This window comes from Urocampus carinirostris, chromosome 8 (assembly GCF_059441175.1).
Source record: "Urocampus carinirostris isolate Australia breed hairy pipefish chromosome 8, RoL_Ucar_1.0, whole genome shotgun sequence".
NCBI classification, from domain to species: Eukaryota; Metazoa; Chordata; class Actinopteri; order Syngnathiformes; family Syngnathidae; genus Urocampus; species Urocampus carinirostris.
Window position 1 is genome coordinate 43,921,173 of NC_142356.1, and position 68,816 is coordinate 43,989,988.

General features: G+C 40.9%; 2 protein-coding genes and 1 long non-coding RNA gene across 5 annotated transcripts; 2 read left to right on the plus strand and 1 right to left on the minus strand.

The window, feature by feature from the left end:
• Positions 1-14,641: 14,641 nt before the first annotated feature.
• On the plus strand, positions 14,642-16,612 carry LOC148361966 (uncharacterized). The gene is made up of 2 exons (XR_015851177.1): positions 14,642-14,843; positions 16,301-16,612. It is a non-coding gene; the product is annotated as an uncharacterized LOC148361966 (long non-coding RNA).
• A 7,534-nt stretch (positions 16,613-24,146) lies between these two features.
• LOC148361967 (uncharacterized) lies at positions 24,147-27,844 on the minus strand. Its single transcript, XM_088342829.1, has 2 exons — positions 27,584-27,844; positions 24,147-26,277 (listed from the first exon to the last, which is right to left on the minus strand). Exons 1-2 carry the CDS (start codon positions 27,664-27,666, stop codon positions 25,635-25,637), a joined length of 726 nt encoding a protein of 241 aa, XP_088198955.1. The 5' UTR covers positions 27,667-27,844; the 3' UTR covers positions 24,147-25,634.
• Positions 27,845-31,599: 3,755 nt separating this feature from the next.
• cntf (ciliary neurotrophic factor) lies at positions 31,600-49,147 on the plus strand. 3 transcript variants are annotated; one of them, XM_088342831.1, is made up of 5 exons: positions 31,600-31,867; positions 31,949-32,158; positions 39,820-40,119; positions 42,545-42,720; positions 48,396-49,147. In XM_088342831.1, the coding sequence occupies exons 2-4, from the start codon at positions 32,039-32,041 to the stop codon at positions 42,698-42,700; spliced, it is 576 nt and encodes a 191-aa protein (XP_088198957.1). In that variant the 5' UTR covers positions 31,600-31,867; positions 31,949-32,038; the 3' UTR covers positions 42,701-42,720; positions 48,396-49,147. The 3 variants fall into 3 exon arrangements, with proteins under 3 accessions (XP_088198957.1, XP_088198956.1, XP_088198958.1); XM_088342830.1 differs by having other exon boundaries at positions 31,601-31,867; positions 48,391-49,147; XM_088342832.1 differs by lacking the exon at positions 31,600-31,867 and having other exon boundaries at positions 31,878-32,158; positions 48,391-49,147.
• The last annotated feature ends 19,669 nt before the right edge of the window (positions 49,148-68,816 follow it).

Genomic DNA, 68,816 nt, shown 5'->3' on the forward strand with positions numbered 1-68,816 from the left:
ACAATTAGTCTCTAAGGGCTTCACAAGTTATTACATATAAGAAGTTTAGGTTATTCGTATGCTGTAGAGTAGAAGTGAGTTTTAAGCTTAGATTTAAACATTTCCACTGAGGTTGCAGATCGGATCTCAGGGGTAAGAGCATTCCACAACACCGGTGCCCGGATAGAGAAGGCTCTCGAACCAGCGGAACACTTCTTGGCTCTTGGGATCACCAGGAGACCGGCGCTCTCCGAACGAAGGCTTCGGGCCGGGACATAGGGGGAGATCAGATCTGAAAGATATGAGGGGGAAAGTCCATGTATGATTTTGTATAGTAGTAGGAGAACCCTAAAATCACATCTTAGGCTAACAGGGAGCCAATGCAGGTAAGCCAAAATTGGGGTGATGTGATCGTACTTTTTTTGTCCTTCTTAAAAGCCTCGCTGCAGCATTTTGTACCAGCTGAAGACTCTTGAGTCTGGTCATCGGAAGACCGGAAAGTAGTGCATTACAGTAGTCGAGACGGGAGGTAACAAATGCGTGAATTATGATTTCCGCATCCGACTGAGAAAGTATAGGACAAATTTTAGCAATGTTACGGAGATGGAAGAAAGCGGTTCTAGTAATTTTCTTCACATGTGTTTGAAAGGACAGATCGGGGTCGAAAATGACACCTAAATTTTTAAGAAAGTCTCTCTGTGTGAAGTGGCAATTGTCCATGTTCACAGCGGTTTTAAAGAATAAGTCACGGGACTTAGATGGACCAATAACTAACATTTCAGTCTTTTCTGAGTTAAGACGCAGGAAATTGAGAAGGGGGCCAAGCACTGAACCCTGCGGAACGTCACAAGTAACACTAAATGGCTCAGATGTCAATTCGCCATATTTAACGCAGTGTGTCTTATCTGAGAGGTAGGATCTGAACCATAATAGGACGTTTCCTGAGAGACCAATCCATTTTTCCAACCGTTCTAACAAGACATTATGGTCCACTGTGTCAAATGCAGCCCTAAGGTCCAGCAGCAGCAAAAGTGATGATGCGCCCGAGTCCATTGCCCGTAGGAGATCATTGCTTACCCTAATCAGAGCTGTCTCAGTAGAGTGGTTAGCCCTGAATCCTGATTGCATTGATTCAAAGAGATTGTTCTCGGTCATGAAATCATTCAGCTGCTGTGCCACTACTTTTTCAAGTATTTTAGAAAGAAACGGTAGGTTTGACACAGGTCTATAATTACATAAGTTTTCTGGATCAAGGTTGGGTCGTTTCAGTGTAGTTTAATGACGGCGGAATTAAAAGCAGCTGGAACTACACCTGAGGAGAGTGATATGTTTAAAATATTTAGAACTGAAGGTGCAAGAACGCCAAAGAGACCTTTAATAAGTGAACCTGGAAGCGGGTCGAACTGGCAAGTCGTCGGTTTGGCCGTATTTACCATCTGTTTAAGATTATCGAGTGACAGTTCACTAAAACGGGACAAAATCCCTGGACAGCCACCATGTTGTGCATCTATAGATTTGAGTGCTTTAGTATGTGTTGAATTAATACTGTCTTTAGCAATTTCTTCCTGTATGCTTTGGATCTTCTTAGTAAAGAAGACCATTATGTCGTGGGCAGAATGAGTGGAGCTATCTGGGATAGTCTGTTTCCTTGTGAGCGATGCTACAGTGTCGAAAAGGACCTTGGGATTGTTCTTTTGTGACGCAATCACCTTCGAAAGGTAGGCTGATTTTGCAGAGGCCAGGGTCGCTTTATACTTCAACAAACTATCACACCAGATTTGATGGAAAACTTCAAGCTTGGTAGCGCGCTATTTTCTTTCAGATTTCCTGCATTCTCGTTTAAGAGATCTAGTTTCATCATTAAACCAAGTGAAAGAGAAAGTGTTAGAAAAAAAGATGGTGTGGGAACAAAAAAAGGGAGCAAAAAAAGATCAAAAGATAGAATCACACCTCCAATCGCTTTGCAAGTGGCGCTTTGATTTAGTGACATGTGTCTCTAGTGCTTTTTTTTTTTTGGGCAATGTCTCGCAGGCCGGATTAAAAGCGTTGGCTGGCTTGATCCTACACGTTTGTCACCTGTGGTGTAGAACAATATGTTTTTCAACCCCTCTTCATGATATATTCCACACCACACCACATCAACAACAAAGCATTTTGTGTGCCCGAAAACCTAGAAAATTAAATCATTGCCGTATTAATGTGCCTGTGCAGGTTATGTATATAAGATGCCTGTCTGTAATTGGTTGACAACATGCTGGGCTGCTAATGGTTGCATCATGAAAATGCTAATATGCTATTGGCTGAATTACCTCCCACAATACCCATCTCTATTGAGTTAGGAATCTAGTGCTTCTTAGAAGTTTATAGAGTTGGTGATACAATACTAAATTATTTGCACCGTAATTATTAGCTATGGGTCCCACAGCTTGCAGTAATGCTAAAGGGAGAAGCAAAGCCTGATAACCATGGAAACTAATCTTGCCATTTTTAAGAAATACAAAGAAAAAAAATCACTATCCTCTGTCAGTTGCATGTTTGCGATCGGGACTATTATTTTACAAAAAGGAAGTTTTCTAAAACTTGTGTAAGTTTTAAAATATTTTTTTTCCTCCTCTGCATCCACTTACTTTTCCATTTGACCAGCTTCATTCATGTCACACCAAAGGTAAATAAAATTTCATTTTTTTGTCTGTACATTTATTTATAAGGTCAATCATATATACCTGTACGTATGCTACACATAAGTCGTCACTCTGTAATATTTTATTATTTTATTAAAGCAACAATGTCTTCTAAGGGCATGACAATTCTTGTAAGTATTAAAATCTGTTTAATTTTTTTCCCCTTCATCCACCCGCTACTGCACTCGACCAGCTCAAATCCCGTCAAGTGTCAAACAGCGGTAAATCAAATTTATTTGTTTCCTTACATGTATATTTAGAATGTTATCCAATTATATACACTTGTATTACACATAAGTAGTACTTACTATGTACTAGTTAATTATTTGATTAAAGCAAAAAAAGTTTTCTAATGGCATGACAATTCTCGTAAGTTTAATTCTTTAACTTTAATCTGCTACATATCTCATCTCATTAGCTGCACCGCCTATCCTCAGTAGGGTCGCGGGGGTGCTGGAGCCCATCCCAGCAATCATCGGGCAGTAGGCAGGGGACACCCTGAACTGGTTGCCAGCCAATCGCAGGGCACACAGGGACAGACAACTCGCTCGCTCATTCACACCTAATGACAATTTGGACCGGCCAATCCACCTGAAATGCATGTCTTTGGAATGTGGGAGGAAACCCACGCAAGCACGGGAAGAACATACAAACTCCGCACAGGAAGTCCGGTAGCTGGATTTGAACCCACACAGGAGGTTCCCAAGACCTTAGAACTGTGCCGCACACGCGCTAACAACTGCACCGCCGTGCTGCCCTCTGTTACATATAATAGAAAATGAATGTGTTTACATGTCAAGTCATGTTTATTTGTATAGCCCTTAATCACAAAGAGTCTCATAGGGCTGCACAGAGCACAGATTATTGCAAACCACAGACTATTATTACACCATCCCCTTATCTAAAACCTACATGAGGGCAAGGTAAAACTCAAAAACCTCAACATGAGGAAAATAAAGAAACCTTGAGAAGCGACCGCAATCCCCCTTCCAGGATGACCAGGCTGCAATGGATGTTGCAATAACAATTAATACACAGATATTGTCAACATAAAATATAGGTTATTCATATGATATATAATATAAGTGTGTTTTAAGCCTAGATTTAAACAGTTCCACTGAGGTTGCAGATCGAATTTCAGGGGGAAGAGCATTCCACAGCACTGGGGCCCGAATGGAGAACGCTCTTGAACCTGCGGATCTCTTCTTGGCTCTTGGGATCACTAGTAGACCAGCATTTTTAGAGCAAAGGCTTCAGACCGGAACATAGGGCAAAATTAAATCTGAAAGATATAAGGGAGCAAGTCCATGCATGATTTTGTATACTACCAACAGAACTTTAAAATCACATCTTAAGCTAACAGGGGGCCAATGCAGGTTAGCTAAAATCGGAGGTAATGTGATCAAACTTTCTTGTCTTAGTTAAAAGCCTCGCTGCAGCATTTTGTACCAGCTGAAGGCTCTTGATTTTGGACTTCGGGAGACTGGAGAGTAGTGCATTACAGTAATCGAGACGGGGGGTAACAGATTCAGATTCAGATTCAGATCTACTTTATTGTCATTCTAGTACACGTGTATACAGAACGAAATGTCGATGCATCTGACCCCCACAGTTTCCTTGAATGTACAGATATAAATAAAGTTGTATTGTAATTGGCTACGTATAGTATTTTACCATAGTGCCGATAGTGCAAGAAGAGTAGCTAACCAGATGTGCAAAATGGGCAGTCAGGTTAACAAGTCAGGTACACAGTAACATTAACACTGTAACAATAACGCTGTAATTACCATAGTGCAGAGAGCAATGTGCAATGAGTGGCAAACACACACACACACACAAACAAACACATGATTTACAATCCCCGCATCCAAATGAGACTGCTTAGGGTGAATTTTAGCAATGTTGTGAAGACGGAAAAAAGCTGTTCTAGTAATTTTCTTAACTTGTGTTTGAAAGGACAGATTGGGGTCAAATATGACACCTACATTTTTGACTGAGTCACTCTGGGTGATATTACATTTGTCAATGTTCAGAACAGTTTTTGAGAACAAGTCACGGCAATAAGATGGACCAATAACTAACATTTCAGTCTTTTCAGAGTTAAGGCGCAAGAAGTTGAGTGACATACATTATTTTATCTCAGTGAGGCAGGCCTCCAAATTTCCACAGTTTAGTGTGGCAGATTACTCCATCGGAAGATATAGTTGAGTGTCATCTGCGTAGCAATGGAAACTGATATTACACTTGCAAATAATATCACCTAATGGAAGCATGTAAATGCTGAAAAGAAGGGGGGCAAATACTGAACCCCGCGGAAACCCACAGATAACACAAAAGGGCTCGGATGTCATTTCACCATATTTACAGTCACACAGTGCGTCCTATCTGAGAGGTATGATCTGAAATATAAGAGGACGGTTCCTGAGAGACCAATCCACTTTTCTAACCGTTCTAGTAAGATAAGACACCTTTGTTTTCATTCTACATAGTTAGTCTTGGTGGTGTGATTGTAAAGTTTAATATTACTTAATAAGGGGAAATACAATCATTAACAAGAGGATTATTTGGCTGAGGCGGAAAAGTACAGTTTGTGTACTTTTGCATTACAAGCAAAATAACCCAGCGCTTCAGGACTTGGCTTTGCCAAGCATTCTCCTTGGGCGAGGTTGTTTGGGCCGTGGTTTGTTGAAAAGCGCCCGTGAGCCACTAGGGCAGAGGTGGTCAAACTCATTTTAATAGGAGATCATAAGCTTGAAAAAAAAATCTTCTGGGGGCCAGACTAGTAGTATTAAAAGAAAGACCGGGAGAAAAAGAGAGAGAAAAGGGGGAAAATAAAATAAGGATGGAAAAAGAGAACAAGGGAGACAGCGTAAGAGAGAGGAAAAGAGTAGGAAAGCGATAGAAAAAGGAAGAAAGAGAGTGAGAATTTTAGATAGCACAATAGAGAGAAAGGGAGAGAAAAAGAGAGAGGAAAAAGGAATGGAATCAAAGACATGGAAAAAAGAGAAAGAAATAAAGAGAAAAAATGAGAGCGAGAGAAGGACAGAGAGATAAATAGAAAACGCGAGAGAACAACAGAGAAAGAGAGATAAAAGGGGAGAAAGAGAGACAAATTGAGGGATCACAATAGAGAAAAAGGTGAGAGGAAGAAAGAGAAAAGAGAGAAAAAAAGAGGGAAAGGAGGTGAGAAAGAGAGAGATCAAGAATGAAAGAGAAGGCGAAAAGTGAAATGAGAGAAAGTCAAATAGAGAGTAAAAAAGTGATTGTGAAAAAGACAGAGAGCATGAGGAAGCGAGAGAATGTGACAAAAAAGAGAGAAACACGAAAAGAGCGAAAAAGAAACTAAAAAAGAAAGGGAAAAGAGAGGTGAGAAAGAAAGAGAAAAGGAGCGAAAAAGGTTATAGAAAGTGAGTGAATAGGAAAAAGAGAGAGAGAAAAATAAATAGATAAATAAAAAGAGAGAAAGAAATACAGCTCCAGCTTTATCCTAACACAGAAATCCAATCTATTGGATCCTCGTGTAACGACCCTCAATCATGCGCGACACAAGGGTTCACAGTCACTCGGTTTATTGCCTGCATTCAGTAAACAAAAACAGACAAAAGTCAGGGCATCTGTGCACGACTGCAATCATCTTCAGCACAAGGTAATTAAACTGAAGGTGCGGAAAGCGCAAAAGCCCATTAAGTGCCAAACGAAAAAGACACACACATACGCCCATGGCTTAAGAAATTAATGCGGTACCAGAATTTTAACAGTAATGCAACAAAAACACTGATTTTGTGAGAATTAAAAAATCTAAAAACAATCAAATTTCAACTCTGTTACACCCACCCCCACTGAATTCTGGACAAAATCTCACACTTGGTTACAAAAACAAAATCACTACATAACAGTTTTCATTGAGTTACACATATTAGGACCAACCTGAGAAGTATCCCTTAAGGATGCAGTGGACAGAGAATAATATTAAAAATTCTCTGAACCAGCCACCGGCCATAGAATGCCTTACACCATGGGTCGGCAACCTATGACACGGGTTAACCAGTAATAATGAATTTTTTTTAATGCGCATTTTTACCTGAAATTTAGACATTTTCATTGCGCGCTGTCTTTTTTAGTGGCTTCACGGTGAGCGTGTGTCTGCGCAGTGCCTCGCAGAGGAGGAGAGATCCGTGTTTTAACCCACCCACAGAAACACCAGCGCGTGATAAACGAGCGAATCATGATGGCTCCTTGAGTGAAAAAACCAAGCCACCATTTTAATAACGCGTTTATTAAAACAATAAAGCGCGATCGTATTCTACGAAATGTGTTTGTTAACGCGGGAGTAAAAGTCACCAACACCGGAGACGAATCAATGTACGCTATGATATCCACAATCACAACTAATTGTACACAAATATCCTTTATTTGATGTACTATAATAGCCATATGTAATGTATTTTATTGTGAATGAAACTCTGGTGGCATTGGATCCCGTGGTGTAAACAAATCGTTTTTTTTGTTTTGTTTTTTTCATTTAAAATCGGACTTCCCTGCCTATACTGTTTGCAAAGTAAGACACACTTTAAACCTATTATGTTATTTTGGCTTTGGGATCCAACTACAGAGGAATACCTCCACTTTGTGATGTGTTATTGAATAGGTGTTCGACAAATCTATATTGTTTTTATTATTACCATTATTATTATTAATAATAGTACCGGTAATATTATTACTTTTTTGATTGTAGTTCATTGTTGATGAAGAATGGTTGAAGTCATGGATGTCTACAGGCCTTTCCACATGTTGCTCACATTCATTTTTTAGCTTGTTGATGAACAAGAATAGTGAAAGATAAAATTGGTCAGTTATACAATTTCAATGTATATCCATGTTGTATATTTGGACTGGTGTAAAATCACAGCTCTGTTGGATATAAAAAAATAATTGTGCGAGTCATTAATCTTGGTGTGGCACACTGATTTACAAGGAAATTTGAAAGTGGCACTCCACATGAAAAGGTTGCTGACCCCTGCCTTACACATTCCACATTTACCCAAGACATATATAAGACATAAGAGAGCACAAAACACTCTCTCCAAAACCAAATTATTTCAGAAGAATCGTAAAGAGAAAAAAAATCATGCCTCAAGAGCTCGAACTACCGTGTTATGCATGTCCAAACACTGTAGGTGTCTGGTAACATCTTGTCCAGCCATAGTGTGAAGAAGCTTGTTGACTGGTCGTATAAAACGACCCAGCCATGTAGTGTAGAGGTAAGATCGGGCCAAAAAAAAGCACCCGAGCCCGACGCAGGCCCGAGGGGTATTAAACCCGACCCGGACCGAGCCCGACTAATTAACTGGATTTGCTGGCCCGGCCCGAGGGGGCCCGAAATTACATATTTTATTTATAAGGAGGGGTGATTTATGATAACAAATTAAACTCTGCCTTTTGTTACAACATCTAGGCCTAAGTTAAATAAAACTGTATAAACATTTACATCTTTTATATTTCTGTGTCTGCACTGCAGATGTTACATTAAGCGACAATCTGTCATTGACGTTTTTTTTTTTTTGAGGTAGCGAAAACATTTAAGGGCGTCCGTCATTTTGACGACTTGATCATTGGGCCATAATCCACAGCAGCAGTAGTAGTACGTCCTTAAGATTTTAGCGCAGCACTTTCATTAAGCGGGTTTTGACGTGTTGTGCCCTTTTCCGACTCCTATGCAAATCCCCCCCCCCCCCCCCCCTGATCGTATTCTATATAAAACGCTTATTAAAACAATAAAGCGAGCTAATTATAATAATTGGGAGATCCTAGTCTATATAACGCGTTTATTTAAACAATAAAGCGTGATTTTATTCTGCAAATTGCGTTTTTTAACGCGGATGAAAATGTCACCAACGTCAATGTACGCTTCCGACAAAAGCAATCGTATTCTATATAAAACGCTTATTAAAACAATAAAGCGAGCTAATTATAACAATTGGGAGATCCTAGTCTATATAACGCGTTTATTTAAACAATAAAGCGCGATCGTATTCTACAAATTGCGTTTTTTAACGCGGATGAAAATGTCACCAACGTCAATGTACGCTTCCGACAAAAGCGATCGTATTCTATATAATACGCTTTAAAACAAAATAAAGCGAGCTAATTATAATAATTGGGAGATTCTAGTCTATATAACGCGTTTATTTAAACAATAAAGCGCGATCGTATTTTACAAAATGCGTTTGTTAATGCGGATGGAAAAGTCACCAACGTCACTGTACGCTATGATTTCCGCAATCACAACTAATTGTACACAAATAATATTTATTTGATTTACTATCTTCCTTGGTCTAGTATCCATACATAGTTTAAGTATATATTTTTAATGAACATATATTTATAATTAATTAATTTAAAAAAAAAAAAAAAAAAAAAAAAAAAAAGCAGGACCGAACCCGACCCGACCCGACCGTATGACTGACATTTCAGGCCCGACCCGGCCCGAAATTGCCTCGGGTTCGGGTTCGGGTTCGGGCTCGGGCCATAAATCTTAGGTCTAATGTAGTGCGGTGTGGTGCAGACTAACGTCACCTACAGAGACAGCTGTCACTAAAGATTGAACAGTGTAATGCTCAATAATAGTCGAAACGTCATCCCTAACAGCAGTGTCGTGTCTGTGACTGGTTAAAGATTGACCAGAGTGATCAGAATTTTCAGAGTTCAGGGCATGCGCCCATTCTGGTTCTCGCCCCAGACTCAGGTGGAAGATCTGTGTAGTTGTCAGGGCCTGAGATGCTTACAAGACTCTGCGCATCATCTGCCGCACATCCAGACTGATTTAGCTGAGCAGGCACTCGAACATGAGATTCTTCGGAGACAGTGGGACTGGTCATTGAAGAACAAACAGAGGCAGATGATTGTGCAGAGGACAAAGACAAATCAGACTGGAGAGAGGGCTGGTCTTGAACTGGGAGAAAGTTAACCAACATCAGCAGGTTACGGTGAACAACTTTCTCATTACCTGTGATGGTGTCTTGAATTTTGAATGTGTGTGTTTGAGGGTTCATCTCAATAACAGTGTATATGGTAGACTCCTACCTATCAGGCAATTTTCGCTTGCCTCTCTCATTTTTGTTTGCCACAAGGACTCTGTCTCCAACTCCAATTGACGGCCCTCTTGCTGCCCTGTTATAGAGTCGAGTCTGTCTGCCCTGTTCCTTTTTTGCATGTTCCTGAGCAATTGACATGGCCTCCCTCAGGTCTTCAGACAGTTTTATGACATATCTGCCGTACCTGGTAATGTCAGGGTCAGAAAAAATGTTCCCGAACAGAGTGTCTACTGGGAGGTGGGGAACTCTCCCAAACATCAACAGTTTCATGGGCAGTGCAATTGTAGATGAACGTGAGTGTTTCTAAACATCTTGGCCAGTCCTGCTTTAATTCAGGGGGCAGAGCTATGATCATAATGCCCAAAGTACGATTAAAACACTCAACATTTCCCATCGGATGGTATTGGGGTAGTATGTGATTTACGCACCCCAGATAATTGTAGAAGTTCTGCGACCAATTTGCTCTCAAAGCTTGGGCCTTGATCACTGTGGATCCTTTAGGAAAGCCATAAATACTTTTAACTTATAACTTTAGCTACTTGCCTGGTCTCTACAGGCAAAAGCTTGGGCCAATCTGGTGAAATGGTCAGTTGTCACTAAAATGTCAACATATTTGTTGTGTGAATCTTCAGCTGACCAAAGTCAATACAAACAAGTTGCAATGGGCGGGAGGTGGCAATGCTTTCAAGAGGGGCCCTCCCTGCAGGCTCAGTGACTTTGCTGACTATGCAACGCTGACAATGACGAAAATGCATCCTCACATCTCTGTCCATATGCAGCCAAGAGAATCTTTGTCTGGCGATGCTCAGGGTTCTTGACTGGCCTTGATGGCCCGCACTGTCGTGCACCCCTTTTAAAACTTCGGCATTCAGGCAATTAGGGACCACCAACTGGTGGCATTTTGCTTTTGAAATCTGATTACGGGATACTCTGTACAAAACATCCTCACTCAAAACAAATGTTTCCCAGTGCCTCAGGAGACTCAGGACTTGACTTGTCTTGTGTGCCCTTTCACGTGTGGACGGTCTCCGAGTCCGTTCAACATAAAACCGAAGATGAGAAAACCCCTGTTCCTGGACTGAGCCTCCTTCAGGTCATCCACAGAGAAGGCAGGCAGACTGCGTAGTTTACCTGGAACGAGCTGGGGTAGGTAACTTATTAGTTGAGCTGCAGGAGTTCTCGCACCAGAGGCCCATTCCGTGTGTGACTGGACAACAGCAGCAACTTCTTGAGGGCACTCAGTCTGGGATGACACGAGTAGTGACTAAGCATTTGTGGCAACAAATGGGACCTCTTCTCTGCCATGACGGGCTGATTTGATGAGTCTCTGAGAGTATGTTGGACGGCTGTATCAGACAAAACAGCAGCTTCCGCAGTGAGTTCATGAAGAGGTTCACTGACTAGTCTGTGGCCAACATTCTGACAAATAGGGATACAGCTGAGAGCGTCAGCAACTGTGTTTTTGGGACCAGACACGTATTTGATTTCAAAAATGTAATTGGCCAGCTTTGACACCCATCTTTTCTCACAACAGTCCAATTTGGGTTTAGTCATAATGTGTGTTAAGTGGATCATTATCCGTCCACACGGTAAACTCATGGCCTTTCAACCAATGGCTAAACTTCCCACACACAGCCCACTTCAGTGCAAGAAATTCCAAACGGTGGGGTGGGTAGTTCTTCTGTGACCGGGTCAAGGACCTGCTAGCAAACACAATTGGCCTCGCCACTGTGTCACCTTCACGTACCTGGGACAAAACGGCTCCAAGGCCCTCCAGTGAGGCGTCAGTCGACAGCAAAAATAGACGATTTAAGTCTGGGTGGGCCAAAACAACAGAATGGATAAGGGCCTTTTTGAGGTCAGTAAATGCCTGGTTGTGGTCAGCAGTCCAGTCATCTGATTTCAGTTTACAGCCCACTACAGTGCATTCGGGCTTTCTGTCTTTCTTCTGTTTCTGGCCATCCAGCAGAGAAAACAATGGCTTTGCGAGTGTTGAGTATCCCGGAATAAAGTGTAAAAAATTTAACATGCCCAAGAATGACCTGCAAGTTTCTCTGAAGGGGGCCTGTTTCAAATTGTGGGGACGGAGTCTGCTGAACACCATTTCAAGACGCTCGAGTGCAGAACCTTCGTCAGGGGCAAAAATCGAAATGTCGTTCAGGTAGTATAGCAGACTTAAATAGTTTTTGGTCTCCGAAAATAGAAGTCAACATCCTCATGAAACTCCCTGGGCTATTACAAAGCCCCTGTGACAGTCGGTTGTACTCATAGAGCCCCATAGGTGTAGTGAACGCTGAGTACTTCCTATCATCCTTGTGTAAAGGCATGTTGTAAAACCCAGACGTCAAGTCCATTGTGGTGAAGAAGGAGTTGCCACCAAGTGCTGCTAAGCAATCAGCCTGATGTAGCAGAGGAAAAGCGTCTTTCAAAGTTCTCTTGTTCAAGCAGTCAGTGCGCACACGCAAATCACCATTATTCTTCCAGATGAGGACTAAAGGTGAATCATATTCACTTGTCGCCTTTTGAATGATCTCTTTCTCTTCCATTTAATTCAAGACTTGGCGTAACTTTTGATACTGGCTCGGATGCACGCGTCTGAAAGGGAGACTGAATGGCTTTTGGTCATCCAGATGGATTCTGTGAACAAAGTCCTTCGCCTTTCCGCAGTCAAGGTGATTACGCGAGAAGATATTTTGATAGGGAATTATCAGCTCTGACAACTTGTCTTTACACTCAGATCACAAGGGCCGACATCCAGGTCACCCAGGCCAATGGATTGTAGCTTCTCCTCAGCATTACTCACATCAGAGCAGACGGGGCAACGGCACAACAGAAGTACTCTGATGGCCACTGACCAGGTCTAGTTCCTCTAAGGCAACACAAGGCACCAAATCAGCCAGCTTTGTATTGTGTCTCAAAAACAGCGGATATTCTGTGACATTCATGACCTTCAGTGGAACCCATCCATCTGCCTACAGAGGTGTGATGATTCTGGCGACCATTAGACCTTTGGGGGCAGACCGTGCTGACGTAGGCTCGGTCATCGCTGTGCTCCCAGGAGATACTTGTGCAGGTTTTGACAGCTTCCACTACTAGGGGTACTCACGGCCGGGCTCAAGGCGTGTGGCTAAATTGCAGAGCACAGTGCCAATCTTCTCAGGCATTTCACCACCACTCCATCCATGCAAGCCAGCTAGCATTTGAAAGAAAGTGCACTGTTTCAGCATCAGTGGATGATGGAGCAGAGATTGCTGTCCAGTACGTACTAAACTTCTTTGACTCATGCAATATGTGTTTGATAACATTGGTCGCAATGATTAGGTCATCATGTTGTCTCTCAACAACAATTGTTGGCACGATCATCTTGCATTTATTGATTTCCATATGGATGTTAAAGCTGGCCTTGGGCACACTTGTCGACCCCCAACACCAATGAGTGTCACGTTGGTGGAAAAATCGTCTTTTGTACGTACTGCCCCAACAGAGAGCAGCTTACGCAGAGCAGTCTCACTCACTGTACAGGCCAGGGAGCCACTATCCAACATCCCCCACAGGGTCATACTGCTCCCCACTATTACTGGTACATAAAACAAACTATCGCTGCCCCCTACAGTAAGTGTGTTTTGATAAACAATATTAAGCGACTGAGATCGTGTAAAAGTGTCAGAATTAAAAACTTAATTGAAATTGAAATGGGTGGGATAACTCATTTTGGAAAGAATGAGTGGTGGGAGAACTCATTTTGACCTGTACTGTCTCCCTCTGAATACAGGCCAATTAGTTACCCAAAGCTGAACTGAGTTGGGTAGGAGCCTCGTTGGAGCAATGCTGCTTGGAATGACCAAGGGCTAGGCACTTGAAACAGAGATTATCCGATCAGCAATGAGATAGGATGGAGTGATCACCGCCACCACATACCTTATATGGAGGGGAGCTGAAGGGACCAGGGCGCCTCTGAAAACGCTCAGGATTGCGTGGCTCCACTCTAGCCAAAACTCCCTCAAGCATGTTCATCATTCGGTCAAGGACATCACCGTCATTTTTCTGAGGAGGCTTTGGGACATGCTGTGGTGGGACATGCTGTGATGGGACATACTGCCATGGGAAACAGACAGGCGGTGAGACATGTAGGCCCTGGGCATAACGTGGTGGGTTATGTTGCGGACGCTGGACCTGCTGTCAAACACAAGAAAAATCTGTACATGGATCAGGGGTAACATTGGACTGGAGGCCTGTCTCTATAGAGTCAGAGTACGGACAACAATAAGACTTGGGCCCAATCCCTTTCCTCTCACTTGGCCTCCAGTGAGGTCCCTCCATAGGGAAGTCCCCTCAGTGAGTGGAGTGCAAAGTGAACATTGTCGCTTAAGAAATTGGACGGGACTTGCAAGGTTCCAAGGTTTGTCTATGTTCTTGCACATGTCGACTGCACTATGTTTACTGCTCACCTTGCACAATGTCTGACCATTTCCTTTTTTCTGCACTATGTTGTCTATGTTTGCACCAATGCATATGCTGACTATTTTTTTGCACTATGATGACTTTGCACCAAATGCAATATTGCACAACCCTTACGATACCAACGGTATCACGACAACACTGTATGTAACATCCCACATGCCGACATTCCTTGTGTAAATACCATGTAAATTATAACTATAGCCTTATCCCCCTTGTTTTATAACCTTATCTTCTCTGTTCCTTATCTTCTTGGATCATACCTCACTGTGAATGTAAAACTGGAGTGTCATGCCCAATTTCGTTGTCACAATATGTTAACCCATTTTGTAACAATGACAATAAAGGTATATTCTATTCTATTCCACCCCAGTCCAGTAGATGGCCGTAATATGAATTGGCTGTAGACCTCTGTGACGTATTGGCCTACGTCACATGTAAACAACTAGAGGCTCAACCTGTGGTGTGGCAGTTGGAGAGTCCGTGCAACGTTGAAAATGCCCGCTACAGCTGTGTTATTACCAATCGCCTGGAAGCTCATCACCTTTTCAGTGTCTCCAATCAACAGAGGAGAAATGCGCGATATTGAAGACGGCTTCGGTGCTATGTAGCGCTGATTCATCTTTACAAGGTACGTCCACTCGTTAAAACAATGACCCGTTCGGTCAAATACAGTAAGAGTTCACGTAAACGCACGTTCACATAATACCATATGTTTGTGTAGACATACATGACAACCTACTTATTAGTATTTTAATGCCATTTGATGACATATAGTAGGGGTCTTTTATGTGTAACACGATGAAAAGCAAACAAACACAAGAACAGTCCACCTGACCCTTAAGCTGACATAATTTCGTAACCAAACCTCTATAGCATCCAAACACCTTTGTTCATAAGTAATTCAATTCAAAAGAGTTGTCGTTAGATATATATAAAAACATCATTTCTTTCATAATGCATACGTCACAGTAAAAAACATTACTTTAAGTCTTTTTCTTTTCTATGCCCACAAGTTCGTATTGCGAAATGATTTATGCAATCCAGTTTTTTGTCACGCTGGGTGCGCGCATCACAGAACATGTAGCCTTCATTATCATCCTCCTCATAGTGTGACCAGGAATATAATTTAGTCCATTTTGGCAGAAAAGTCCTTTTCTTGCAAGGAATATTCTTTTGTTTATCTTTCCTCGAATCGTTCGCTTCAAAACACGTGTTTTCCTTGCCTTCGCGGTCTTATGAAGAATTTCTCCGCCGTTTTTTCGTGCCGGAATTATTGCCGTTGTTACCACTTTCTGTATTATGTTTCGACTTATTGCCGACACTGAAGAAATTACCAATTTTTTGTTAATTTGCACCTAATGTATTGCAATCTATTATCCCTGGTCAACTATTGCTGTGAGCCGGAGCTGACGGAAACATTTGTGTAATGCTTTTTGTCTCTCAGTGGCTTTGCTTTGCCATTGCATTTTTGCTTGCATTAGTTTGGTCTAGATCAGGGGATGGTGTCATAAGAGACGGCTCAGCTAAAAAGTCTCTGTAGTGCGAAGTGGAAGGAGAAGAGGACGACGAGGTGAGCGGAGAAGATGAGGTAAAATTTTGGACTATTTGATAAAGTTTCAGGAGCGAGTAGAGAGAGTGGGAAAGGTGAGATGGCACAACATTCATTTGGACAGGTCACTTAAAATTAGTTTTACCTGGTTATATCAGTATCAGAAATTATTTTCCCCCCATTTTATTAACACTCCACTTATTGAAACATAAATATTTTGTTTGTTTGTTGTACATGATTCAATTGTTTGTTTGTTTGTACATGATTCAAATTGAATCGTTTCTCCGGCGCCGTCACGAATGGCAGCCACTCCAGCAGCTCCCGTGTTATTTTCGATTGTTCTCAGTTATTTTCGATTGTTCTCAGTTATTTTCGATTGTTCTCAGCTTAGGGATGCTGCTGGAAAAGTGAATTTCCCTTCGGGGATGAATAAAGTATCTATCTATCTATCTATCTATCTATCTATCTATCTATCTATCTATCTATCTATCTATCTATTTATGTCTAAATTCCTTATCTTATCTATTGTGTTTCAGAGTGGCCGTCCCATAAGCATGGACAGGTTGGATAGGAATGTCCATGTCCTGTGCTTATGGTTCGATGTGGAGTCAGAACTCATCCAGGACTTCAGGTTGAGCAACAAGGCCATTTGGGCCCTGCAGGAGCTGCTGAAGAGGGAACAGGACCAACGGCTGGAGGTCCTGATCTACGTGCACTGGCTAGCCCACGGTCTGTCCTACTGTGTGGTGTCACGGGTCTTCAGTGTTCCCAGGTCCACAGAATTGTCCACAGTTAATATGGAATAAATTGCCCAAAAGCCATGTTTCAGGCTCTGGAAGTTAGACCCACATTTGCTTCCTATGCTTTTCTGCATTGTTTGAACTACAGTGGAACCTCGGTTTTCGAACGCCTCTCAGTTCAAACAAATCGGAGTCCGACCAAAATTTTCGAGAAATTCTTGCTTCGCTGTTCAGTCAAAAAATCGGAGTTCAAACGCCGGTAATGCGTGAGTGCGTACGCTAGGATGCGATGCTGAGCGGCGTGCGGGTGTAGATCGCTCTATTCGTGGCCAACTGTTATCGCGTGCGGACGTGCTTTGTTTTGCTTTCGCTTTTAATATAGGTGTACGAAGTGTTTTAGCCCCTAATTATGCCTCCGAAGAAAGTCAGTGCAAGCAGCAAAGTTGCTACAGGTAAAAAAAGAAAAGTTGTGCGTACAACTATTGCATTTAAGAAAGAAATAATAGCAAAATATGAAGGAGGTGTGCGAGTGTCTGATCCTCTCCCCACCGTCCACCTGCGACTTCTGCTGACCAACACAAAGGTAAGAAATCCTATGCATAATTCTTTTCTTTATCCTTTTTTTTTTATATTTACACATTCATGTTAGTGTGATCTTTCGTACGGAAGATTACGATAACGCGAACGCTTCATGTTTACGTTAAACATTCAAGGTAAACATTCAGGGTGTTGGAACGGAGCCCAACATTCAGGGTGTTGGGACGCAGCTCCCTTTCCAATGAACCGCTCACCACTTGTTGTGGAGACCCAGGTGCTAAATGACTTGTAAACGACCTGATTTTTTTATTTTTACACGTTCATGTTAGCGTAATCTTTCGTACGGAAGATTACGATAACGCGAACGTACGGTTAGCCTTTGTTAGCTTTATGTTTACGTTAAACATTCAAGGTAAACATTCAGGGTGTTGGAAAGGATTAAAATGATTTACATTATTTTTGATGGGAAAAATGATTTCGGTGATCGAACAAATCAGTTTTCGAACAGGGTTCTGGAACGGATTACGGTCGAGAACCGAGGTTCCACTGTATTAGTCATTACTGCAGCAGTCACTATTTGTCCTGAGTTCTACACTAGTTAATATTCATACTTGACCTGTGCGTCATGTGTATTTGGTATATTGTTTCTCTAAGTACAACCATAAAACTGTAAAACACAAACTGGAACTTCATTGAGTTCTTAAGAAAAGAAAATATTTTCCTTTTATAAAACAAAGGGAAACATTGCAGAGATAGATAGATAGATAGATACTTTATTCATCCCCGCAGGGAAATTCACATTTCAGGCAGCATCCCTGCGCTGAAAACAATACAATAATAAAGAAAAAAGAATACAATATACAAATACCCAATGTGACGTGCTAATACCCACTGTAGCGTGTTATATAGAGTATCTAGATCGTGCTACACAGAATACACATTGCAATAAAATTCGGTAATATGCAATGTAGGGGGTGTGGTTTAATGTGGGCCTTTATTCTGCCGGGTGGAGTTAAAGGGCCTCATGGCATGTGGAAGAAAAGATCGCTTTAGTCTGTCCATGGTACAAGACAGTGACAGCAGTCTGTCGCTGAAGCTGCTCTTCTGTCTGGATATAATGCTGTGTAGTGGATCTGATGAATTGTCCATGATTGACCGCAGCTTTTTCAATGCCCGTCTCTCAGCTACTGTTGTCAGGCTGTCCAGCTCTGTGCCCACAACAGAGCTCGCTTTCCTCTCCAGTTTATTGAGACGAGAGGCATCCTTCTTCATGACGCTGCCTCCCCAACACGCTGCCGCATAGAAGAGGGCGCTTGCCACAACTGTCTCATAGAATATTTTCAGGAGCTTTTTGCAGATGTTGAAGGAGGCCAGCCTTCTGAGGAAGTAAAGTCGGCTTTGACCTTTCCTAAATAGAGCTTCTGTGTTGGCAGTCCAGTCCAGTTTGTTGTCCAGCTGCACACTCAGGTATTTGTAGGTCTGGACAAATTCTACACATTCTCCTTTGATGGTTACAGGAACCGGGTGAGTTCTAGTTCTCAACTTACCATTGTGTTCTGGATAATTATTTGATAGTGAATAGATACACAAAACTGTCATGTTGTTCTTATGGCTGTAAGAGCCTTCTATTGGCCAGCATCACATATGCTTTAGAATTGTCTCCACATTTGGACAACATTTTGAGAAGGTAATTAGTTTTTTTAATATGTGTTGACAGAGAAGACAGAGGACTATGTGATGGTTATTAGTTTCATCTGTATTTCCACGTGAAATACGGAGATATTACTCATGATGCATGATGAAAACTAATGCATTTTGATCTCACAGGAAAGAATCACTATGCTGCTTTAGCGACTGGCCATGTAGATGTGAAGGCAATACTCGTTTAAGATAAAAACAGGGATAGGCTGAACTGTGATTTTTTTTGCACAGTTATCCTACTCTACGGTTTGGGGTGTGAAGAGTCTTTTTGCGGCTCCCACGGTAGATTTGTGCACTGTGTAAAGTAGCGATTTTGCAATGTTCATGTTTAAACGCGAAAATACGATTTTCTATTGCATTTATGTTTAACTAAGATATCTCAATATATTTTGTTGCAAATACATGCGTTGTTGTGGTAAAGGACTTACATTTGTGCGGTTCCTTTTCAGCCATGTTTGTTGATATTGAAAATTCGCAAAGTCTTCTAGGTAGTCACTTCACTCAAAGTCAGGTACCGACCTCCCTCCATCTGAAGTGGTTATTTCATGGGTTGAGGGCACTTCTCCCTCGGTCTTGAGAGTATTGGGACACATCCCATTTTCACGTGAACGCGCAAAACCGAGTGACTATGGCAAATAGCGAGTGAAAGTGAGAAGAATGGGACGCTCGCGGAGCTGATTCAGATGATCCAGTTGTGGTCATGGCACCAGTGTAAAGACCCTCAATCATGCGTGACACAAGGGTTCACAGTCACTCGGGTTGGGGTTTTTAAGGGTTATTGTTCTATCTTCGTTATTCATTATCCATTATCCGTTATCGGTCAGTTCATAATACACTACAAAGCTTAGGAGCCGGGACACTTAACTCTCAGCCAAAAGGCCAAGCTAAGGTCCTAGCCCTAAAGCCTTGCTGCGATCATTGCGAATGCACCGTTCCCGGGTTATTGCCTGCATTGAGTAAACAAAAAAATACAAAAGTCAGGGCGTCTGTGCACGACTGCAATTATCTTCAGCACGAGGTGATTGAACTGAAGGTACGGCAAGCGCAGAAGCCCATAAAGTGCCAAATGAAAAAGGCAGTCGCACACGCCCATGGCTTAACAAATGAATGCGGTACCAGAATTTTAACAGTTATGCAACCAAAACACAGATTTTGTGAGAATTCAATAAACAATCAAATTTCAACTCTGTTATACCCGCCACACCGTCATAAACGTTGTAGCCTCTCCTACCTGTCTGGGTACAGCATTGAGCAGCTGGCCAGTTCAGTGACAGACCGGGTGTCCTCGAATCAAGCCAGGGCTCCATGATGATTAAAATATGAATCCCGAATGCGACAGTTTCCCATGGGTTGTCGCTCAAGGTCATCCGTTTCATGTGTAATGAATCAAGTGTCAAACATGTGGCCCGCCAAGGGTTTTAGTCCGGCCTGCAAGAATATGCTGAGAGTAGCACAAGAGAAAAATGAGCTGCAGTTTTAATTATGTCCACTTGTTGTCATCAAATCCAGGCATCACTTGTAATGCAACCATACCTGTATTTCTCTCTCTCTCTCTGTTTTCTTTTGATCTCTCATTTTCTCTTTCTCCATTTTCTGACGTTTTCTCTCTCACTCATATTATCTTTTCTTGGTTTTCTCTCCATCCATCTCCCCCATATGATTCTAGAGTGGTATTTCATTTCTCTTTCTCTCTCTTTCTTGTTTTCTCTCGCTTTCTTACACACTCTTTTCTCTATTTGGCATTTTTTCTCTTCTCTCATTCTTATACTGTTATCTCTCTCCCTGTGTCTCTTTTTTTCTATACTTCTTTCTTTCTGTTTCTGTCTCTTTCTTTTCTGTCTCTTTCTCTCTCCTTTTTATCCTTTCTCTCTCTATTGTGCTCTCTTTCTCTGTCTCCTCTGTCCTTTATCCCTTTTTACCTCTCTTTACCTCTCTTTCGTTTTTATCCACTAGTCTGGCCCACATAAGACTTTTTCTAGCATGTGCCCCCCACCTAAAATAAGTTTGACATCCTTTAAGTAGCGGCCTCAGTCGTTTCTCAACCCGATTGTTGCGTCCCAACGGAAATATGGTCAACTCTTCATGGTTTTCAGTTCGTAATCCATTCGTTCATCAAAATCGTCCAATTACTGTGGAAAATTGTAGCACTAGTGCTTAAACAATAACAAACTTAATGAGCGTGCCTCTGCAGTTTGAGCCTGGGCTGTAAACATGGTTTTGAAGCTTCAAAATAAGAGTCATGTACAAAATCTGAACATGGTCTTATAAAAACATTCGATAATCATACTAATGCAATCAAAATGGTGTTCAAGCTAGTAGCAATAATATAAATTATGACGAATTCCATATTAGGTCATTTACACCAATAATAATCAATGAAGTACCCGCTGGTGGTCACCATTTCTTTGCACTCTTTTGACTTTCCACAGAGTCCCATTTAATTTAGGATTTTCTTTCCAAGTAACAAGCCGCTAAAATATTAGCTGTAGCTGAAGCCGTGTGCTGAGTTTCTTTTGAGAGGGCACCAGGGGCTGGGCACACAGATGTTTGACTGACATACACCAGCCTATCACAGTCACGCACACAGTAACATCCACCCAGCACAGAGTGCCCTCCCTAGTATGTCCCTGCTGACCGCTAAAAACAATGCACGATACAATGATATCAATGACAATGAAGACAATTCAATTCAATTAATAATCCACAAAGAAGTGACCTAGCAATAACCGGAGCGCAAACTAGCGATGAGTCTCAGTACAGGAAAGCACATGTTTATTGATTTTGTTGCTATTTGTTTAACTGAAACGTGGCACCTGCCAAATTACTTTTCCCAACCCAATGCATTCACACCCGCCGGGTTTGTTTATATCTCCCGTCCCCGTGGGAACGCTCGTGGTGGCGGTTTGGCGAGCATTCACCACCAGATCTGGAAAGCTCTGCCGGTTCCAGTATCTACATTCAGCTCATTCGAATGCACTGTTTTCACATTGCCTGGTTCCTCTCCCAGTTATTGCCACCATTTACCGACCCCCCAAGCCCTATTCTGACTTGTTAACTGACTTTACTAACCTGCTTACTCAATTTTCCACTCTGTCACTTAACATCATACTACTGGGAGATCTCAACATCCATATTGACAATAAATATCTGCCCCTAACCAAAGACTTTTATCCTGTCTTGAAAGCTTTAGACCCCACTAGTATATTGACTTTCCAACACACACCAAAGGACACACACTGACTTAATCTGTTGCCTGGGTCTTACTCCCTCCAATTGTTCCTCTGACCCACTGCCTATAATAGACCATTTTCTTCTCACTTTCAGTGCTCCACTCTGTCTCTCAATAATGAATTTACCAAGGTGAATCACATTCTGGAATTTCAAGGACATCAATGTTAATATTTTCTATGCTTCTATGCAACAGTTTAGCCAACATCCTCAACTCTATTGCCCCTCTGAAAACCCTGTCTATCTCCTTTTCAAGATTTGCTCCCTGGTTTACCTCTGATCTTAGGTCTCTGAAAATGAAAGCCCGCCAACTAGAATGCCTTTACAAAAAAACTAGACTCACAATACACAGAAACATGTTCAGCACTCACATTCTTATCTATAAGGAAGCCCTTGCACATAGTAGATCTGCCTACCACTCTAGAATCATCTCCTTCCAAGAAGGCAACACCAAATCACTTTTGTCCTTAGTCAACAAAATCCTCGAGCCTCCCCATTCCTTACCCCCTCACTTTTACTCCACTGACACCTGCAACTCACTGATGCGTTTCTTCAATGTCTAAATCAGCTCCATCCACCAGCTCCTCAGTTCCTACCCTTCTCTGCAGACACCTAAACCTTTCTCCTACAGGAATCCATTCTCCTCCTTTCATCTACCCAGTACAACTGAAATATCTGAAATAATTGCTCTATCCAAGCCCTCCACATGTTTATTTGACCCCATTCCTTCTTCCCTGCTGAAATCCTGTCTCTCTTATCTGCTTTCCCTCATTTCTGCATTTACTTGATTCAGGATTACTTTCCATTCTCAACCTCCTCGACCTGAGTGCCGCCTTAAACACCATTTGCCATTCGACCCTTCTGAGCAAACTCTCTGCACTTTGTCCGTCCCACCTCCACCTCCAATGGTTTCATTCGTACCTCTGGCCGCACGCAATTAATTCAACTCAAGTCCTTCTCCTCTGACCCCTCTCCAGCCTCCTCAGGTGTGTCCCAGGGCTCTGTCCCGGGGCCCCTCTAGGCCATATCTTCAGGAAATTCAAATTTTTCTTTCACTGCTTCGCGGATGACACCCAGGTTTACCTTTCCTTAAACTTAACAGCAATAAAAAGGAACTACTTCTTATTGGCACCAAATCGACCCTCTCTAAAGTTGACCCCTTCTTTCTGTCGACAATTCCTCAGTTTTTCCCTCCCCTCTGGTTAGGAGTCTGGTTGTCATCCTCGATAGCTGATAAGTGATTGAAAAGTCTTAGAAGGCATTGAATTGTGGCTAGGACCTCGACTCAGTGTCTTGGCCCCTTGGCTTTGTAGCGTATTATGATTTGACCGATAACTGATAAAGAATATAGAACAATAAACCTTACAAAATCCCCCGCTCTCCTTTAACTCTCATATAAATAACACCACCCGATCAGCCCACTTACACCTGCGCTCCATCAACCTTTTTCGCCCCTTCCTCACTCCACGCACAACAGCTATCCTCGTCCATAGCCTTGTCACCTCACACCTCAATTACTAAATTCTGCGACCCCGTCCACCTTAAAATCCGGACCTAAAACTAACCTCTTCAGACTTGCCTATTGACCATATGCCTTACACAACGCCCCTTTTAACTATAAAGTGTTTTATTGGCTATTTATTACTTGTTTTTTTACTCTTCGTTTATTGTTGTGTCCTACTCATATGTACAGCGACCTTGGGTGTCCTGAAATGTGCTTTGAAATACAATGTATTTTTATTTTAATTATTATTTATTGGCCGTGCCTTGACACAAAACCTAGCTAAAAACACTCCAAGAAGCCTAGAGTAAAACTATGTAAATTTTCAAGATAATTATTTTAGCGGTTTTGAAGCCTATAACACACATACGAACCCACGCATGCAAATCGGGTTTTATATATAAATTTAAAAAATTAGATCGTGTAGCGAAATCTAGGTGATCAATAAATTATTTCAACAAATAATCGATTGACCAATTAAATTGAAGAGGACGTTTATCCCTTTTATATACTCGTCTTGCCTTTTTGGAGCAGCACACACGTTTTGAGATTGTTATATCATGAAAACAGATGAAAAACCTTTTTAGTTATTCTGTAAGGTTGGCAACACACAACTTTAAGGGAATTCTTCTTACCCTTTTTTGATCATTCAAAATACTTTAATCAAGACGCACACGCTCTCAAATTTTCTTTACTAATAATCTAAAGAGGAAACTTGACTTGAATACAAATCAAACACGAATATAAAAAAAGAAAGATAGAAGTTGGGATCTTCACTGGCACAATTTGGATTGAAAAACAACTTTGGCCTAATTTTACTGTAGATAAGATTTAAAACAACTGGGTGTGATTGTATTTTGATAGAATTACACTTAAATGTCACAGCAATTAATATCTAGCACCATGAGATGGATGTCAGTCTGGGTTCCATGAAAGTAAAGGTCGGTTTTATGTCTTCGGTAGTAGAGCGGTGAGGAATCCTGAAGTCTGGAAACTCGGTCAGGAAAAGGACTACGGGATGCAGTGTGTTAAAACCGTGGTTGGCTGGTAGTGGCTGAGGATTAGATGCTGGCTAAGCTGGACCACTCTGACGTGGGGCGGTTGGGTGTGATATCTCACCATTCTGACTGGCCGCCATGGGACTGATTGTCAAGGGGCCCAGTATGTTCCATTGTTTTACAAAATGTGTGCCGCATCACCCACATAATTAAATCACTGTACTTAAATTAGAATCGTTTTTGTTTTGACATTGCAAAATGGAATTCTGACCCAACGTTGAATGCTCTCAATAAATTACGTTGTTTCTGTCCCCTGTCATATGACAATTTCACTTTAAAAAACCCACCTAAATCTATATTTATAAACTAAACAATCAGGTGAATAGTTATGTTGGTGATGATGGTGAAAACTGAACAAAAACTAAATAAATGGGGATACAATCACATAATGATAACTTTTAATATGAACAAAAAACAGACAACTCCTTGTTAGGGCAGACAAGTGGGAGGTTTGATGCTGAAGGTATCTGGCTCAAGCTCCCATGTCTCGTCTTTTTAATGCACAGATCAGGACAGATCAAAGCTACTTAGTATGATTACAAAATACACCCCAAACAGCCAGTTGTCACCATGAGCACCGAGAGAATAATTGTTATCATTATACGTACACCTATTATATAGTATGCTGAAAATGTACGATGATGATGGTGAAAATAGTGTAGGTGATAATGATGAAGTGACTGTGCACATCCAGAAGATAAGCCTGAATAGGGGGTGGTAACCACTCCCCTCTTGTGCCATCTTTTGTTACCTTCCTTAATACAATTTTTTTTGTATTACTTTTTTGTATTGGGTGGAATATAAAAGAAAAAGAAATTCGCTTTATTACTTTTATTTTTTATTATTATTTCCTTACGGTCTTGTAATAAGAACCTATATAAATATGTATATTCAGAAGGTGTTTTTAATATGTAAATAAAATACACAGAGGAGCTATCTGTAATACACAATTACTAAGGAAGTGGAAGGGGTAGGATGAAATTAACACATGGTTCTTCCGAATCTTTTTTGGACATGTAACATTAACATCGTTTTTGTTATTTGACCTGTTGTTTTGTGTTTGTTTTTCTTATATTCAAAATAAAGTTCCAGTCATTCATTCAGCTCAGAATGGATTATTATCATATCCCCGGGGTCTATTATACATATTGTGGGATTCTTTGCTCTTTATCTTGTTGTACTGCTTCATGGCTTTTTTGGGTGGTATCAATGAGTCTGTCACACCGACTTTTCGCTTCTTCGGCAGCTCTCCTTCTCTCTCCTTCCCGGGCCTCTCCGGAGCCAACGGGGGGGCTCGGATCTCCTTACTAAAAGTAGCGTGACACTCATCGGGGATTATGGCAGTTTGTAGATCGCTATCGTGCGCGAATTTGCACTTGATCCCAAATCGGCATCTCCCGATTTTCCGGTAGGAGGCGCAGATCTTTTTTCCTCCTATCTGGGAAGGTTTGGCCTGCACGGTGAGCGGAACGTGCTTCTGCAAAGCGCTCAGCTTCTGTTCGGCCTGAGCTTTGAACGGGTTGGCGAACACGCTACTTTGCGAGCAGCCGTGCAGACTTGGGGGAGGTAATTTGAAGGGGGTGGTCCCGGAATCGAGGGTGGGTTGCATTCTGCTACTCAAAGGATATTTCGAGTTTGTGTCTCTGTGGTCGGATTCTTCGGAGTCACTGGAGGCAGATTCGGTCTCCAGTAAAAAGTTGCGGGTCTTCATATCCAGCAGGGAACCGTCATCCTTTCTCGTGCTGTTACTGGAAAAGTGCAAAGATGTGATATTTTATTAGAGACTGATTACATATTTAAACAAAAACACCCTCACCCATAGAGATCATTTTAGCCCTTCACATGCTAGAAAAATATCTCAAGAGGGCATCTAGTAGGTCCAGGAGCGGGAGAAAAAAAATATAGAAAAAGGAAGATTTAAAACAAAAAAGAAAGATTGAAAGAGAATAGAAGGAGATAGCAAGAGAGAGAGGGGAGAAAGAGAGAAATAAGGAAGAAAGAGAGAAAAGAAGAGAGAATTAGAAACGGGAGAAGAGAGTTCGAAAGAGAGGGAAAAAAGTGAGGAAGAGAAAGAGAGGGATAGACAGGGAGAGAGAGGAAAAAAAGGTGTGTGAGAGAGAGATAGACAGGGAGAGACAAAGAACACAGAGAGAGAGGTAAAGAGGGAGATAAAAATAAAGAGAGAAAGAGAAAGAGAGAGAGAGAAGGGAGAGAGAAAAAAAGGAGGGAAAGAGAGCAAGAGAGTTCCAGTTGTATTTTTTTCTTGCACTTCCCTCAGCATTGTCTCACTGTGCGGATTTATTCTGTTGGCAGGCCTGATCAGGCCCACTTGACACCTGTGCTCTACAAGAAAATACTTCAACATACACGCAAAAAATAATGAAAAATAACTACGAAACTCAATGTAAAATATAGTGCTTAAAAACAGGGATTTCATATATTATTTTGCTTTCATTCCAAAAAGAGAAAAAATTGTGCAAAAATACTCCTACAGTAATACTATAATACAAAATACTAGAACAGATATTTTCCCTATAATACTACAAAAATACAACTACAGTTATATTACAAAAATACAACAAAAATACTATAAAGTACTGATTCAGAAATACTTTAAAAATACCACTACATCATACTATAATACAAAACACTAGTAGATAAGTATTACAACAGAAATACTACAGCAATACAATAATACTTAGACTGTCAAATTAGAGGCTTAAAGCGGGACGCTAATATATTGTTTTACTTTAATTTCGATCTTCCTAAAACAAATTCGATGAGACTAATCTGTTGAAAAACATAAAATGTTAATGTCTGCATATAGATTTATTCATAAATTAACAAGATTGGATGTGTCTCCAAGATCGGCCCCTTGGCCATTTTTTTAACCAGATGCGGCCCTGACTCCAAGTAGTTGCCCATCCCTGGAGTATAACATGGAATGAGTTCTGGTAGAATGCTAATGATCAATTAATGGTAGGGCAAATTCTATTTTTGCCTAGGGCCCCACGACAGCTTGGATCATCCCTATTTATAAATAAGTTAACCAACCTCCTCCGATCATTGTTTACATTCTCCGAGTCTCTGTCACTGTCCGAATCCGAAGATCCGCTGTAGCCAACAAGTGCGTTCATGTCATTGAATCTGGAATGTCTATTGCTAATTCCAATAAATGTAATATTACAGGTTGAAATAAAATATCTGTATGTAGAAAAGAAGCTTTGTAAAAACAGCTGGACTGTTCGTTTGTTCAACGGGACATGCTAGGATATTAGCTGCTAATTTCTTCTTTTAAAGTTGTTTACATTGCATTTGGCTTGACTGACACCTGTAGTGTAAAATGGGTATTACATCCAATCGCACCTCAATAATTACTTTGGTCGCTTTAAATCTCGTGATGGTACACAAGAATCATCTTAGAGGTCGGGTTTCTTTAGTTCGCCCTTTCATTTCACAGCAGTTGTTGTGCCCAAATCCAACTCCCATGCAAACAGGATGGGAGTCGGATGAGATTGTGAATGAAACTCTGGTTGCATTGGATCCCGTGGTGTAAACAAATATACAGTATATATATTTTTTTCATTTAAAATCGGACTTCCCTGCCTATACTGTTAGCAAAGTAAGACACGCTTTAAACCTGTTATGTTTTTTTTTTGGTTTTGGGATCCAACTATAGAGGAATACCTCCATTTTGTGATGTGTTACTGAATAGGTGTTCGACAAATCTAGATCGTTTTTATTACTACTATTAATAATAATAATAGTAATATTATGAGAAACGTCTGAAAGTTTTCAAATTCACTGTGCTGACTTATTTATGCCACATAAGGTTACTCTACAAGTTACAATTCTGTATCTCAAACAGAGTCTATTTTGGCAGGGGAGTCTGATTTTGCCAGGTAAAATGCAAAGACAAAAGAGCTGTCTAAAGACACCAGAGACAAAATTGTACACCTTCACAAGGCTGGAAAGGGCCACTCTGAAATTGCCAAGCAGCTTGGTGAAAAAGGTCCACTGTTGGAGCAATCATTAGAAAATTTAAAAATGAAGAAGCTAAAAATGACAGTCAATCTCAGGAGCCCCAAGATATCACCTCGTCGGGTCTCAATGATACCAAGGAAGGTGAGGAATCAGCCCGGAACTGCACGACAGGAGTTGGTCATACATACACATATATATATATATATATATATATATTAGTTTACATTCAGAGCACAACAAAAAAACAATATTATTTTAAACACGTTCTAAATTTCCAACACACTCTGGGACTTTTTGTCATCTCCCTCTGCCTTTCTAGTGTCAGCAATTAAAATTATGATAGACACAATTCATCAATGAGTGCATTCTGTACATATATGTGTAACCGCGGTGTACTTGTCCCACCAAAGATCCACATTCACGCTGGACTGGATGACCAGGGGGATTTTATTACAGTTACTGCAGATGAAATGAGTCACAACATTAGCTTTTCTGCTGGCTTTGATGTCTTTGATCTCATTAGCAGCTCTCTCTGTAGACTGCCCAAACAGACTGACCTGTGGGGGTTAGGGGGCGGTGAAGCGGAAGCCGCGTGGACCCAGCAGTGGCAGCCGTGGGCTACCAGTACACTCAGTACAGCCAGAGTAAGTCGAGAGCCTTAGCATGGTGCTCGTGGCGCACGTTAAAGCTCGTGTTTGCTGACGGGATCTCAAAGACTATTATGCATTACGGCGGTGAAGCAGAAGCCGCACCAAATCCGACTCCCATACAAAATCCTCCCCCCCTCGCGTGAACGCGCATTCTGCTGTATCGTGCGTATCGCGCCCGAAAGTACCCGCGCCGCAGGTTAGGGGCTCGCTCGCGAATAATAAGGATAAGCGGTGCAGATAATGAGATAAGATTATTTTTTTTTTCTTTTTGAAGGGGCGTCGCTACTTCGCAGATTTTCACTTTTTTGCGGGTGGCTTTGCTCCCCATTAAACAGGTCTAAAAAATAATAATTAAAAAAAAATATATATATATTTTTTTGAAGGTGCGCGGCTACTTCGCGGATTTTCACTTATCGCGGGTGGTTTTGGTCCCCATTAACCGCGATAACCGAGGTCTTACTGTATTACATTACTCCCCAAGCCTGAACTTTATTTAGTAAAATTGTTGTCTGTTGTTGTATGTTGTTGTTTTCTGTTGTTTTTTTTAATCACCTGGCAAAAATCAGTTTTAAAAAGTGAAAAAGATGCTAATGTTCATGACGTTGAAGAGACATCTTCTTGGGGGCAAAGTTTGAAGACCATCAAGTATTGAATTGCATTAACCCCAGTGGGCCATCAGACTGTTGATAAACAAAGATGTGTCTTAACAATGTGCCCTGTCACTGAAATACATCATGCCAAATATCATTTCAAAGCTTCATCTGTTGGGATTCAATATATAACGACCATTTCAAAATATACTTATCACAGAAATATCACGATCTGTGTGGACCAAAAATCCCAAAAACTGTAAAGCCGATATAACTAACGAATTACTTTCGCTGGTTGTTGGCTAACATGGTTTTGTTACATCCAGGAGCATCCAGTGAATCGAACCGTGTATAAAATTTACTCCAATACACACAATCATGCCAACAAGAAAAAAAAACTCCGCCTAAAACCATTTCGGCATTGTTAGACTTTGCTTGTTGTAATCTGTCTGTTTTGCCCCGTAATTTCCGTTTGAAAGAAAAAAAGACTCGTGAGCTGATTTCCATTATGGCTCTTAGCCTCTGACCTTTCAATTGACACCACCTCCAACCAATTGTAAGCTTTTTTTCATGATCCTTAGATTGCCATAGTCTATAAATGCCTCTATAGAGAAAACGGATATTACCTACTTTGGCTTTGAAAATCTTTAGCCAATAATGACCGATTCAAATGATGATTGACACATTAGTAAGCCTATGAAATTCCCAACCTCGATGTATTCATATTTACAACGTATTAAAATCTGAGGCGAAAATAAACCTGCATAATGAACTAGGGAGCCATTTTTCGTACAATTATAACATACAAGTGTGCACAATCAGTGATTGACTTCTGGAAAGGGAATTCAAACATTTACAACTCTTTCACAATGCCTAAAAATGGACAAAATAAAATACAGTTTCAGAAATTTTAGAGCTGTAAACCCGTTGTCTCCAAAATGGCCACTTTTGGAAATGCTTTGACATACCTTTACGTGTGAAGTACAATGTTTAGTTTTTCAAATTGTGATCACATTTGACCTGGGACCAAGTAAGGCTTCATGCTATTGTAACAGCTGTTTTCCAGCTAAGATGCCCATGCTACACTTTTTTTTTGCATGCGATTGCTAAAAAGAAGGAACCAGTTAGTGGCACTTCCAGTGATTATTTCAGTTTGGGACAAAACTTCACAGCGGTTACCTTTCAAAAGAGACCAAAACTGTTCATATTCTCCAAACGGTCCCAGAACAGCTTTCAATTTAATTTGGGTATGTCTTGGGATGATTGGGATTCTTGGCAAATTTTACAGGAATGGTAAAGGGTTAATACACCAACGACTTTGTGCCCAATTCCGACTCCCGTACAGAATCCTCCCCCCCTCGCGTGAACGCGCATTCTGCTGCGCTTCCAACAAAAGCGTTAGTATTCTATATAAAACGCTTATTAAAACAATAAAGCGAGCTAATTATAACAATTGGGAGATCCTAGTCTATATAACGCGTTTATTTAAACATCAAAGCGCGAACAACAGTTTGTTTACACCGCGGGATCCAATGCAACCAGGGTTTCATTCACAATAAAAAATACATTACATGAGGCTATTATAGTACATCAAATAAAGGCTATTTGTGTACAATTAGTTGTGATCGCGGAAATCATAGCGTACATTGACGTTGGTGACTTTTTCATCCGCGTTAACAAACGTATTTTGTAGAATACGATCGCACTTTATTGTTTAAATAAACGCGTTATATAGACTAGGATCTCCCAATTGTTATAATTAGCTCGCTTTATTTTAAAAAAAAGCGTATTATACAGAATACGATCGCTTTTGTCGGAAGCGTACATTGACGTTGGTGACTTTTTCATCCGCGTCAACAAACGCATTTTGTAGAATACGATCGCGCTTTAATGTTTAAATAAACGCGTTATATAGACTAAGATCCCTCAATTGTTATAATTAGCTCGCTTTATTGTTTTAATAAGCGTTTTATTTAGAATACGATCGCTTTTGTTGGAAGCGCAGCAGAATGCGCGTTCACGCGAGGGGGGGGGATTCTGTTCGGGAGTCGGAATTGGGCACAACACCACACCGGCATCAAGTTCCTCCGGGAATGGGCGGAGGGAGAGTTGCCGTAAGTCCTGCTCACCACACCGAGCCCTCGAGTCGGAAACCTGCTCCCCTTCCGATAATTAAATTGCTTTTCTCATTGAAGTTTTGACAAAGTCCCATTGGGAATGACCAGGACTTGGTTACCAGGGTGATCTGGAGCTTCGTACTGGGCCTAACTTGATCCAAAGTTCCGATGGCAGAGCGGCGAAGCGGCACCACTGGAGCCGCCGAGCAAAGCAGAACGACGGTAGCCCGAGCTGCGGCCATCGCCGAACTTTTGCGTCTGGAGATCGCCAAACTCATCGAACTTTTTGTGAGTGAAATGTAAACTCTGTTTTCCCTATATTCTGTCGTCGCGTGTGCGTGGGTGAGGTCGTTAACGCCTGAGTGGAAAATAATCGCCAGACTTTCCCACGTTTAGCGTGTTTGTGCGTGTTGTCAGGACAACATTTGAAACCCACTGCAGAATTGGGGTTGATTCTCTCCTTGGTATGGTGAAAGTTTTATACAGAGTGGCAAATAATTTGTTGTGTATTTATCTACAAAATAATATTTTTTTACATGGAAAATCCACACAGTTAGTGTGGATAGCTGGAATTGAGTTCAGGACCCTCTAAATAACACCGAAATACCGTCCCACCTTTATCAGGACTAAATAGTACATGTTAATCAATCTAGACAGGTGTTCACCAAAATAAAGCTCATGAACCAGGTAAATAAAAAAATAAACAGTTCTTAAAATTGTGATTTTTTTTTTTCTAGTATGGCGTTTCGTAACCGGCATAAGAAATCATTGACACGATTAGTGTCTTTCAATGCATGATTAAATCTGCCCAAATTCCTTTCGGAATTCGCCCATATTTTAAACCACTCAGTGTTCTAATACAAGGCCGATGTTTTATTGGCTGACTAACCCTACTTCTAATTATTGAAAACCAAGTAATAACATAAGTTGTTGACTTAGAATCGAACAGGTAGCCCTTCACGCTAATCTGTAATATAAACGTAGCTCTCAGCTTTATGTATGTATGGAGTGAGAAAATGTTTTATTTGATGTATATTTTCTTACCTACCATACCTAACTACATAACATTACTACCTACCTAATATACCTAACATAACCTACCTACCAACTTAACAACCTATCCACCTACCCACACAACTACCTACTTGCCTACCTAAACTACTTAACCTACCTAACCCAACTACCTTCCCTGCCTACCTAACTACCTACCTTACCTGCGTACCTACCTACCTAATTAACTTAACCTACCTACTTATCTGATCTACTAATCTAACCCATTTACCTAATCTACCTAACCTACCGAAATTATTTTTTCGAATTATAATTAATGCGATTCAAGGTTCTGTTGAATTTATTTGCACTTGGGGCATCTTCAGTGGTCATGTTTTGTAAGTACAAGCAGGTGCTTAGTAGGTTTCTGGCTTTTGGTACTACTTGTGAGTACAAATAATGCAGGCACAAAAGATGAGTGCTTGGCACATTTCAAACTGTCACAAACTCATCATCAACCCTCCACTTTAAGTAGATGAGAGTATTCTGTTGGATGAAGACGTGACATGGAAGCATGTTATGGAGAGATAAAAAAAAGTCAAGTCAAGTCATTTTTATTTGTACAGCCCTTAATCACAAAGAGTCTCAAAGGGCTTCACGGGTTATTACACAGACTATTTTTTCAGACTATTATTACACCATCCCCTGATCTGGAACCAACATGAGAGCAAGAAAAAACTCAAAAACCTCAACATGAGGAAAATGAAGAAACCTTGAGAAGGGACCGCACATGTGCCATCCCCTTTCCAGGATTACCAGACAGCAAAGGATGTTGCAATCACAAATTGTACAGAGATATTGTTCACACAAAGTATAGGTTATTCATATGCTATAGAGTAGAAGTGAGTTTTAAGCTTAGATTTTCAGAACGAAGGCTTCGGACCGGAACATGGGGGGAAATCAGATCTGAAAGATATGAGGGAGCAAGTCCATGTATGATTTTGTATAATACTAAGAGAACCTTGAAATCACATCTTAGGCTAACAGGGAGCCAATGCAGGTTAGCCAAAATCAGCGTGGTGTGATGGGACTTTCTTGTCCTAGTTAAAAGCCTCGCTGCAGCATTTTGTACCAGCTGAAGACTCTTGATTCTGGGCTTCGGGAGACCGGAGAGTAGTGCATTACAGTAATCGAGACGGGAGGTAACAAACGCGTGAATTATAATCTCCACATCCGACTGAGACGAATTTTAGCAATGTTGCGAAGATGGAAGAAAGCAGTTCTAGTAATTTTCTTCACATGTGTTGGAAAGGACAGATCGTGGTCAAATATGACACCTAAATTTTTAACTGAGTCACTCTGTGTGATGTGACATTTGTCAATGTTCACAGCAGTTTTTGAGAATAAGTCACGGCTTTTAGATGGACCAATAACTAACATTTCGGTCATTTCAGAGTTAAGACGCAAGAAATTGAGTGACACCCACTCTTTTATCTCAGTGAGGCAAGCCTCCAAATTTCCACAATTTAGTGTGGCAGATTCCTCCAACGGAAGATATAGTTAAGTGTCATTTGCGTAGCAGTGGAAACTGATATTCTACTTGCGAATAATATCAGCACTAAGGTCCAGCAGAAGCAAAAGTGATGAAGCGCCAGAGTCCATTGCCAGTAAGAGATCATTGGTTACCTTAATCAGAGCTGTCTCAGTGAAGTTGTTAGCCCTGAATCCTGATTGCATTGATTCAAAAAGATTGTTCTCGGATATGAAATCATTCAGCTGTGCCACTACTTTTTCAAGTACTTTAGAAGGAAACGGTAGGTTTGACACAGGTCTATAATTACATAAGCTTTCTGGATCAAGGTTGGGTCGTTTCAGTGTAGGTTTAATAACAGCGGACTTAAAAGACGCTAGAACTACACCTGAGGAGAGTGATATATTTATAAAATTTAGAACTGAAGGTCCAAGGACCCCAAAAAGACCTTTAATAAGCGAACCTGGAAGCGGGTCGAACAGGCAAGTTGTAGAATTGGCCGTATTCACCACCTGTTTAAGATTATCGAGTGACAGTTCACTAAATCGGGACAAATTCCTTGGACAGCCACCATGCCGTGCATCTATAGATTTCAGCCCTTTAGTATGTGTTGTATTAATACTGTCTTTAGCAATTTCTTCCTGTATGCAATCTTCTTGTTAAAGAAGACCATTAAGTCATGGGCTGAACTATCTGGGATAATCTGTTGCCTTGTAAGCGATACTACAGTGTCGAAAAGGACTTTGAGATTGTTCTTTTGTGACGCAATCACTTTCGAAAGGTAGGTTGATTTTGCAGAGGCAAGGGCCACTTTATACTTTAACAAGCTGTCACACCAGGTTTGATGGAAAACCTCAAGCTTGGTAGCGCGCCATTTTCTTTCAGATTTCCTGCATTCTTGTTTAAGGGATCTAGTTTCATCAGTAAACCAAGGCGTGCGTCTTCTAGGTCGTGATTTAAGCCGTATGGGCGCTACTGAATACAGGACACTAGCCAGGGTAGCATTAAACTCATTCACGAGTAAGTCGATAGAGCCTATGTATGAAGGAAAGGACGCAACTGCTCCTGAAAGAAGATTGGAGAGCTCAGAAACTGTGCCAGTGCTTATATTGCGTCCGCTAAATCCTTCAGCTTTTTTAGTACTACATTTAGCTAGCGCCTCAAATGTAACTAAATAATGATCAGAGATAACGGTAGTACACGGTAACACCGTCATGTTTGAGGTTGAAACTCCTCGAGTCAGAACCAAATCTAGCGTGTTTCCATCTTTATGAGTTGGCAAATCAACCAGTTGATTAAAACCAAATGTATCAATTAGAGACCGAAACGCAACAGTAAGTGAACTGAGTGGGGAGTTCATATGAATGTTAAAGTCCCCCATAATTATAATTTTGTCTGCATAGGTTACTAATTCAGACAAAAAATGTAATCGAACAGTAATGTACACCGTATATAAATCATTTTTGAGGACTGTTATGCTCTCTACCGTAAAGCTCATTATGCTGAAATAAGCTTTATGGCAGAGTGCATTACAGTTTAAATACGAGCGATTTGAAAAAGGCAAAATGAACACGTTACCTGCTCAAAAGTGATTTGTATACGGTGTGCATTACCGTTCGATTATATTCACAACAAATACAAAGACGGAATGGTTTAAATTGTATTACATTCCCAACAAATGCAAGACGAAGAGGTTTTGGTTGTATGTTCGCCATTACATTCCCGAAAAGTGATATAAAAGTGAGATAAAACGAGGTAAAAGTGGTTGTAGTAGCGAGGGGATGCAAATCTCGGCAGGGATGCATTTCTCGGCATAACACCGGACGTGTTGGATGGTCCATTCACTGAGATGGTCAATTCGAACACTGCAGAAGAAGAATTCGAGGGATTCGTCGATGAGGAGCTTATAGAGTGATCTTTGTTTTTCTTTTGTGTGTTTACGTTTTACATGTTACAGTTATTATGTTATTGCTTTATTGTTATTGTTTTGCACTTGTTGTTTTTGCACATTATGAGTGTCACTTTATTGCGATTGCACTAACGTTTCATTTAAAATACCAGTATCTGACGGGTTTTTTTGTGTGTTGACTAAATGGAAGAAAAGTAAAATGATATGCCTTGATGTTGTTCAAAGATGTTAAAGATGTGTCACAAAAATGCTTTACCTCAGAGAAAATAATAAAACGGCTGTTTATTTATTTTGGGAGTGAATGGAGTTGTGGAAAGCTTGTTTGTTATCAATAAAGTTTGACTGACATTTTTGACTGTTTTGTTGACATTCCCTTTAGCGCGGCACCATCTAGAGCAGGGGTCGGGAACCTATGGCTCGCGAGCCATATATGGCTCTTTCTATGAGTACCTGTGGCTCGGAGACAAATTTGATTGCATGCTAATTTTCTCCATCTCGTCCAAAACGTAAGCTACTAATCCTGTTCAGGTACACACAAAGCCACACCAAAGCTGATCTCGGAATAGTGCTTGGCAGAATATATAGGGCACGTTTTTCACTACAATTTACAGTCAAGGTGTCACACGAAAAAAAAAAAAACTCGTTCTGGCTGTACATCGCTAAAGAATCCGTTATATAAAACCTCACTATATAATCTGTCTTCAGTGTTCAGATACCTTATGATGAATCCACAGAACACACTGTAAATACGCCAAAACACTGGAAGAGAATTTAAAGTTTTTTGATTGGGTGAGTGGGAGGGATGGGTGGAGCTATGCAAAAAGTGCAAGCACTCCCTCCCATCTCTCGCCCTACGCCGTCTGCACCATAGATAAGCACATCAGGCTCCCTTTTTGCAGAATGTTGTGACGTTTTTACAAAATAACTGCTTACATCTGGTTTTGAAACCAATATGTATGAAAAAAAAGGGTCAAAGTGAGTTTAACCGATCTTGAGTAATTGCAAGAAAGACACAAGTTTAAATTGGTATGTTTGTTGATTTTAGGACACGGGCTCTGGCATTATTCTCTTTTCATAATTTTTATCAAATCATCAAAAATAAATGTGCTGAAGACGTTTTTGTCTGGGGTGCGTGTTTAGCATTATAGTAAATTTGTCTCATAATATATGTCTCTTTCCCAAAATAAAATTAATATATTTTGCTTTTATGGCTCTTTGAGTCAAAAAGGTTCCCGACCCCTGATCTAGAGGTTATCGAGGTTAACGAAACTACATCCTCTACTGTAGTCAAGTCAAGTCACATTTATATACCGTAAATAGCCCTTAATCACAAAAATGTCTCGAAGGACTGCACAGGATTGCAATTACAAAATTGCACAATTACCTGATCTTAAACCAGCATGCACTTATAGCACCTTATAATGGGGTGCGTCTTATGTATGGCAAAAGTTTTAAAATATATCATTCATTGAAGGTGCGCCTTATAACATGGTGCGCCTTATAGTGCGGAAATTACGGTACATAAATTGACAATAGAGAGGACCGCATGACAAGAGCCTCGAACGCCTTGTAATTATTAAAGGTACGAGAAGTAAATTTGAGCGTTTTTTCAGAAAAAAGCGCGACACCGCCACCCTTCTTCAACGTGCGTGCTACATGGCTGCTCACGTAGTCTTGAGGATTTAGTTTCATCAGTAAACCAAGGCGTGCGTCTTCTAGGTCGTGATTTAAGCCGTAAACAATTAAACAATTAAGCGATCGTAGTCTATAAAACGCATTTATTAAAACAATAAAGCGTGATCTTATTCTACAAAATGCGTTTGTTAACGCGGAAGAAAACACCGGAGACAAATCAATGTACGCTATGATATCCACGATCACAACTAATTGTACACAAATAGCCTTTATTTGATGTACTATAATAACCATATGTAATGTATTTTATTGTGAATGAAACCCTGGTTGCATTGGATCCCGCGGTGTAAATAAATCTTTTTTTTTTTTTCATTTAAAATCGGACTTCCCTGCCTATACTGTTTGCAAGGTAAAATGCACTTTAAACCTATTATGTTTTTTTGGCTTTGGGATCCAACTACAGAGGAATACCTCCACTTTGTGATGTGTTACTGAATCTAGTTTGTTTTTTTACTACTATTATTATTATTGATAATAGTAATGTTATGAGAATTGTTCTGAAGCTCTTCAAAATCATTGTGCTGACATATTTATGTCACAGAAGGTTACCCTAGAAGTCACAAGTCTATATCTCAAACAGGGTCCATATTCGCAGGGGAGTCAGATTTTGGCAGGTAAAATGCCGCCCAGAAGCAGCAACCCCCAACCCCCCGCTAACTCCTGAATAAAAAGTCCTAATGTGTGTGTGTTTCAAGTTTTGATAGTTTCTGAAATAAGATTTTATTGATGAATGGTATGGTAGCTGTCCATATCACTTCTTTTTTGATTGTAGTTCATTGTTGATGAAGAATGGTTGAAGTCATGGATGTCTACAGGCCTTTCCACATGTTGCTCACATTCATTTTTTAGTTTGTTGATGTATTTGTTCACTGAATAAGCCGCAGGGCTGAACATTTGGGAAAAAAGTAGCGGCTTATAGTCCGGAATTTACGGTATATTCATGTTGAATGCGGATGGACACTTACCTGTTAGTGCGGCAGCTCCTTTCAAATGGGTTTTTGGTGTAAAATTACAGCTCTGTTGGATATAAAAAAATAATTGTGCGGGTCATTAATCTTGGTGTGGCACACTGATTTACAAGGAAATTTGAAAGTGGCACTCCACACCTGCTCTAAAAGATTCGGAAGATTACATTCAACCCAAGACCCTCCATTAGTTTCCCCCGCAAGCCTACCTTTCAACAGCTCCTGCTCAGCAGTTCCAGTTGGGGTAACAACCTTTGTAATCGTTCTCTGTACGCTGTCGCAGTAGCTCACTTGGTAGAGTGGTCGTCTTGGGACCAAAGATGTTGCAGGTTTGATTCCAGCATTATTGAACCTTTATATACAGTGAATAGTTTTAAACCATAAATGAAGCAGATACCACTCAAATAGTACCCAAAGGCAGAAACCTACTAAGCACCTGCTTGTGCTGGAAAAACATGACCACTAGAGAGACCTAAAGTGCAAAATAAACTTGACCCTGGAATCCTAATTGTAATCATTTGAAAAAATAATTTATTCAGGTAGGTTAGGTAGATAGGCTACGTAGTAAGGTTAGGTTGGTAGACCGGTTAGTTACTGTACATTAGGTAAGTAAGCTATGTAGTTAAGTAGGTAGTTGGGTAGATAAGGGGTTCGATACCCGGCTTTTCCAAAGACACTGAACCCCTAAAGGCCCTCAATATGCAGGTAGGCGTTGAGATTGGCTGACTCAGCTATTAGTCTGTGTGTGCAGTATATTGTAAAGCGCTTCGGCAGACCTTCAGTGAGTGTTTAAAACACTATGTAAATGCAGTCAATAAAACCAACTTTGATAACATTTTCTTCTTTTCCCAAAAAACAGAGTAAGCGTGAGAGCCTCTGTGCTGATGCGGTGGCAGGACGTCTGGTGTCCGTCCCGCCCCCTTCCCCACAATTTGAGGTGCCTGATAGACTGTGGCGCCTCCACGCCGGCCTGCTCCAGTGCCGAGTTCTGATGGATCGGGCCGCCGCACGAGAAGACGAAGAATTGGGAGGCAGTAGCGGCGAGTACGATACTTTGAGGATAATGGTGAAAGAAAGAATCTCCTTCCTGGCCAACCTCACCCGAGAACTTGTCAAAAACACACCAGTACCGGTGACAAGTTTGAGTTTGAGTGAAGAGGTAGGTCGCTATGGAAATGCTTAATTTGGATGACTATGGAGGAACAGTTTTGACATAAAGTATGTAAAAAGGAATAGCTACAAATGTATGCCATATGAATGAACATGAATTAATCATGACATACCTAAATATTTAATATAAATGCAAATCATTCATTTATTTTGTCTATTATTTATTTCAGTTTTTATTTTATCATGTATTTTGCCATATATGTTGTCGTGTGTTTATATGTGTCTTATATATTTCCTTTATTTTGTTGTGTAATTTGTTATTCCTTTTACTGTATATTTTGTTGTCTATTTTTTCATTTATTTTATTGTGTAGTTCTTAGTGTACTCTTTGTTGTTTATTTTGTTGGCTATTTTTTCGTGTAATTTGTCGTGTATGTCTCTTTTTGTTGTCCAAATTGTCTTTTAGTTTGTTATTTATTTTGTCATGTATTTTGTCATTTTTTTGTCATCTAATTTGTATTTTAGTTGTTTTTTTGTCATGTATTTTGTCACACAAAATTCTCAAAGGACTGCATAGGCCACAATGACATCCCCTGATTTGAAACCGACATGCAGGCAAGGAAAAACTCAAAAACCTCAACATGGGTAAAATAAAAAAACCTTGAGAAGGGGCCACACAAGTGGTAATCCCCCTCCAGAATGACCAGGCTGCAATAGATAATGCATTGGCTAGACATATAAAAATCCTAGTCAAGATCAATAAAATACATAGGTAATATGTACAATTGTCCAAAAAGTCCATGACTGCAATAACGCAGCTTCCCATATCAGCCAGCTGGTTGATGCAGATGCTTCAGGTGCAGGTGCTGGGCCGCTGACTCATCCTGGTTTGTCGTTCTCCCTCATTTCGCCACTAACCAGGCAGCCTGAAAAGACAGGAAGAGAAAAGTATGAGGTGGGCATCAATCATAAACTAAGTTTAAATTTAAAAACTGCTACAGAGGTTGCAGATCTTCCCTCAGAAGGCACCTCACTGGGGCCAGAATGAGGAACGCCCTCGAGCCTGCAGATTTCTTCTTGGTTCATGGGGTCACAAGTAGACCAGCATTTTCTGAGCGGAGGCTCTGTTCAGAAATATACTGGAAAATCAAATCGGAGATAATAGAGGGGGGAAGTCTATGCAAACATTAGTTAGTAAAATGAAATGATCTGCATTTATATAGCGCTTTTCAAGTCAATGACTTCCCAAAGCGCTTTACAATGTGCTCCACATTTCCCAATAGCGGCCTTGTTGCCATGCAAGGCGCTAACCTGCTTATTGAGGGTGTTAGGGGTTCAGTGTCTTACCCAAGGACACTTCGACATGTAACACGGACAAGCCGGGAATTCGAACTGGGATCCCCTGATCCCAAGACGAGCGCTCTACCTCCTGTGCTACTGCCGCCCTTTGGCATTTGCATACCCTTGCAGGTATTTTATATGGACAATTGTACATATTACCTATGTAAAAGAGCTTAAAGTCACATCTTTAGAAGAACTGGAGCCAGTGCAACTTAGCGAATATTGGAGTGCTATGGTCAAACTTTCTTTTTTCAGTCATAGGTCTCACTGCCCCAATTTGAATCAGCTGCAAATGTTTGATCCTATACATGGGATACCAGGAAGCAATACATTACAGTAATTAAGCTGAGAAGTAATAAAGCCATGAATTCTAATATATCATCTGATTTAGACAGCACTGGACACATTTTTGCAACATTACAAAAGTGAAAGAGTGTATTTCGTCATCAATTTTGTTGTGTATTTTTGTGTTTTTTTGTCGTTTATTTTGTCATTTATTTTTCATCTATTTTGTCATGTATTTCATCATCTATTATTATTGTAAATATTTTGTTGTATATTTTGGCATGTATTTTGTTGTGTATTTTTTTCATTTATTTTGTCCTGTATTTTTTTAAATTTATTTAGTTGTGCATTTTGTCTTCTATTTTTTGTGTTGTTCATTGCTTTTTTGTGTGTGTTTTGTTTGCAAATGTTATCATGTATACTGTCATCTATTCATTTTGCTATTTATTTTGTTGTGTATTTGTTCATGTATTTTATTGCGTATTTTGTTATAAATTTTGTCATGTGTTTTGTCCCAACTATATCTTATTAAAATAAGGAGACTGCCCAGTTGCCTGTGCTTTTCAACTATTGGTTGATCAGTAGTGATAAATCGGTTGATCAACCTATAGGTGAAAAGCTAAACCAATTTGACCCGCCCTGTCATTTTAATAACCTTTTGTTGTGACAAATGACACTAAATAATAAATACCATAGTGAATGAATGACAAAATGCATAAATAGATGACATAAATGGCATACATGTCATATATTTATGTGGTATTCTGTGTACTTTATTTCTATTGCATACCCTTGCAGGTATTTTATTTATTTCTCCCTTTATTCTTAAAATGTGTTCTGGTTCCCAGCCGGACAGTCCAAGTCTTTTCGAGTTGAAGTTGTGGCTGCTCCGGGTCTTTGTAGAAGTGGACTACTGGGCCAATGCAGCTGTTGCTGTTTTGCAAGTGCTCCCCAAAGAAAAAGTCAGGAACGCTCGCCGCAGGAGCAACAGAATCTCTCGCTGATAACTTCGTACTGGAAAACGGTAAATGATGTTTGGACACCATCAGCAAAATTATCTGCCAAAAGATCAAGAAAATTGTACTCGAAAAAACATTTCACTTGCCTCAAAAATTAGTTTTGTAAAATGTATTTGTATGATTAGACTTGGTAAAATAATACTCTATTATATTATAATATATCATTATTTTGTATTTTATTTTATTCTATTATATTACTGTATACATCAATGGTTCCCAAACTTTTGCAGGCTGGCGCCCTGTTGGCTCCCCAGTGTATTCATAGCTCTCCCCCCTCCCCCCCTCCCCAACCAACATGTCTGCAATGAGTGTAATATAAAATTTACCATGTACTACTGCAGCATATTCATCAGTACAAGTAATGTATTCAAGTATTAATTCAAACCCACCGTTTCTGCTAACTTATTAACACTACTGCTACAACTATTTATTACTCATATTATACCATTTCACTTATTAACTTGCATAAATAAAAACTGTTACCCCTAATCGATAATGCAGTTTTGGGGTTGGACACTATTAGACATTTTTAGCTAGTCACAGCATTGGTTATTTCTTTGTGCCTTGTGAACTTTTTTTTTGTACGGCGTAAAAGACGCAAATGCCGCTTTGATGGCTGTTTGTTTACATCTCAGTCCACTTGTAGATTATAGTCTTTAACTTGTAATCCTTTTTACATGCCGTGATAATTTTTATGGTGCTGGTACAAATTACTTGTGTTTCCTCTGGACACAACGACTACGCGAAAGCTAATTCTGCAACGGGTGTTTTCTTCGGTTCCACGTCCGCTTCGTCAAAACCAAAATGGGTCCAAACAAGTGATGTACCGCCCTTCTTTGGTGCAAGCTTAGTTTCCTTCTTGTTTGTTGACTATGTTTACAGAGTTCGCCATGACACTCAATGAGCTCACACAGTGGGTATGGCATAGTGTGGTGCCTGCAAACTTTGAATCACGTTTATTGGCTTGTGCTATTATTAAAACTTGCCTCTGATTGGTCGGCACTTTTAAAACTCAAACAGTAACAATTGTGGTTTGCCAAAACTCCATCACTTACTAGGTCTCGCAGAACCCTAGTTTAGCGTCAGAGGTGAGAGGATGTGGAAGTCAAGTCAAGTCATTTTTATTTGTATAGCCCTTAATCACAAATAGTCTCAAAGGGCTTCACAAGTTATTACATATAAGAAGTGTAGGTTATTCATATGCTATAGAGTAGAAGTGAGTTTTAAGCTTAGACTTAAACATGTCAACTGAGGCAGCAGATCGGATCTCAGAGGGAAGAGCATTCCAGCGGAACACTTCTTGGCTCTTGAGATCACCAGGAGACCGGCGCTCTCGGAACAAAGGCTTCGGGCCGGGACATAGGGGGAAATCAGATCTGAAAGATATGAGGGGGAAAGTCCATGTATGACTTTGTATAGTAATAGGAGAACCTTAAAATCGCATCTTAGGCTAACAGGGAGCCAATGCAGGTTAGCCAAAATTGGGGTGATGTGATTGGACTTTTTTGTCCTAGTTAAAAGCCTCGCTGCAGCATTTTGTACCAGCTGAAGACTCTTGAGTCTGGTCATCGGAAGACCGGAAAGTAGTGCATTACAGTAATCGAGACGGGAGGTAACAAACGCGTGAATTATGATTTCCGCATTCGACTGAGAAAGTATAGGACGAATTTTAGCAATGTTACCGAGATGGAAGAAAGCGGTTCTAGTAATTTTCTTCACATGTGTTTGAAAGGACAGATCGGGGTCAAATATGACACCTAAATTTTTAAGTGAGTCCCTCTTTGTGATGTGGCAATTGTCGATGTTCACAGCGGTTTTAGAGAATAGGTCACGGGACTTAGATGGACCAATAACTAACATTTCAGTCTTTTCAGAGTTAAGACGCAGGAAATTGAGTGACATCCACTCTTTTATCTCGGTGAGGCAGGCCTCCAAATTTCCACAGTTTAGTGTGGCAGATTCCTCCATCGGGAGATAGAGTTGAGTGTCATCTGCGTAGCAATGAAAACTGATATTATACTTGCGAATAATATCACCTAGTGGAAGCATATAAATGCTGAAGAGAAGGGGGCCAAGCACTGAACCCTGCGTAACACCACAGGTAACACTAAAGGGCTCAGATGTCAATTAGCCATATTTAATGCAGTGTGTCCTATCTGAGAGGTAGGACCTGAACCATAAGAGGACGTTTCCTAAGAGACCAATCCATTTTTCCAACCGTTCTAGCAAGATATTATGGTCCACTGTGTCAAATGCAGCACTAAGGTCCAGCAGCAGCAAAAGTGATGATGCGCCAGAGTCCATTGCCCGTAGGAGATCATCGGTTACCTTAATCAGAGCTGTCTCAGTAGAGTGGTTAGCCCTGAATCCTGATTGCATTGATTCAAAGAGATAGTTCTCGGACATTAAATCATTCAGCTGCTGTGCCACTACTTTTCCAAGTATTTTAGAAAGAAACGGTAGGTTTGACACAGGTCTATAATTACATAAGTTTTCTGGATCAAGGTTGGGTCGTTTCAGTGTGGGTTTAATGACGGCGGACTTAAAAGCCGCTGGAACTACACCTGAGGAGAGTGATATGTTTAAAATATTTAGAACTGAAGGCGCAAGAACGCCAAATAGAATAGAATAGAATATACCTTTATTGTCATTGTTACAAATGGGCTAACATATTGTGACAACGAAATTGGGCATGACACTCCAGTTTTACACATTCATAGTGAGGTATGAGCAAGAAGATAAAGGAACAGAGAAGATAATGTTATAAGACAAGGGGGATAAGGCTATAGTTATAGTTTACATGGTATTTACACAAGAAATGTCGGCATGTGGGATGTTACATACAGGGTTGTCGTGATAACGTCGGTATCGTAACGGTTGTGCAATATTGCATTTGGTGCAAAGTCATCATAGTGCAAAAATAGTCAGCATGAAACAGGAAATGGTCAGACATTGTGCAATTTGAGCATTAAACGTAGTGCAGTCGACATGTGCAAGAGCAAGACATGAGTAACATTATATTCGTATGAAAGAGAGACCTTTAATAAGTGAACCTGGAAGCGGGTCGAACTGGCAAGTCGTCTGTTTGGCCGTATTCACCATCTGTTTAAGATTATCGAGTGACAGTTCACTAAAACGGGACAAAATCCCTGGACAGCCACCATGTCATGCATCTATAGATTTCAGTGCTTTAGTATGTGTTGAATTAATACTGTCTTTAGCGATTTCTTCCTGTATGCTTTGGATCTTCTTAGTAAAGAAGACCATTATGTCGTGGGCAGAATGAGTGGAGCTATCTGTTGCCTTGTAAGCGATGCTACAGTGTCGAAAAGGACTTTGGGATTGTTCTTTTGTGACGCAATCACCTTCGAAAGGTAGGCTGATTTTGCAGAGGCAAGGGCCGCTTTATACTTCAACAAACTATCACACCAGATTTGATGGAAAACCTCAAGCTTGGTAGCGCGCCATTTTCTTTCAGATTTCCTGCATTCTCTTTTAAGGGATCTAGTTTCATCATTAAACCAAGGCGTGCGTCTTTTAGGTTGTGATTTAAGCCGGAGGGGCGCTACTGAGTCCAGGGCACTAGCCAGGGTAGCATTAAATTCATTTATGAGTGATTTGATGGAGCCTATGTAGGAAGGAAAGGACGCAACTGCTCCTGGAAGAATATCGGAGAGCTCAGAAACTGTGCCCGTGCTTATATTGCGTCCATTGAATCCTTCAGTTTTTTTGGTACTACATTTAGCTAGCACCTCAAATGTAACTAAATAATGATCCGAGATAACTGTAGTACATGGAAGTAAAGCGACCGAGTGGAAGAAAAGAGGAGATTGGACGGATGATGACTAAAAAGAAGGTTGTTAGCCTTGTGTGACACAAAGATGAAAGGAAAGGGTGAATTACAGCTTGGAGGTATGTATGGTAGAAGGTCGGGAGTTATGGGTGGACATGCTAGAGAAGAGTGCCTGTGCTTGTGGGTAGTAAAGCAAAGGAAAAACTGGTGGAGTGGAAAGAGAGATCTTTGAGATTGATGTTGTTGCGATTAAAGCACGGTGTAGAAGTATGGATGATGTGCATATGGACCTGGTTCAGAAAGAAGTGCTGAGGAGAGAGAGGCGTTCTGGAAGGATTTGTACGAATGTGTGGTAAGTGCGAAACCATAAATGAAGCAGATAACACAGAAATAGTACCCAAAGGAACAAACCTACTAAGCACCTGCTTGTGTTTGAAAAACATGACCACTAGAGAGACCTAAAGTGAAAAAAAACTTGACCCTGGAATACTAATTGTTATCATTTGAAAAAATAATGTATGCGGGTAGGTTAGGTAAATGGGGTTAGGTAGAAAGGCTACATAGATAAGCTACGTAGTAAGGCTTGCATTAGGTAAGTAAGGTATGTAGTTAAATAGGTAGTTGGGTAGTTAAGGGGTTCGATACCTGGCTTCTCCAAATTAAATGTCGAAGACACTGAACCCCTAAAGCCTCTCAAATTGCTGGTAGATCCCTCGCATGGCTGAATCAGCTATTGTGAGCGTGAGTGCGTTTGTGAACAGGTAAAGTGTCGTAGGGCATTGTAAAGGTCCTCAGTGACTGGTTAAAGCGCTATATAAAGCAGGAACCAAGTAGCAGTAGCTCTTGAAACCAATAGGTTGCAGGTTTTATTCCCAGCTTCCCAGAGTTAAAGGTAAAAATGTTCTTAGGCGAGACAATGAATCCTTAATGGGCGCTTTGCAATGCTGACTCCGCTATCGATGTGAGAGAGAGTGTGTGTGTGTGTGTGTGTGTGTGTGTGTGTGTGTGTGTGTGTGTGTGTGTGTGTGTGTGTGTGTGTGTGTGTGTGTGTGTGTGTGTGTGTGTGTGTGTGTGTGTGTGTGTGTGTGTGTGTGTGTGTGTGTGTGTGTGTGTGTGTGTGTGTGTGTGTGTGTGTGTGTGTGTGTGTGTGTGTGTGTGTGTGTAAATGGGTAAAGTTTGCAGTGTATTGTAAAGCGTTTTGGGATGTCTTCAGTGACTGGTTGAAGAGCTATAAAAATGCCATCCATTTACCATTTTACCATTTATGCAAAATGAGCCCTTTTATCTGGCAACTCAGCAAGAATGCAAACTATCTGGTAATTTTGTTACTTCTTAGGTGTGACTTTTAGTCAGGAAAATTTGATAATTCATACTTTAAATAGTCACTGCATTTCATTGTCATGATGCTTTTTTAATTTTATTTACTGTAATTTCCGGTCTATGAGACGCACTGGATTAAAAGGCTGTGCCCTTAACATCTTTTAAGTTAAATTTGTTTTAATCTATTTCAGAAATTCAGTTTGGTATAAAAAGAAAAAATAATACTGAGAAGCAGTGTAGTTGTATGCCAACTTAACAAGAACGTGATTTTTTATTACTATTAAAAAATATACATTTTTCTTAGTAGAAAATAAAAAACGGCCATCTCACAAATGCTGCTACTTTTGAGTGGCGTTTTATTTTTAGTTTAAGAAAAAAGAAAAAAAAATTAAGAAAAAAAGTTGAAAACATATTTCACTATTTTAGAAGAAAGAAGGGTATAAATCTCTTATCTTGTTTTACTCAATGGATTAAAATGAAGTATTATTTTTCTGTATTTTGCAGAAAGGAAAAAAAGATGTAAATAAGGAAAAAACCCTCACAATATACTTTTTTTTTGCAGCGCAGCAGTTTTAGCTCAGAAGGCAGAGCATTCCACCTCACTGGGGCCAGGAGGGAGAACGCCTTCGAGCCTCCAGATTTTTTCTTGGCAGGGTTTTAGTGCTGAGGCTGCAGTGCCACTCTAGGTCAGAGACAGACAGTGGCGGGTAAAAAGGTGACATTCTCTGCAATATATTTTTAGGTCTACAGTATTTTTTTTCTTTCTTTTTTTAAATGATCTTTTAAAGGTTTTTTTTTAAATTTTGTTTAAGAACTATTTGGCCACTACTTTAGTTGCACTTTTTAGAATTAAAAACCACAACAACAAAAAAAAACAAGGTAAATGCTTGGAAAAATGTATGTATGGACCTTATATGGATCTTTACTACGTTGTTTTTATTCTAAAGTTTCCTACATTAGCTGTTAGTCAGATTTCCTCATCTTAAAACCGTCGGTAAAAATATTTATATAATTACTTAGTCTAAATCTATCCTTATTTCATTATTTCATTATTTAATGCAACTTGACTAAGAAAAATCCCTTCTTACTCTTGTGTTTTTTTTTCTTTCTGTGTCCAGGGGCACATGTTAAACACATACAGTAGTTTACAACGGGCCTGTATTGGAACCAGTGTAGAATCCTAGCTTTAATTCAGGCGTGGGCAAACTACGGCCCGAGGGCCACATGCGGCATATCAGGCTTTTTTATCCGTCCCGCCAGACAAAAAATTGTCAAAATCTCATGACAATAGTAAATAAAGTGTTACGGATAAAAATTTATTTTTTTGTGGGCCAACTTTGTCCCCGTTGTCCCTTTTTGTGTCTACAACAAAAATGTTACTACAGAAATACAACAAAAATATTACAAAATGACAACAAAACTAAAGATTTAGTGCTTAAAAACAGGGGCACAATGCATTATTTTGCTTATATTATGAAAAGAAAAAAATACTATGGAAATACGACAAAAATACTACTACAGAAATGTTACGAGAAAAATGCTACAAAAATACAACTAGAGCAATACTATAAAAATACTACAGATGCTGCCAAAAATATTATATGGAAATGCTACAAAAATATTACTCAAAATACCACAAAGGTGCTGATGCAGAAAGACTACAAAATATCACAAAAATAAAACTACAGTAACACTACAGAAATATTACTGGTATCCTACAAATAATTACTATGGAAATCTACAGAGCTACACAATTTCTAGAAAAATTCAACTGGAGAAATTTTTCCAAAATTCTAAAAAATACAACTGCAATAATACTACAAAATTAAATGTTACATTAAGTGCTTCAAAGAGGGACCTAATATATTACTTTGCCTTAACTATGAGCGTTTCAAAATCAATTTGATGAAGCAAATCTATTTAAAAAGATATAAAGAAATACAACATATCGATGTCTGCATGAATATTCATTCAAAAATGAGAAAAATTTGATAGGTGTCCAGGAGCGGCTCCTTGGCCAAATTCTTTTAACCCAATGCAGTCCTCTACTCCAAACAGTTGCCCACCCCTGCTTTAAATCATTAATCTATTAGCATCGTGGAACGACGTAAAAAGACCACTAGTAAATCTGAGTGTCAGCGCTTTTTAGTGGCTACTTTGTGTCATTACATTGAATAATTAGTGTTCTTTAAACCTACATTTTTACTTTATAAGACACGTGCCTCCTTTAGTATTCATTATTTAGTCACAGTTAAATTTAAAGGTGGGAAGATTTTTAAAATAATTTACAAAATGATAGACACAACATAAATAAAAACAAATTAATAACAAGGTGATTTTGCTCTAATTTCATTCCATGTGACAGACCTTTTATATTGTATTTAAATTTAATGGGTTATTTTAAAGTTTTACTCAAGAAATAAATTATATTTTTTAATATATTTTGTGCTTCTTTTACATGAAAGGAAAATTGCGTATTATTTGACCGCGAGATGTCGCTGTATTGTGTAGTACAAGCGCTACAAAGCACAAGGAAGAACACATACTAGACTCAATTTGACCAAAAAGCACCATTTTCTTCCCATTACTCCCCCCAGCCTTTCACACAAAAAGAAAGGATGAAATGATAACAAGAAAAAAGAAAGGGAAATAAAAGAATAATAGAAAAAGGAAAAAAAGGATAATTAAATAAATAAATAAACAAACGTGGATGTTTTTAAGGGTAGCTTTAGCAGCAGTATGGCAGAAAATTGGCTCATTTTATGTAAAATAAAATAATATTTTATGACCTACGAGTATTTCAAAACATGCATGTTTGTATGTTCATGTATTTTTGCCTATTTTCTAAATAATATATTACTATCCCTAAATATATTTTTAAATGAATAATTATTTAATTTTAGTACGAGGAGGCTTTTAATTATACACAATCTAAAACTTTCTTTATAAGGCCCCAAACTACCATCTCACGGGTCGCAATTGGCAGGGAGTTTGAGACCCCTGTTTTACAGGCTCCCAGCGTACAATCCTGATCAAAGAAAAAGAAGTGAGTTGTGGTTAAATGCATAAAAGTCAAAAGATTGGACAGAGGCACTAATCTGTTTGGGTTTGCAGCGCACACTTCATATTAGTCATATTCATATGATTGTTCTATCGAGTCAATATTACTAATCATATCGGCAAAATGTCTTGTTTTTTTCTAAAATTCATCTAACTTTTAGCATGAAGCCTAAATGCCAGCGTTAGCTTTGTAAACACTGCATGTGGCTGCTCAGACATTAGGCACACAATCTAAGTCATTTAATAGTCATTTACATTTAATTTTCATGTATTGTTTTTTTAGGAGAAGCATCTTCTAATTGCATTTAGGCTACACGTTAGCTTATGCTAAGAAAATAACAAGATACTTTGCTGATATAATAAGTATTTTGGACTCTATAGCAACAATCATAAACGTTTCATTTATCTTACCTGATATGAAGTGTGCGCTGCAAACCCAAGCATTTTTGATGAGTGCATTGGTCCAATCTTTTCGCCTTACTGTATTTAACCACAATTTTCTTCGTTTTCTTTAATCAGGAGTGTCAGATGGGTTCCTAAAACAGTTTACGATCACTAAGGTTTTTCTCCGTTTCTGACCAACAAACACACAACACGACAACATTTTATCACCCAAATAGCAGCAACAACAGCTTTTTCCTCTGACTTCTGACCAGCACAAGTACTCTTTTGTCTCCAGGCTAAGCCCCGCCCACCGGATAAGTCACAATGTTTACAAACAAATGAAAAACAAAACTACACATTCCCTTAGTAATTTGCATGATTTCACTTCTCCCACCAGAGGACGGCAAATGCAAAACTATCCAATCAGAAATATAGTAGCCCCTCGGTATACGGCATTAATCCATTTTGAGGTTCCAAATTGAATCTGCTGTACAGCGGGGGATACAATTCTATGGTAATCAGCTTTTAACCCCCGGCAACCCAGATAAAAAGAACAAAATAACAAAATAGTATATGTAATATACATGTGTATCATTAAATATCATTATAAAATGTACAAAGCATATTACAAGCATGCTCTAAGCATGAACGCTTAATTGAGGATATAAAGCAGGGGTCGGGAACCTATGGCTCTTTCAATGAGTACCTATGGCTCAGAGACAAATTTAATTGCATGCAAATTTTCTCCATTTCGTTCAAAACTTGAGCCATTAATCCTGACACACGCAAAGCCAAACCAAAGCTGATACTAAAAGCAGTACTTTTCAGAATATATAGGGCACGTTTTCACTACGATTTACAGCCAAGGTGCCACACAAAATAAAACTCGTTTTGGCTGTACGACGCTAAAGAATCCTTTATATAAAAGCTCACTATATAATCTGTTTTCAGTGTTCGGATACTTTTTGATGAAACCATGGAACAAATTGTAAATATGCGAAAACACCGGAAGAGAACTTAGTTATTTGATTGGGTGAGTGGGAGGGATGGGTGGAGCTATGCAAAAAGTGCAAGCACTCCGTCCCATCTCTCGCCCTACTCCTTCTGCGCCAAAAGTAAGCACATCAGGCTCCCTGTTCTCAGAATGTTGTGACCTTTTTACAAAAAAAATGCTTGCATCTGGTTTTGAAACCAATATGTTGGAAAAAAGGGTCAAAATGAGTTTAACCGATCTTGAGTAATTGCAAGAAATAGACAAGTTTAAAGTGGTATGTTTGTTGATTTTGGGACACGGGCTATGGCATTATTTTCTTTTCATAATTTTTATCAAATCATCAAAAATAAATGTGCTGAAGACTAAGCTTTTGTCTGGGGCGCGGGTTTAGCAATTTAGTAAATTTCTCTCACATTATTTGGTGTGGCTCTTTCCCAAAATAAGATTAACATATTTTGCTTTAATGGCTCTTTGAGTCAAAAAGGTTCCCGACCCCTGATTTAAAGGTACAGTGTGTAATATTCGACCACTGGATGTCAGTCACTGTTTGGTGTTCTGCAATCATTTTTTCTCAAGGAAGGATGCAAACATTTTTGCTAAGCCTTTCGCGAAGAAATAAAAGGAATAAGGAAAGAAGAAAAGGAGAGAAAAGAAAGAAGAAAAAAGGGAGACAAATATGAAAATAATGAATAATAATAAATAATAATAGTAATAATGAAAAGGACTAAACAAAAAAGGAAAAAGGAAAGAAGAAAAAAGTAAAGGGGGAAAAAGAACGAAACATGTGTAAAATTAAGACGAAAACAGAAACAAGCCAGAAAAAAATGGGAAAAAGGATAGAGAAAAGAAAACAGAAACAAAAGAACAAAAAGAGGGGAAAAGAGAAACAACATAAGCCTGGGACGCTGTATTCCGAGGGTCTACTGTACATTTAAGCACATCTTAAGTGTTAATCTGCCGAATAAATTGTGTTTGGGTTACAAATTGGGGCGGACACGCAATGGTTAGCGCGTCCGCGGCACAGTTGGGTTCAAATCCAGCTACCAGCCCTCCTGTGCGGAACTTGCATGTTCTCTCTGTGCTTGCGTGGGTTTGCTCCGGGCACTCCGGTTTCCTCCCACAATCCAAAAACATGCATGTCAGGTTAATTGGCCGGTCCAAATTGTCCTTAGATGTGACTGACAGCAGGGATGGGCTCCAGCACCCCCCGCGACCCTACTGAGGATAAGCAGTGCAGATAATGGATGGATGGATGAGTCACAAATGATCAAGATACATTTCGAATACTTACTATGACAGTTATAAAAATGAATTTATGCATAATTTTTGTCTTTTCTGCCGATTTGAATATTTTTTGAAGATTGTTTATAATATACGGGTCATTCTTCCTATTATGTGCTATTTCATTCAGCATGGTAACTTTCAGTCAAAAATTGTAAAACATTTAATGTTTATAACATTTTATCTGAAAGAGGAACTTAGAAACTGTAAGAGAAATGTATTGGTCTAGCACAGGATATCATTCCGTATATTTTATTTTACCTACTTAATACATCCAATAGGCCAAATGTCCGTTTCTTTTTCTGTTATTTCTTTCCTCTTTTACTGAGATCTGCCACTTTCTTTTTTTCTTTCCACCTCTGTCATTTCTCTACGTCTCTCTCTTTTAGAAAAGCTTGTCTTCTCTCAGGGTCAGCATCACGGCATGCCCTGTAGCGCCGCTGCAAACTATGGTGCAATTCCCTGACAAATACATGCATACGAATTCAAAATATTTTAAGTATACTGAAAATTATATTTTACATGATAGTTTGATGATAAATTCCAATACATGTGTAAAAAAAACTAACAAAATGAAATCTCACTTCGACCCTGTCGTTTTCTGCTGTTACAGTGCATAGCAGTAACAGGGGGAACAGTAATACGGGGGACATATTTTATTCAAGTTAGCTATTACTACTAATGTAATGAAGTCAAGTCAAGTCAAATTTATTTATATAGCCCTTAATCACAAAAATGTCTCAAAGGACTGCACAGGATTACAATTACAAAATTACACAATCACCTGATCTTAAACCAGCATGCGGGCAAGGAAAAACTCAAAAACCTCAGTGTGAGGAGAAAAGAGAAACCTTGAGAAAGGACCTCACATGTGGTAATCCCCCTTCCAGGATTGACCAGGGTGAATTACAATTAGCATTACTGTACACATAATAGTAAACATTAGGTAAGATGTTGAAAATGTCCGGAAAGTGCATGACATCAACGACGCCCCCAGCCTGCAAACCAGTCCAGAAAGTCTATGACGGCCACGACGCTGCCTCCCGTCTCTGCCAGCTGGTAAATGCAGGGGTTGACATGCTGCAGGTCAGACGCTGGTCCGCTGACCCATCCCAAATCATCCTTCTCCTTCGTATCAGCCAGGCAGGCATTCGGAAAAAGACAGGACAATACGGTATATGAGGTGGGCATCAATCATAAGCTTTGGAATAGAAGTGTGTCTTAAGCCTCGATTTAAAAACTTCCGTTGAGGTTGCAGATCTTATCTCCAGAGGCAGGGCGTTCCATAACACCGGGGCCCGGATGGAGAACGCTCTCGAGCCTGCAGACTTCTTGGCTCTCGGAGTCACAAGTAGACCGGCATTTTCCGAGCGCAGACTCCGTGCAGGAACATAGGGGGAAATCAAATCGGAGAGATAAGAGGGTGCAAGCCCATGCAAACATTTATATGTTAATAAGAGAACCTTAAAGTCACATCTTAAGTGGACTGGGAGCCAGTGCAAGTTGGCCAATACAGGAGTAATATGCTCAAACTTTTTGGTCTTAGTCAAAAGTCTAGCTGCCGCATTCTGAACCAGCTGCAAACTTTTAATGCTAGACATCGGGAGACCAGAAAGCAATACATTACAGTAATCAAGCCGAGAAGTAATAAACGCATTAATTAAAATCTCTGCATCTGATTGGGACAGCATCGAACGAATCTTCGCAATATTACGGAGGTGGTAGAAAGCTATTCTAGTAATATTTTTCACGTGTAACTGAAACGACAGATTAGGATCAAATATAACGCCTAGATTTTTGACCGAGTCACTATGGGTGATGTTACATTTGTCTAGGTTCAGGGTAGTGTTTGAAAACAACTGACGACAGTGAGCTGGACTAATAATCAACATTTCAGTTTTTTCTGGGTTAAGGCGTAAAAAATTATTTGACATCCATCTTTTAATCTCAGTAAGGCAAGCCTCCAGATTTCTACAACTTAAATGTCCAGTTTTTTCCAGTGGCACATACAGTTGAGTGTCATCTGCATAGCAATGGAAACTAATATTATACTTGCGGATAATGTCACCAAGCGGGATGATATAAATACTAAAAAGAAGGGGGCCAAGTACAGAGCCTTGAGGAACATCACAAGGGACATTAGATTGTTTAGAGGTCAGATTGCCATAGTTAACACATTGCATCCTGTCTGACAGGTAGGACCTAAACCACGAGAGTACAGTTCCTGAGATACCAATGCGTTCTAGACGAACCAATAATATGTTGTGGTCGACCGTATCAAAAGCAGCGCTGAGATCCAGCAGCAGTAACATTGATGAGGCACCAGAATCTATTGTTAAAAGGAGATCATTGGTTACTTTAGCCAGGGCTGTCTCAGTAGAGTGATTTGCCCTAAATGCTGACTGGACAGTTTCAAAAAGGTTATTTTCTGACATGAAGTCATTTAGCTGCTGTGCAACGACCTTTTCAAGTAATTTCGCACAAAATGGCAGATTTGACACTGGCCTATAATTACCTAGGCTTTCTGGGTCAAGGTTTGGTCGCTTAAGCGTGGGTTTAATGACGGCAGACTTGAAGGCTACAGGAACAATACCCGAGGATAGTGATATATTAATATTTAAAACTGATGGTCCTAAGATCCCAAAGAGATCCTTCACCAGTGAAGCTAAAACGGATCAAGCAGGCACAAAGTTTGTTTGGCCCTACTGACCATCTGTGTTAGATTATCAACGGACAAATCATTGAAACTGGAGAATGTTTCTGAACAACCGCCGACACAGTCCATACCTAACACCTCCACATCTTTGATATAGGAGGAGGAAACAGAGCGTTCTTATAAAATTTCATTCCTGATTAGTTGAATCTTTTTATTAAAAAATTCCATAATGTCGTTAGCAGAATAAGTGCAACTATTTGGGTTAAGTTGTTGTCTGGTAAGTTTCGCCACTGTGTCAAACAAAATTTTCGGATTATTCTTATGTTTAACAATAATCTTAGAGAAAAACAAAGCTTTAGCTGAGGCAAGAGCTACTTTATATTTCAGCAAACTGTCACACCAGGCCAGTCGAAAAACCTCCAGCTTAGTAGTGCGCCATTTTCGTTCAATTTTTCTGTAACTTTGTTTGAGTAATCTAGTTTCTTCAGTAAACCAAGGTGTATTCTTCTTGGGTCGGAATTTATACTTTAGGGGCGCCACAGAATCAAGAACATTAACCAAAGCAGTATTGAAGTTGTTTGTAAGTGAGTCAACAGACCCAGTGTACGAAGGGAAGGCTGCAGTTACCGTAGGTAATAATTCTTTTAAGGTTAACACCGTTTTAGGGCGGATATTGCGACTGCTAAAGCCTAAATTTTCCTTATCACAGTAAACATTAAACAGCACCTCACATTTAACAAGATAGTGATCAGAGATGGCATTAGGATACGGTAACACTGTAACATTTGAGGCTACTACGCCACGGGTCAGGACGAGATCTAGAGTGTTCCCATCTTTATAATAATAATAATAATTTCCTTTGTATTGTCATTCTTTGTAACAATGTACACAGAACGAAATGTCGATACACCTGACCCGTTGTAGCGAGTCGATGCAGCCGCAGCCAGAGGGCGCCGCCATTATACCAATTAGGTATGTCTCGGTCGAGGCGCGAACCAGCGACCTCCCAGTCTCAAAGCGGGCACACTATTATGAGTGGGCACATCAACTATTTGATTGAAACCAAATGTATCAATCAGTGACCAAAATGCAATTGCAAGTGAATTTGATGGGGAGATTATGTGAACATTAAAATCACCAATAATTACAACATTGTCCGCATAAGTTACTAAGTCTGTTAACAGTTCCGAAAATTCTTCCAAAAAATTTGAGTATGGTCCAGGTGGGCGATACAAAACAACTAAATAAATTGGTGTTGACATTAAGGACCTCATAACAAGTGCTTCAAACGTTTTAAAACTAGCAGGGGTATTAGGAGTAAATTTCAACTTATCTTCCGATATAAGAGCAACGCCTCCACCTTTTTTGCATGGTCGTGCCAAGTGCGAACTCACAAAGTTAGGGGGAGAAGCCTCATTTAACACTACAAACTCATTTGGTTTTAACCAGGTCTCAATAAGGTTAAGATTGTGTTCATTAATAAGGTCATTAACAAGTAAAGCCTTGGAGGCTAGTGATCTAATATTCAGAAGGCCAAGCTTCAGCACTGTGGACTGAGCTGAAACCTTTCGCGAGTTTTGAACCTTAATGGCAACCTTAGTGGTAACCTCCACAGGATTAGACTGCCGGTCCCAGGTCTTGTGCCTTGCATGACGGCAGATGCGGCCCGAGTTCCATACCACAGGAATATTGTTGACAGGTGGAGTAGTAGGATGACTATTGGTAGAAAATAATGTTATTTCTTCTCCCTCCTCACCTAACAAGGGAGAAACAGAGGTAAGAAGCACAGAAGAAGATGCTATAGAAGAGTATAAATCAGGGCGTATGGTGCAGTCAGTAGAACGCTCTAAACTATGTGAATTGCATGAATCTAGCATAGCGCTAGTTAGCTCTAGCGTTACAGACTCCACACCCATGGTTACAGGTTCACTAATCACCTGTGACCTGGCCTGCACTAGTGAACCCTGTCATGGAAGGCTTAAACAGTAATCTATATTTTTAGAAAGAGTGAGAGCACCTTCCCAGTTAGGGTGAAGGCCGTCTCTCCTCAGCAGGTCAGGTCGGCCCCAGAAAGCAGGCCAGTTATCCACAAACCTAAATCCCTTCTGATTGCAAAAACTTGCCAGCCACCGGTTTAGCGAGACTAGTCTGCTAAACCTCTCATCATTCCCTCTCGCAGGCAAGGGGCCAGAGACAATTACTCGATGCCGACTCATCTTTCTGGCGAGATTACAGGTCATAGCAATATTTTTCTTTGTAATCTCAGATTGTCTCATTCTAGTATCATTAGAGCCGACGTGAATGACTATATCGGTGTAGCTAGCCCTGTCCTGGTGTCTAGGTTTGCTCGTCAGCTCCCTCAAATTAGCCTCAATGTCGGGTGCTCTGGCCCCAGAAATACACATAACCGTGGCTGGGGTGCTAAGCTTTATGTTACGGGTGATGGAGTCACCTATAACTAGGGTGCGGGAGCCAGTAGACCGGGGTGGAGTGAGACTAGCTAGGGGGCTGAACTTGTTATGCGTCTGAATTGGCTCACCCCGATTAGCATGCCGTTTAGGGCTAGTGCTAACCGGACTAATAATAATAATAATGCATTTTATATAAAAGCGCCTTTCAGGCCACCCAAGGACACTGTACAGACAATGGAAAAAATACAATTTAAAAAGTTGTAAGCGAAATAATAAATAAAAACAAGACATAAAATCATAAAAACATAGGAAATGGAGAAGCTATGTGTTGTAGGCAGTCCTGAACAGGTGTGTTTTTAGACGGGACTTAAAAGTGGAGAGAGGTGTGCAGTTTTGGAGGTCCGGAGGTAGATTGTTCCAAAGCTTGGGAGCAGCGCAACTGAAGGCTCTGGCTCCCATGGTGCTCAGATGGGCAGGGGGCACTGACAGTCGGAGGGAGGACGAGGATCTGAGGGAGCGAGTGGGGACGTGCACCTGGAGAAGGTCGGACAGGTAAGGAGGAGCCAGGTTGTGAATGGCCATATATGTATATAGGATCAGTTTGTAGCTGATGCGATGCTGAATAGGAAGCCAGTGTAGCTGTTGGAGAACGGGGGTGATGTGCTGCTGGGAAGATGTTTTTGTGATGATGCGAGCAGAGGCGTTTTGAACCAGCTGAATTTTATGGAGGGACTTTTGAGGAAGGCCGAAGAGGAGAGCATTGCAGTAGTCAAGGCGGGATGTGACAAGACTGTGGACGAGAATAGCAGTGGTGCGGGGGGTGAGGGAAGGGCGGAGTCTGGTAATATTGCGGAGGTGGAAGCAGTGCGGGTGATGGTGTTGATATGTGAGTGGAAGGTAAGCATGCTATCCAGGATGACACCCAGACTCTTGACCTGGGGGGAGGGGGACACTAAGGAGCTGTCAATGTTGAGAGAGAAATTGTTTACTTTGGATAAAGTGGATTTGGTGCCAAGAAGCAGGAATTATGTTTTATTGGCATTTAATTTAAGAAAGTTAAAGGCAAGAGGTGAGGGAGGGAGGTGGGAGTATGGAGTTTGGTTTGCAGGAGAGGTAGAGTTGGGTGTCATCAGCAAAGCAGTGAAAGTGGATATTAAATTTGCGGAGGATATGACCAAGAGGCAAGAGGTAGACGATGAAGAGAAGAGGACCTAAGACAGATCCCTGGGGAACACCTGTGGTGACTAGGGAGGGCTTTGAGGTGAAGGATTTCAGCTGGACAAACTGAGTGCGGCCAGTGAGGTAGGAATGGAACCAACTGAGGGGAGTATGGGTGAGACCAATGGAGGAGAGTCTATTGAGGAGGATAGGGTGAGAGATTGTGTCGAAGGCGGCGCTCAAGTCTAGGAGGATGAGGATGGAGACTAAACCGGAGTCAGATGCTATGAAGAGATCATTTACAATACGGATTAGGGCAGTCTCTGTGCTGTGGCCGGGGCGGAAACCAGACTGAAAAGGCTCATAGAGAGAGTGGAGGGACAGGTGCGAGTGGAGTTGAGCAGCAACAGTTTTTTCAAGGATTTTTGAAATAAATGGAAGGTTGGAGATGGGGCGGAGGTTGTCAAAGTTGTTGGGGTCAGCACCATGTTTTTTCAGCGTAGGGGTAACAGCAGCGGTTTTGAAAAGTGATGGGACAATACCAGAAGAGAGTGAGGAGTGGATAATGGCAGATATGAGAGGAAGCACAGAAGTGAGGCAGGATTTAACAAGGGATGAAGGGAGGGGATCGAGCTGGCAAGTGGTGGGCTTGGATTTGAGTATGAGGTTGGATAATTCAGCAGTCGTGGGTGGAGCAAAATTGGAGAAGAAGTGACAAGGAGAAGGAAATTCAGATGGGGAGGGAGCAGACAGGTTTTAATGGAGTTGGTGATGAATCTTAAGGATTTTTTGATTGAAGTACTCCATTATGGAGTTGCAGGTTGCTGTGGAGTACAGGTGGAGGGGGAGAGAATTTGGTGGCTGGAGGATTTTGTTCATGACAGAGAAGAGAGTTCTTGAATTTCCTTCGTTGGAAAGGATGAGGCCGGAGTAGTAGCTGGATTTGGTTTGTGCAATTTGGTCCTTGTATTTAGCAGTATGGGTAATGTACATGTCCTTATGGATGGTGAGGCCGGTTTTCTTATAGAGTCGCTCAAGTTGGCGGTTCTTTGATTTCATTGACCGAAGAGCGGGTGTAAACCAGGGGGCAGATGTGGAGAATGAGGCAGTCCTGGTTTTCAGGGGGGCAAGAGAATTTAGAATATTTGTGAGGCAGGCATTGTAGTGAGTGGTGAGGTCATCCGGGCTTGAGAGAGCTTCTGGGGGTGGGGAACGGTCAATAATGGAGCAGAGGGTGTCAATGTTGATATTTTTGGTATTACGAAAAGAAATGAGACGGGAGGTTTTGACAGTAGAGAGACAGAGTACGGTGTTAAAAGTGAGGAAGACATGATCAGATTCAGGAAAAACGTCGGCAGTGGGCTTGGAAGTAGAGAGGCCAGAGCAGCAGACCAAGTCCAATGTGTGGCCTTTAATGTGGGTGGGGAAGTCAATAAGGCTGTGTATCCCGAGGCTCTCCAGGCAGGATGTGAAGTCTCTGGTGAGTGGCAGGTTGGGGTTGTCCATGTGAATATTGAAATCTCCCAATAATATTAAATTTGGCGAGAGAGTGGATAAATGTGTAATTAAGCTGGAGAATTCATTGATAAAGTCACTATGTGGCTTTGGGGGGCGATAAATTGTAGCAATAATGGTTGGCGTGGGTCCGGGGAGCTTAAACACCAGGCATTCAAAGGAAGTCGATGCAGTGACGGAGACAGGCAAGACTTTCCACTTCTCGCGGTGAATTACCGCGAGACCTCCTCCACGGCCGTTGCCACGGGGACGGCAGATGTAAACAAAGCCGGGAGGAGTGGAGTCATTCAGAGCAGCGAAGTCGTTTGTTTGTTGCCAGGTTTCTGTTAAAATGAGGAAGTCGAGTTTTCGTTCGGCGAGGACGTCTTGGATGAGGTGGCCCTTGTTCCTGAGTGAGCGGACGTTCAGTATTCCAAAGTTGACGGCGGAGGTGTCTTGTTTGACGGCGGCAGTGCTGTTAGCTGACCTAGCTAGGCGGGCTAATGTATGGCAGTTAGCCCTACGGCCGCAGTTTATGGGAGGGCGTCGAGATGTGGACCAGGTCGAGGTGATTGAGCCAGGGTTTTTATACTCGACGTGTCTGCGCGATCCGCGGTGAATGTAGCGGCGTTGAGGCAGGCGAGCGATGTCAGGATGGTGGAGCAGCTCCGGTGGCGGAGGCCCCAGTGCAATCCACCGGATCCGGAGAAGATCCGCGACAGAATAGTGGAGCAATCCTGTCGCTAGATGATGGCAGAACGTCAGGAGTATCAGAAATAATCCAAAAGCGGCGAGGTTTTGGCACGCCATGACGAGGGAGAGAGGCCGGTGCAGTGACAGCTGGTATGTTTAAGCTACCGGCGTTAGCCCGTGGGCTAAGTTACGAGGGTTTGATTGATTAGGTGAAACGTTGGTTCAGGTTACATCAACCAAAGTACCCACAGTCCAAAACAGAAGGGCAAAAGAAAGATCAGAAAAAGTATCTGAGCTTCGAAAAAGTTTTGGAAAAGTTTTGGAGTGAGAAGCGGCGACATACACGCCAGCGTCCTCTCACCCCGGAAGTATTGGAGTAGGTTCGCTACAACCCACGCTAGCAGTGGTGTCCGAGGCACCTAACATTTTCTGTTTAAACTGCTCTAGCTCACGGACACGTCCCTCTAGAAGGGCTACTTGCCTACGGACACGGGAGCAACCTTTACAGCAACCCATAATCACTTGTAAACGTCGGATGCCAAAGAGCGTCTTAGCAGCCGTGGGAGGGGATGCCCTTCAACAACGATCGGCAGCAGCTTCCGACTGTAAAACAATTGTGCGCGGCACTTACCTTGCGCCAATCGTCCGAGATACTTACCCGAAACTTTTCAACTGTTCAAGATAAAAAGTCTCAATCCAGAATTCTGCTATAATAGGAATCTGAAACAATCTCGTAGACGCGACGACGTGAGCAACACAAAATTCCCGCCACTCGATAACCCGCCACTTTTACCACGTTTTATCTCACTTGTATATCACTTTTAGGGAATTTAATGGCGAACATATAACCAAAACCACTTCGTCTTGCATTTGTTGGGAATGTAATACAGCTTAAACCATTCCGTCTTTGTATTTGTTGTGAATGTAATCGAACGGTAATGCACGCCGTATACAAATCACATTTGAGCAGGTAACATGTTTATTTTTCCTTTTTCAATTCAAATCGCTCGTATTGAAACTGTTATGCACTCTACCATAAAGCTTATTTCTGCATAATAAGCTTTACGGTAGAGTGCATAACAGTTCTCAAAAGTGATTTATATACGTGTGCACCACCGATTACATTCACAACAAAAACAAAGACAGAATGGTTTAAGTTGTATTACATTCCCAACAAATGCAAGACGAAGTGGATTTGGTTATATGTTCGCCATTACATTCCCTAAAAGTGATATAAAAGTGAGATAAAACGAGGTAAAAGTGGTTGTAGTAGCGAGGGGATGCAAATCTCGGCAGGGATGCATTTCTTGGCATAACACCGGGCTGTAGAAATCATAACCGCTCAAGACACAGTCCCGTGAAGATCAAGATTTCAAGCTATGGCACAGAAGAAGCCAATATGTTATTATTGTAATAGTTTGTCATTTTGATTTTATTATCTTGTTATGAAATGAAAATAAATGTCAAGAAATAAAAATGGATTAAGACGAGGTCACTAATGTGACGGGGATCCATGTACACCCCTTGAAGTCTCGAGCACAACTGACGTGTGCTCGGCAAATCGCGCTGTATATATGCGGAGAAAGGCGTTTGACCGTCACACGCTAATTTCACGTAATAACACCGCGATACAGGCGCAGAACATGCGATGACCGTGCTCCACCCACGATTACCCGTTGAAATTTCGCGTCCTACCCACGTGTAACCACGCCATAGCACGTCGTTCCGCGTCATTTCCGCGTCATTACCTCGTGTGTACCACGTGTGCCGCCCGCGGTTAAAACGTGGTCTAAAGTTTTGAGCAGCGCAAAACTTTTTCGCGCGGCCAATCGCGTGTGAATTTCCGACCGCGTGTAAAGCACTGCTGTATCTCGTCTGTATGGCGATCTCAAAGCGTCCAACAGCGTCTGCTTCATGGGCAGAAATTTCTGGCCGTGATTCAGCCTCGATACGCCCGTGAAAGGCTGTGTGACCGGGCCCTAAAGTTTTGAGCAGTGCAAAACTTTTTCGCGCTGCCAACCGCGTGTGAATTTCCGACCGCGTGTAAAGCACTGCCGTATCTCGTCTGTATGGCGATCTCAAAGCGTCCAACAGCGTCTGCTTCACAGACAGAAATTTCTGGCCGTGATTCAGCCTCGATACAGACGCAAACGGCTGTGTGACCGGGCCCTAAGAGGACATTGGCTGCACATTATTATGAACACAACGACTTTGGTGAGCTACCCTGGGTTTTATATTGTCCCTGTATCTTGTTTCAGACTGAACTCGATGTTTCTGTGATAAGCGGTGCAGATAATGGATGGAATGTAGTGTCTATTTTTAAATTAAACTCAATTCCAAGTGTTTATTGTCATATGCACAGTAAAGTTGCGAGCGAAAAAGAAATTAGATACTAAGGAATGGTTGGCATTTCTTGAATCCCAAGACTTTAACCTTCCGAATGATGGAACGATGCATTTGAGTGACATCGTACGGACACCGCATCCGCACGTGTTCTCGACACGTATTTGCGTCTTTGCAAGCTTTCGGAATGTTAAGGGGGTAATAAATTGGACTGAACTATCTGACTGTTTTGTCGACGTTTCCATTGTACGCCTTATAATCCGGTGCGTCTTATGTATGTCAAAAATAGGACCAAAAACTATTTTTTCGGGGTGCGCCCTATAACCCGGTGCGCCTTATAGTGCGGAAAATACAGTAACACAATCACAAAATTAACCCAAACCCGATTGAGTCCCGCGATTGTGGGGTTTGGGGTTTTTAAGGGTTATTGTTCTATCTTCGTTATTCATTATCCATTATCCGTTATCGGTCAGTTCATAATACGCTACAAAGCCTAGGAGCCGGGACACTTACTCTCAGCCAAGAGGCCAAGCTAAGGTCCGGGCCCTAAAGCCTTGCTGCGATCATTGCGAATGCACCGTTCCCGGAGGTACTGCAATACCGGGCCGATGCATGGAGTGGTCAGAAATTTCTGGCCGTGAAGCAGACGCTGTTGATATTGGCCCTGAAAAACCCAACTGAATATAAAGTACACAGTCCAAAAATCACAGCCGGCAAAATGAACGGAAAATGATACCTGTACTTAAGGTTTGATGCAGACCTGCAGAGTCCAGGTCCCGTTGAAAATAATCCAAGGGAAAAAAATGTATATTTCCAAAGGTAAGGGTGGGAAAAATGTATATCCACTGTTGTCCGCTGCGTCCACAAACACGTCTCACCTTTACTCCACTTCCCGTCAGCCCCCGTTGTTTTCACCCCTTCTTTTTGATTCGCCCTTGGAAAACATCAGAATAAATCTCTAAAATAAATACATTACAAAAATATACAGTTACAAATACATATTATACATGGTTACACATATTTACAAAGAAAGACAGTACACCGAGAGAGTTTTCAAAGCTTTAATAATATGATAACTTTCATCCCAAACCGTGCCTGTGAAGGGTAGCAAAACGCTACTAACAACACGCTCAAAACACAGTAAACGGGTCTGTTAAAAAAAACATACCGTACATGTAGAAATCACGGTAAACCGTCCTCATCTTCCTCCTTATAACTGACATCATCAAAGCCGTCTTCCTTCAGTATGGGAAAGAGATTTTGTCATATAGACGTCGTCCCACGCTCCCTTATTCAAAAACACGCTAGCAACACGCTCGCAAAGTAAAGTTTACGTGCAGTAGCACTGTTTCCTTCTTTATCGGACTGCTCGATTGCGTTTAGCTTGAAAGCTGCGTCATGTGCCTTTCTTTTTGCAATTTGCATGATGAGGATATGTCTACGCTAATTTAATTTGTGCACAAGCTAAGAAGTTGCAGTCTTCCTCGGCGCATGTATTCCACCGGTCTAAATCTTACCTTTTGTACTTGAGCTCCGCTGGCGGCTGTTAGAAAAATTACATAAATTGGCCGCATCACTGAATAAGCCACAGGGTTGAACGTTTGGGGAAAAAAGTAGCGGCTTATAGTCTGGAATTTACGGTAGTCTGTGTGTGTGTGGAGAGCTGAGGAGGCTGCGACCTAACAAGGCAGCTGGTCAAGATGGAGTATTCCCCCGACTGCTGAAGGCCTGTGCGTTGGAGCTGGGAGACCCTCTACAGCGCATCTTCAACCTGAGCCTGGAACAGGGGAGGGTCCCCCACAACGACTTCAGGCCGGTCGCCGTGACGTCACATGTGATGAAGACCGTGGAGCGGTTGCTGCTACACCACCTGAGGCCACAGGTCCGCCATGCCATCGACCCTCTGCAGTTTGCCTACCGGGAGAAGGTGGGAGTGGAGGATGCTATAGTATACATGCTATAACGATCCCTCTCTCACCTGGACAGGGGCAGAGGAGGTGTGAGGATTAGTTTTATGGACTTCTCCAGTGCCTTCAACACCATACAGCGTCTGCTACTTAGTGGTAAACTGACAGAGATGGGAGTAAGCTCACACCTTGTAGCATGGATTACGGACTACCTGACAGTCAGACCCCAGTATGTGAAACAGGGGGGCTGTACATCTGACACTGTGGTCAGCAGCACAGGAGCGCCGCAGGGGACCGTGCTTTCTCCGGTCCTATTCACCCTGTATACATCGGACTTTCAGTACAACTCTGAGTCCTGTCACATGCAGAAGTTTGCTAATGACACTGCTATCGTGGGATGTATTGGGAAGTGGGCAGGAAGAGGAGTACAGGAAATTGATCCAGGACTTTGTCCAATGGAGCGACGCTAACCACCTGCACCTGAACACCACCAAGACCAGGGAGATGGTGGTGGACTTCAGGAGGACTAGACCTCACCCGGAACCCGGAACTATCAAAGGAAATGTGTAGAGTTTGTCCAGACCTACAAATACCTGGGTGTGCAGCTGGACAATAAACTGCTTTGTGCAGGAAAGGAAAAGCCGACTACTTCCTCAGAAGGCTGGCGTCCTTCAACATCTGCAAAAAGCTCCTGCAAATGTTCTATGAGACTGTTGTGGCAAGCGCCCTCTTCTATGCGGCAGTGTGTTGTGGAGGCAGCGCTAAGAAGAAGGATGCCTCTCGTCTTAATAAACTGGTGAGGAAGGCGGGCTCTGTTGTGGGCACAGAGCTGGACAACCAGACAACTGTAGCTGAGAGACAGGCACTGATCAAGCTGCGGTCAATCATGGACAATTAATTACATCCACTTCACAGCATCATCTCCAAACAGAAGAGGAGCTTCAGCGACAGACTGCTGTCTTGTACCACGGCCAAACTGAGGAAATCATTTCTTCTCCATGCCATGAGGCACACATTAAACCCCACCCCTACATTTGCATATTACCCTATTTTCATTACGGTGTGTATTTTATGTAGCACTATTTAAATACTCTATAGTAACACGTTATGTTGGGTAATTTTGCATTCTATATCTTTATTTTTTTATTTATTTTTTCAACACAACGATACTCCTGGAAGTGTGAATTTCCCTACAGGGATGAATAACCTATCTATCTATATCTATCTATCTCTCTATCTATCTAGTCTTCTACTATATAAATAGCAAAAAATATTCAGGTAAGTAAAAAACGCTTATGATGTGGCTAGTTTATGCATTTTTTCTAACGGCTGTCCGGGGCACCGAGAAGTAAAGGTAGGGGTGAAACACGTGTAATATGTGTCAAGGAAGACGCAAGTTTAATGAAACTTTGTGCTTTGTGCATAAATTAAACTAGCATGCACAAATCTCATCAATCGAAAGGGGAGCGCCAATTACCATATTGGGAATAATTTTATGAGTGTTCATTTATAAATGGAAATAATGTGGCGAAACAAACAGATTACAAGAAGCAACGTCCAGCAAAGCAGAAGTGTTTTAGGCAGATTTCTATTCATCTGTCTGCATTATCGTGTGTTTTGGAATAAATATTTTGGGTTTTGGATTTTGTTGATTGTCCTTGATGTAACAAAGCTATTTTCACGGATATTCAAACAAGTTGAAGACTGCCCAGGGGACATACTGGTGAGTTACGCCGGCTTTATAGTTTTCGCGTATCTCATTTTAGACTAATCATAAGGTTCTCTGATGAGTATATTTTTAAATGGTGACCATATCTTGAATTCCAAGAGTTTAAGCTTTCCAATGATATGTGGTATGATGTAGTTCAGTGACTAGTGACATCGTACAGACACATATTCGTTCAGCAAAAGTGTGGCGGCCCATCAGCGTGCCGACGGAACGTTAAGGGCTTAAGGTACCATATATTATTAAAAGTATTTCTGTGTACTGTCTTTCTTTAGAAATAGCTCATGTTTTACTGTGGGTACATGCGGCATATAGTCAGGTGAGACCTATGTATGTACAAAATGTTTCCTTTAACAATGTACTGAGTGTGGCTTATAATCAGGTGTGCTCTGTAGTCAGAATTTTACTGTACTTTTCTTATTTTTGTCAGAAAAAAAACACAGTAAAATTAATAATACCTAATTTTATTAAAAAAAAGCATGTTCCAGTGGGAAAATATTTTATTATTGTATGATATATATATATATATTTTTTTTTAATTTTATTATTTTTACTTATATATATTTTTCTGTGTTATGACTAAGTTTTTCACCTTTTTTAAAGAAAGAATTGCCAAAGTCAAAAATACGCTCTAAGAACACTTGGGTCATAAATCGACAAATTCATGACTTGGATCAATTTCTGATATCTGGATTGTTTTGTTCCAAAAGACTGCAATTTTTATTACAAAATATTTTGGGGTTGTTTTTACAACATGGCACACTTTGGGATCATTTTATACATAAGACATTTTTTTGGGGGGGCGTAACTACATATTTTTTAATCAGTTCTCCAAATCGACGATTTTTGGTAGATTTTGTGTACAATATCAGCCAGATATG

Coding starts and splice junctions, on each gene's coding strand:
- LOC148361967 (XM_088342829.1), bottom strand. CDS start 27,666: ATGAACGCACTTGTTGGCTACAGCGGATCTTCGGATTCGGACAGTGAC. Junction 26,278..27,583: donor GTAAACAATGATCGGAGGAG/GTTGGTTAACTT, acceptor GCACTTTTCCAG/TAACAGCACGAGAAAGGATG.
- cntf (XM_088342831.1), top strand. CDS start 32,039: ATGGCAGAGCGGCGAAGCGGCACCACTGGAGCCGCCGAGCAAAGCAGA. Junction 32,159..39,819: donor CCAAACTCATCGAACTTTTT/GTGAGTGAAATG, acceptor CCCAAAAAACAG/AGTAAGCGTGAGAGCCTCTG. Junction 40,120..42,544: donor GTTTGAGTTTGAGTGAAGAG/GTAGGTCGCTAT, acceptor TCTGGTTCCCAG/CCGGACAGTCCAAGTCTTTT.